Source organism: Sciurus carolinensis, unplaced genomic scaffold (genome assembly GCF_902686445.1).
Source record: "Sciurus carolinensis unplaced genomic scaffold, mSciCar1.2, whole genome shotgun sequence".
NCBI classification, from domain to species: Eukaryota; Metazoa; Chordata; class Mammalia; order Rodentia; family Sciuridae; genus Sciurus; species Sciurus carolinensis.
Genome location: NW_025920135.1, coordinates 406,019 through 478,107, shown reverse-complemented (window position 1 = coordinate 478,107; position 72,089 = coordinate 406,019).

Sequence of the window (72,089 nt, the reverse complement as noted above, 5' to 3'; positions counted from 1 at the left end):
TGAGAAAATTGTATTTATTTGGGTTTGTGTCCATGTCCTCTATTCTGTACCATTGATCTACCTGTCTATTTTGGTACCAATACCATGCCGTTTTTGTTACTATTGCTTTGTAGTAGAGTTGAAGATCTGGTATTGCAATACCCCCTGCTTCGCTCTTGCTACTGAGGATTGCTTTAGCTATTCTAGGTTTTTTATTCTTCCAGATGAATTTCATAATTGCTTGCTCTATTTCTGCAAGGTACATCATTGGGATTTTAATTGGAATTGCATTAAATCTGTATAGCACTTTAGGTAGTATAGCCATTTTGACAATATTAATTCTGCCTGTCCAGGAACATGGGAGATCTTTCCATCTTCTAAGGTTTTCTTTAATTTCTTTCTTTAGTGTTCTGTAGTTCTCATTGTAGAGGTCTTTCACCTCTTTTGTGAGATTGATTCCCAAGTATTTTATTTTTTTTGATGCTATTGTGAATGGGGTAGTTTTCCTAATTTTTCTTTCTGATGATTCATCACTCATGTATAAAAATGCATTGGATTTATGAGCATTGATCTTGTAACCTGCTACTTTACTGAATTCACTTATGAGTTCTCAAAGTTTTCTGGTGGAATTTCCAGGTTCCTCTGAATATATAATCATGTCATCAGCGAACAGGGATAGTTTGAGTTCTTCTTTTCCTATTCATATCCCTTTAATTTCTCTGGTTTGTCTGATTGCTCTGGCTAGAGTCTCAAGGATGATGTTGAATAGAAGCGGTGAAAGAGGGCATCCCTGCCATGTTCGAGTTTTTAGGGGGAACGCTTTCAGTTTTTCACCATTTAGAATGATATTAGCCATGGGCTTAGCGTAGATTGCCTTTATAATGTTAAGGAATGTTCCCACTACCCCAATTTTTTCTAGTGTTTTGAGCATGAAGGGATGCTGTATTTTATTGATGGCTTTTTCTGCATCTATTGAAATAATCATGTGATTCTTAACTTTAAGTCTGTTGATATGGTGAATGACATTTATTGATTTCCAAATGTTGAACGAACCTTGCATCCCTGAGTTAAAACCCACTTGATCGTGGTGCACTATTTTTTTAATATATATTTGTATGCGATTTGCTAAAATTTTGTTGAGAATTTTTGCATCAATGTTCATTAAGAATATTGGTCTGAAATTTTCTTTCCTCAATCAGTCTCTGGTTTAGGTATCAGGGTGATATTGGCTTCATAGAATGAGTTTGGGAGGGCTCCTTCCTATTCTATTTCATGGAATACTTTGAGAAGTATTGGAATGAGCTCTTCTTTAAAGGTTTTGTAGAACTCGGCTGAGAACCCATCTGGTCCTGGACTTTTCTTTGTTGGTAGGCTTTTGATGACCTCTTCTATTTCATTGCGTGAAATTGGTTTATTTAAGTTGTGTATGTCCTCCTCGTTCAGTTTAGGTAATTCCTATGTCTCTAGAAATTTGTTGATGTCTTCGAGGTTTTCTGTTTTGTTGGAGTATAGATTTTCGAAATAGCTTCTAATTATGTTTTGTATTTCACTCGTGTCTGTTGTGATGTTTCCTTGTTCATTCCGAATTTTAGTAATTTGAGTTTTCTCCCTCTTTCTGTTTGTTAGTGTGCCTAAGGGTTTATCAATTTTGTTTATTTTTTCAAAGAACCAACTATTTATTTTGTTAATTTTTCCAATTGTTTCTTTTGTTTTGATTTCGTTGATTTCGGCTCTGATTTTAACTATTTCCTTCTTCTACTACTTTTGGTATTGGTCTGCTCTTCCTCTTCTAGCGCTTTGAGCTGTAGTGTTAAGTCATTTATTTGTTGATTTCTACTTCTTTTTTTGAATGCGCCCCATGAAATAAATCTTCCTCTAAGTACTGCTTTCATAGTGTCCCAGAGATTTTGATATGATGTGTCTTTGTTCTCGTTTACTTCTAAGAATTTTTTTATTTCCCTCCTGATGTCTTCTGTTATCCACGATCATATAATAGTGTATTATTTAATCTCCAGTTATTGGAGAAGTTTCTGTTTATTATTCCGTCATTTATTTCTAATTTCAATCCATTTTGATCTGATAGAGTACAAGGTAGTATCTCTATCTTCTTGTATTTGCTAACAGTAGCTTTGTGCCATAAAATATGGTCTATTTTAGAGAAGGATCCATGTGCTGCTGAGAAGAAAGTGTATTCATTCTTTGCTGGATGGTATATTCTATACATGTCTGTTAAGTCTAAATTGTTGATTGTGTTGTTGAGATCTATAGTTTCTTTATTCAATTTTTGTTTGGACGATCTATCCAGTGGTGAGAGAGGTGTGTTAAAATCTCCTAGTATTATTGTGTTGTAGTCTATTTGATTTCTGGATTTGAGGAGGATTTGTTTGACGTACGTGGATGAGCCAATGTTCGGGGCATAGATATTTATGATTGTTATGTCTTGTTGATTTATGCTTCCCTTAAGCAGCATGTAATGTCCTTTTTTATCCCTTCTGACTAGTTTTGGTTTGAAGTCCACATTATCTGAAATGAGGATGGATACTCCAGCTTTTTTGCTGTGTCCGTGTTCATGGTATGTTTTTCCCCATCCTTTCACCTTTAGTCTATGGGTGTCTCTTTCTATGAGATGAGTCTCTTGCAGGCAGCATATTGTTGGATTTTTATTTCTAATCCAATCTGCCAGTCTGTGTCTTTTGATTGATGAGTTCAGGCCATTAACATTCAGGGTTATTATTGTGATATGATTTGTATTCCCAGTCAATTGACTCATATTTGTTTTTGACATGATTTGGTTTCTCCTTTATTTGGCTATTCCTTTAGGCTAGCGCCTCCTGTTGCTGATTTGCATCGTTGTTTTTCATCTCTTCCTCATGGAATATTTTGCTGAGAATGTTCTGTAATACTGGCTTTCTTTTTGTAAATTCCTTTACCTTTTGTTTATTATGGAAGGATTTTATTTCATCGTCAAATTTGAAGGTAAGTTTTGCTGGGTATAAGATTCTTGGTTGGCATCCATTTTCTTTCAGGGCTTGGTTAATGTTGTTTTAGACCCTTCTAGCTTTTAGGGTCTGGATTGAAAAATCTGCTGATATTCTTATTGGTTTCCCTCTGAATGTAATTTGATTCTTTTCTCTCGCGGCCTTTAAAATTCTGTCTTTATTTTGTATGTTAGGTATTTTCATAATAATGTGCCTTGGTGTGGGTCTGTTGTAATTTTGTATGTTTGGAGTTCTATAAGCCTCTTGTACTTGGTTTTCCATTTCATTCTTCAGATTTGGGAAATTTTCTGTTATTATTTCATTGAATAGATTGTTCATTCCTTTGGTTTGTTTCTCTAAGCCTTCCTCAATCCCAATAGTTCTTAAATTTGGCCTTTTCATGATATCCCATAATTCTTGTAGATTCTGTTCATGATTTCTTACCATCTTTTCTGTTTGGCCAACTTTGCTTGCAAGATTAAATAATTTGTCTTCAGTGTCTGAGGTTCTGTCTTCCAGGTGTTCTATCCTATTGGTTATGCTTTCTATGGAGTTTTTAACTTGGTTTATTCTTTCCTTCATTTCAAGTATTTCAGTTTATTTTTTTTTTTCAGTATCTCTAACTCTTTATTGAAATGATCTCTTGCTTCCCGTATTTGGTCTTTTAACTGTTGATTGGTGCAATCATTTAATGCCTGCATTTGCTCTTTCATCTCCTCCTTCAATGCCTGCATTTGCTCTTTCATCTCCTCATTTTAATTATGCACATTCTGAACTCCCTTTCTGATATTTCTTCTGCTGTGCTGTCATTGGGTTTTATTGATGTAGTATCTAGGTTTGTTTGGGACATTTTCTTCCCTTGTTTTCTCATATTGGTCAGCTGACAGTGGGACCCTGATATATTGCAATTTTCGGCTACTGGCTTATAGTGTCCCTGTAGATTTCCAGTGTATCACCTCCCAGCCTTCAGTAGCCTGATGTCTTGGAGGAATCTGATAAAGCAGCGCATCTGAAGAATCTGCCCCTAGCCCCCTACTGGTTCCATGGTTTGGAACTGGCTCTGTGCGGAAAGGCTCTCACTGTGGGCCTGCACCATGCAGCTGGCCGTGTGGGAGGAACCCACTGCCGGAGTGTGGAAGGCTACCTTGAGAAGACTCTAGCTGCCCTGCCTGGCTCCGATAAGCCACCTCTCTGGGCCTGCCACCAGGCCGAGCTTTACCCAGTGGGCAGACTCACCTGTGGCTCTATTTCAGTCCGAGTCTCTCAATGCCTCCCCTTCTTAACTCCTGGGTTCTGGAGCGACTGGGGATGCAGTCACCATCTAGGCCACCATCTTGGATCACTCTGTGAAGAGAGCCTGCAGCCAGAGTAGGCCGAGCCACCTGAAGAGGTCTCTTGCTGCCCTGCCCTGATCCCAGAGGCTGCTTGCAGATCAAAGCTCTCCCTTGGTTCGGGGGCTTGTGGCTGGTTCTATGTAGAAAGCCTCTCACTGGGCGGTCTTGTCTGAGAAGCTAGCCTTGAAGGGCACCTCCCACTGCAGGGGTCCAGGCTACTTGGGGAGGTCTCTACTGCCCTATCCTGGTCCCTGAAGCTGCTTGTGTGCCAGAGTATGCTGTGCTGCGCTGGCTCCAGGACCTGGAGCTTGTTCTGTTCAGAAAGGCTCTCTCTAGCGGGCCCGCTCTGAGAACCTGGAGAAGCTGGCTGTGTGGGCGGGGCCCACCGCCAGAGTGCACAGGACTGCCTGTGGAAGACTCTAGCTGCCCTGCCCGGCTCTGATAAGCCACCTCTATCTGGGCCTGCCACCCGGGCCAAGGTTTACCCAGTGGGCAGACTCACCCGTGGCTCTATTTTAGTCCGAGTCTCTCAATGCCTCCCCTTCTTAACTCCTGGGTTCTGGAGCGACTGGGGGTGCAGTCTCCCTCTAGGCCGCCATCTTGGATCACCCCGTGAAGAGAGCCTCTCAGTTTCCCATTTTTAATAAAAGAGGATCCATCAATGAACCAGCAGTTATGATGTTTGCTATCTGTACCCCATTTTGCAATTGGATTTCATTTTTCTGGTACTAGTTCTACAGGTACAGGAAATAATGGCATTGCTGCCAGTTCTTTCATTAGTCTGGCAGTATCTTAAAGGATTTCACAAATGTTCCTTCTAGGGAATTTTGTAGGTATCTTTTCCAATGTAGAACTTTAGTTTCCATCAGTAATCCTTGAGGGGATTCTTCCTCCTTCTTAATCCAGTCCAGTATAGGTACTGATGTTTGGACTATTAGATAGTGGTTATTAACTGAGAAACCAAGGTGTTTTATTGCATCATATAATGTCCAAGTCAATTTTTCAAATAACAAATATCTGTTGGGTGCATAAGAAAAGTGTTTGCAATAGAAGCCAAATGATTTAGTCATTCCTGACTGTTTCACATAAATTCCCCAATTACCATAATCATTTAAAGAGTCTGCCAATTACCAAAATTTCTGAGTCCTTTGGGATATATAATTTAGAAAACCTTTGCAAACAGTTGAGTAATGTTTGGAAAGCAACTTATTGGGCAGCATCCCATTCAAAATCTGCTCCTTTTTGTGTTATCAGATATATATATGATATATATATATACATATATATATATATATCATATATATATGTTGTAAAATTAATTGTGGAAAGGGAAGGTGTTGGCTCCAATATCTGGATAGGCCTATGATGTGTTGGACTGCAGTTTTGTCCTTAGGGGTTGGGACTTGTGCTATTTTACCAATCACCGAGTCTGGTACTTGAGGGCCACTGTTGGTCCATAGTACACATAAGAACTTTTCTGATTTTGCTGGGCCTTGAATTCTGTCCTTATTTATCATTCATCCATTGTTAGTAAGGGTGTGGAAAATCAAGTCCATGACTTCTTTCACTTTTCTTTCCTCATGTCCTATGATTAGGATATCATCCACATAAGTAAGAATCTTGAATAATTTATCTAGTTTATCAAATGGTATGGTTCATTGCATGGCAGCATGTGCAATAATCCCTGGGGAACTGTCTTAAATCTGTATTATGTAGCATTTCATATAAACATGGTAAGTTCTCTAGATGCAGGAGCTAATGAGATGGAAAAGAATATGTCAGAGAAATCAATGGCAGAAAAATAATTGGGATTGAAGTCTTTAATTTCCTTTAATGTATGGAAGGGATTCTGGCATTTGTGGGCTTAATTGTTTATATTTTGATAGTCTATTGCAAATCTCCTTTTGCCACTAGGCTTTTTTACTGGTCATACAGGGCTATTACAGTTAAAGGATTGAGTTTGCTCAATTATATCTTTCACTAGAAGATCCTCTAAAGTTTCAGTGATTTCTGCATGTCCACTCTTGAGAGGATATTATTTTGTATATGAAGGAGAAATTGAAGGTAGCACTACTGGTTCAATTTTCACTGTTGCTAAGGCAAAACATGCCTTCAGCATTTTAAGGGGAAGCTATGCCTCAAATATTCTTGGAATATTGTCCATTTCTAATATTGCTGATGGAGCTTCAGTCATTAAGGTATTAGTTTTGATAGGTTCTCTATTAAAGAGTCAAATTTTTATGGGAATGATTTGCCCAGTTAAAATGGAGCCTGATATGCCGGTTACTTTAGCAGTAGAAACTTTTCATAAGGTACAGTTAAATAGAGGCTGTATTATGGTAATTTCACTTCCTGTATCTACTAGAAAACTGAAATTTATCAAAAATGTTACAAGTGGACAGTGTACTCCGGCACGTAAGCAGCTTCAGGGACCAGGATAGGGCAGCCAGAGACTTCCCCAAGTAGCCTGGACCCCTGCGGTGGGAGGTGCCTTTCAAGGCTAGCTTCTCAGACCAGACCGCCCAGTGAGAGACTTTCTACATAGAACCAGCCATAAGTCCCCGAACCAAGGGAGAGCTTCAATCCGCAAACAGCCTCTGGGATCAGGGCAGGGCAGCCAGAGACCTCTTCAGGTGGCTCTGCCCACTCCGTCTGCAGGCTCTCTTCACGGAGCGATCCAAGATGGCGGCCTAGAGGGTGACTGCACCCCCAGTCGCTCCAGAACCCAGGAGTTAAGAAGGGGAGGCATTGAGAGACTCGGACTAAAATAGAGCCACAGGTGAGTCTGCCCACTGGGTAAAGCTCAGCCCGGGTGGCAGGCCCAGATAGAGGTGGCTTATCGGAGCCGGGCAGGGCAGCTAGAGTTTTCCACAGGCAGCCCTGCGCACTCTGGCGGTGGGCCCCGCCCACACAGTCAGCTTCTCCAGGTACTCGGAGTGGGCCCCCTAGCGAGAGCCTTTCTGACCAGAACAAGCTCCAAGTCCCGGAGCCAGCGCAGCATATTCCCAGCGTACTCTGGCATGTAAGCAGCTTCCAGGACCAGGATAGGGCAGCCAGAGACTTCCCCAAGCAGCCTGGAACCCTGCGGTGGGAGGTACCTTTCAAGGCTAGCTTCTCAGAGCAGACCGCCCAGTGAGAGGCTTTCTACGTAGAGCCAGCCACAAGTCCCCGAACCAACGGAGAGCTTCGATCCGCAAGCAGCCTCTGGGATCAGGGCAGGGCAGCCAGAGACCTCTTCAGGTGACTCTGCCCACTCTGGCCGCAGGCTCTTTCCATGGGGCGATCCAAGATGGTGGCCTACATGGTGACTGCATCCCCAGTCGCTCCAGAACCCAGGAGTTAAGAAGGGGAGCATTGAGAGACTCGGACTGAAATAGAGCCATGGGTGAGTCTGCCCACTGGGTAAAGCTCGGACCGGGTGGCAGGAACAGATAGGGGTGGCTTATCAGAGCAGGGCAGGGCAGCTAGAGACTTCCCCAGGTAGCCTTCCACACTCCGGCAGTTTGCTCCTCCCACACGGCCAGGTGCACAGTGCAGGTCCCCAGTGAGAACCTTTCCGCACAGAGCTGGCTTCAAACCCTGGAACCAGTAGGGGGCTAGGGGCAGCTTTCTTTGGATGCACTGCATTATCAAATTCCTCCAGGACTTCAAGCTACTGAAGTCTGGGAGGTGATACACTGGAAATCTACCAGAACATTATAAGCCAATAGTGGAAATCTGCAATATCTCAGAGTCCCACTGACAGCTGACCAATATGAGAAAACAAGGGAAGAAAATGTCCAAACAAACCTAGATACTACATCAAAAAAACCCAATGACAGCTCAACAGAAGAAATGTCAGAAAGGGAGTTCAGAATGTACGTAATTAAAACGATCAGGGAAGCAATGAGGAGATGAAAGAGCAAATGTAGGCATTGAAGGAGGAGATGAAAGAGCAAATGCAGACATTAAATGATCGCACCAATCAACAGTTAAAAGACCAAATACGGGACGCAAGAGATCATTTCAATAAAGAGTTAGAAATACTGAAAAAAAAAACAAACTGAAATACTTGAAATGAAGGAAAGAATAAACCAAGTTAAAAACTCCATAGAAAGCATAACCAATAGGATAGAACACCTGGAAGACAGAACCTCAGACACTGAAGAAAAATTATTTAATCTTGAAAGCAAAGTTGGCCAAACAGAAAAGATGGTAAGAAATCATGAACAGAATCTACAAGAATTATGGGATATCATGAAAAGGCCAAATTTAAGAATTATTGGGATTGAGGAAGGTTTAGAGAAACAAACCAAAGGAATGAACAATCTATTCAATGAAATAATAACAGAAAATTTCCCAAATCTGACGAATGAAATGGAAAACCAAGTACAAGAGGCTTATAGAACTCCAAACATACAAAATTACAACAGACCCACACCAAGGCACATTATTATGAAAATACCTAACATACAAAATAAAGACAGAATTTTAAAGGCCACGAGAGAAAAGAATCAAATTACATTCAGAGGGAAACCAATAAGAATATCAGCAGATTATTCAATCCAGAACCTAAAAGCCAGAAGGACCTGGAACAACATATACCAAGCCCTGAAAGAAAACGGATGCCAACCAAGAATCTTATACCCAGCAAAACTTTCCTTCAAATTTGACGATGAAATAAGATCCTTCCATGATAAACAAAAGCTAAAGGAATTTACAAAAAGAAAGCCAGCATTACAGAACATTCTCAGCACAATATTCCATGAGGAAGTGATGAAAAACAATGATGCAAATCAGCAACAGGAGGCGCTAGCCTAAAGGAATAGCCAAATAAAGGAGAAACCAAATCATGTCAAAAACAAATATGAGTCAATTGACTGGGAATACAAATCATATCACAATAATAACCCTGAATGTTAATGGCCTGAACTCATCAATCAAAAGACATAGACTGGCAGATTGGATTAAAAGGAAAAATCCAACAATATGCTGCCTGCAAGAGACTCATCTCATAGAAAGAGACACCCATAGACTAAAGGTGAAAGGATGGGGAAAAACATACCATGTACACGGACACAGCAAAAAAGCTGGAGTATCTATCCTCATCTCAGATAATGTGGACTTCAAACCAAAACTAGTCAGAAGGGATAAAGAAGGACATTACATGCTGCTAAAGGGAAGCATAAATCAGCAAGACATAATAATCATAAATATCTATGCCCCGAACATTGGCTCATCCACGTACGTCAAACAAATCCTCCTCAAATCCAGAAATCAAATAGACCACAACACAATCATACTAGGAGATTTTAACACACCTCTCTCACCACTGGATAGATCTTCCAAACAAAAATTGAATAAAGAAACTATAGATCTCAACAACACAATCAGCAATTTAGACTTAACAGACATATATAGAATATACCATCCAACAAAGAACGAATACACTTTCTTCTCAACAGCACATGGATCCTTCTCTAAAATAGACAATATTTTATGTCACAAAGCTACTGTTAGCAAATACAAGAAGATAGAGATACTACCTTGTACTCTATCAGATCATAAAGGATTGAAATTAGAAATAAATTACAGAATAAAAAACAGAAACTTCTCCAATACCTGGAGACTAAATAATACACTATTATATGATGAATGGATAACAGAAGACATCAGGAGGGAAATAAAAAAATTCTTAGAAGTAAACGAGAACAAAGACACATCATATCAAAATCTCTGGGACACTATGAAAGCAGTACTTAGAGGAAGATTTATTTCATGGGGTGCATTCAAAAAAAGAAGTAGAAATCAACAAATAAACGACTTAACACTGCAGCTCAAAGCGCTAGAAAAAGAAGAGCAGACCAATACCAAAAGTAGTAGAAGACAGGAAATAGTTAAAATCACAGCCGAAATCAACGAAATCAAAACAAAAGAAACAATTGGAAAAATTAACAAAATAAATAGGTGGTTTTTTGAAAAAATAAATAAAATTGATAAACCCTTAGGCACACTAACAAACAGAAAGAGGGAGAAAACTCAAATTACTAAAATTCGGAATGAACAAGGAAACATCACAACAGACACGAGTGAAATACAAAACATAATTAGAAGCTATTTCGAAAATCTATACTCCAACAAAACAGAAAACCTCGAAGACATCAACAAATTTCTAGAGACATAGGAATTACCTAAACTGAACGAGGAGGACATACACAACTTAAATAAACCAATTTCAAGCAATGAAATAGAAGAGGTCATCAAAAGCCTACCAACAAAGAAAAGTCCAGGACCAGATGGGTTCTCAGCCGAGTTCTACAAAACCTTTAAAGAAGAGCTCATTCCAATACTCCTCAAACTATTCCATGGAATAGAAGAGGAGGGAACCCTACCAAACTCGTTCTATGAAGCCAATATCACCCTGATACCTAAACCAGACAGAGACACATCAAGGAAAGAAAATTTCAGACCAATATCCTTAATGAACATTGACGCAAAAATTCTCAACAAAATCTTAGCAAATCGCATACAAATATATATTAAAAAGATAGTGCACCACGATCAAGTGGGTTTTATCCCAGGGATGCAAGGTTGGTTCAACATTCGGAAATCAATAAATGTCATTGACCATATCAACAGACTTAAAGTTAAGAATCACATGATTATTTCAATAGATGCAGAGAAAGCATTTGATAAAATACAGCATCCTTTCATGCTCAAAACACTAGAAAAAATTGGGGTAGTGGGAACATTCCTAAACATTATAAAGGCAATCTACGCTAAGCCCATGGGTAATATCATTCTAAATGGTGAAAAACTGAAAGTGTTCCCCCTAAAAACAGGAACAAGGCAGGGATGCCCTCTTTCACCACTTCTATTCAACATCGTCCTTGAGACTCCAGCCAGAGCAATCAGACAAACCAGAGAAATTAAAGGGATATGAATAGGAAAAGAAGAACTCAAACTATGCCTGTTCGCTGATGACATGATTATATATTTAGAGGAACCTGGAAATTCCACCAGAAAACTTTTAGAACTCATAAGTGAATTCAGTAAAGTAGCAGGTTACAAGATCAATGCTCATAAATCCAATGCATTTTTATACCTAAGTGATGAATCTTCAGAAAGCGAAATTAGGAAATCTACCCCATTCACAATAGCATCAAAAAAAAATAAAATACTTGGGAATCAATCTCACAAAAGAGGTGAAAGACCTCTACAATGAGAACTACAGAACACTAAAGAAAGAAATTAAAGAAAACCTTAGAAGATGGAAAGATCTCCCATGTTCCTGGATAGGCAGAATTAATATTGTCAAAATGGCTATACTACCTAAAGTGCTATACAGATTCAATGCAATTCCAATTAAAATCCCAATGATGTACCTTGCAGAAATAGAGCAAGCAATTATGAAATTCATCTGGAAGAATAAAAAACCTAGAATAGCTAAAGCAATCCTCAGTAGCAAGAGCGAAGCAGGGGGTATTGCAATACCAGATCTTCAACACTACTGCAAAGCAATAGTAACAAAAACGGCATGGTATTGGTACCAAAATAGACAGGTAGATCAATGGTACAGAATAGAGGACATGGACACAAACCCAAATAAATACAATTTTCTCATACTAGACAAAGGTGCCAAAAATATGCAATGGAGAAAAGATTACCTCTTCAACAAATGGTGCTGGGAAAACTGGAAAACCATATGCAACAGAATGAAATTAAACCCCTATCTCTCACCCTACACAAAACTCAACTCAAAATGGATCAAGGACCTCGGAATCAGACCAAAGACCCTGCATCTTATAGAAGAAAAAGTAGGTCCAAATCTTCAACTTGTTGGCTTAGGATCAGACTTCCTTAACAGGACTCCCATAGCACAAGAAATAAAAGCAAGAATCAACAACTGGGATAGATTCAAACTAAAAAGCTTTCTCTCAGCAAAGGAAACTATCAGAAATGTGAAGAGAGAGCCTACAGAGTGGGAGAATATTTTTGCCAACCATACCTCAGCTAGAGTGCTAATTTCCAGAATCTATAAAGAACTCAAAAAACTCTACATGAAGAATACAAATAATCCAATCAACAAATGGGCTAAGGAAATGAACAGACACTTCACAGAAGATGTACAAGTAATCAACAGATATATGAAAAAATGTTCAACATCCCTAGTAATAAGGGAAATGCAAATCAAAACTACCCTAAGATTTCAGCTCACCCCAATTAGAATGGCGATTATCAAGAATACAAGCAACAATAGGTGTTGGCGAGGATGTGGTGAAAAAGGAACACTCATACATTGCTGGTGGGGTTGCAAATTAGTGCAGCCACTCTGGAAAGCAGTGTGGAGATTCCTCAGAAAGCTTGGAATGGAAACACCATTTGACCCAGCTATCCCACTCCTTGGCCTATACCCAAAGGACTTAAAATCAGCATACTACAGAGATACAGCCACATCAATGTTCATTGCTGCTCAATTCACCATAACCAGATTGTGGAACCAACCTAGATGCCCTTCTGTTGATGAATGGATAAAGAAACTGTGGCATATTTATACAATGGAATATTACTCCGCAATGAAGAATGATAAAATTATGGCATTTGTAGGCAAATGTCGGGGTTTCCAGGACCCCCAGCCTTGGGCATGGTCAAGATGGTGCCTGATGCTGAGCCAAAAGCGGCCAGCTATACAGTAAACAACCAGCGAATTCCAATGATTGGCTAGTTAACGATGTGATTAGAGCATGCCCCCCTCGTGTACCTATCCTATGCTTGCAGCTGTCCGCGTTTACCTCGTGTACTCTCCCCTGATTGGTTCAAGGGTATATAAGCCTGGTGGGTGGGAGAGTAAGTAGGCAGAAACGGAAGAAGCAGCGGCGGCGGATGCTGAAGCTGAGCTGGAAGCTGGGAGCTCGCGAAAGAAGCTGAGAGAAGAGAAGCTGGGAGTGCGCGGAAGCTGGCAGAAGCTGAGAGAAGAGAAGCTGGGAGTGTATGGAAGCTAGGAGTAAGAGAAGTGTAGGAGAGGGACTGTGCACAATAAACTTCCAAAGCTTCAGATGTTTGTCGTGTCTCTCTCTGCGGGCAGAGGGAGCGCGATAGGCAAATGGACAAAATTGGGAATATCATGCTAAGTGAGATAAGCCAATCTCAAAAAACTAAAGGATGAATGATATCACTGATAAGCAGATGAGGACATATCATGGGGGTTGGGAGGGGTTAGCATTAGGTTTAGGGTTAGATTTAGAGTTAGGCTAAGGAGAGCGGTAAGAATGAAGGAAAGAAGGACTGTATAGAGGGAAAAGAGGGGTGGGAGGGGTGGGAGGGGTGGGGGGGAAGGGAAAAAAATAAACATCATTACCCTATGTAAATGTAAAAAATAAAAAAAAATATTACTCAATGGCTGGGTTTTGGAGTGCTTCCTTAGCATATATGAGTTAATGGGTTGAATCCCAAGCACAATATACATTAAAAAATAATAAAACTAAGTTATTACAAATTTATTCAAGACCTATACCTGGAAAACTAGGCACATAAAACAATGCTAAGAGAAATTCAAATGATGTAAATAAATTGAGTGATATGCCATGGTCATATATGAAAAGATTCAATATTTTTAAAATCTCAATTATTCCTTACACTGTTATTAATTTATTGTATCTGTAAACATAACCCCAGCAAGTCTTGTGGAAAATGGAGTAAAAGAGTGAAGAGTATAGAAGAGTCAAAACAGAAGAAAAAAGTTGGAGGAACAGCAAGCTTATTGCAGAGCTCAGCAAACATCAATGAGTGTAAGGAAAATGAGATCAAGTGAAAAGAGCAGAGTACACAAGCAGATTCACACCTAAGTGGTCAAGCAAGCTTTGACAAACATGCCAAGTCAGTGGAGAATCTTTTCCACAAATGGTATAGGAAAAACTTTGTGACCATATGTAAAATAAATAAATAAGTAAATGATAATTTCAAGCTCTGCCTCACACACTATGAGCAATTAAGTGTGAATGATCACAGATCTAAATGTAAGTGTTAAAAACATAAAACCTTCTAAAACAGTAGATAAGAATCATCATGACCTGAATTTTGGCTGACTTCTTATGTAAAATACAAAGTACTAAAGAAAAGGAGAACTGGATGTACCTCAGAGGTACAACATTTATCTAGCGTGCTTAAGATCCTGAGCTCAATTCCCAGTAGAAGAAAAAAGATATTAACAACAAATGAAAGGACTGACCATGAATATGGGCTGATGAAAAATGGAAAAGTTGTAACTTTGTACACACTGCTGGGAATGTAATGTGGTTATCTCTTTGGAAAAAGCTTGGCAGATTCTTAAAGTGTACACCTTCATCATGGTCAACGTATTCCACTACTAGGCATCAACCAAGAGTAATTCAAACACAGTTCTGCATGTATACTCTGCATGTACAGCAAAGGTGAATAAGTGAATGGATAAACAAATTAAATATACACAAAGAAATAATCAGTACTAAAAAGGAAGAAAACAATACAAAGAAGATGTGAAAGTCAAAATGCTACTAGAAGATAGACAAGAACATGAAAAATATATGATTATATAATATATTAAAATTTTATAGTGAGAAAAGGCACAGCAGCACTTTCTTGCAAACAAGGAGGTAATAAAGAGGAAGCAAGGAACTTCTGGGGGAAATGGATACATTTATTATCCTGGAAGAGCTGAAGTTTTCTTAGGGCACAACCTAAATGCATGCAACTTTTTATAAATCAATTACACCTCAGTAAAGTATATGGAAAAGCCAAATAAGTCATATAAGTTTAAATTTAGAAAAAATGGGGTCCAGAAATTAAGACTTGAGTAGGAAGATAACCACAAGAACAAAACAAATATTTCAAAATAACAAAAGATATTTATATACAAACAAGTCTCTGTGAACAATAGAGCAAATTAAAATGTAATAATATAGAGCAGGGTTGTCAAGGTAGATCCTGGAAGACCAGAGTTCAAAGACCACAAGTTCAAAGCTATTTTATTTTAATAGCAAAATGTTATTTGCCTTTTTTCATTCAGGTTCTCCCAAGAGTATATAGTTGAATTTCCCAAAGGTTACATGACAAAAGATAAACATAAAACATAGAAAGAAGGGAATTCAGCTGTATTCTAATTTCAAGAATTGCAGATCTTTGCAACAATGCCACTTTTATGTATGTTAACACGTAATATGTACACAATATTTTATGTGAATGTGGTGTTTTTTTAAATTCTCAGATTTAATTCACCACAGGGCAAATATTGGTAGATAACCTAAATATAAATAAAAACTCACTGGAATTTTAAGTGTTGGGGAAGAGCTATTAATTTACCATCAAAAACCACTCAGGGGCTAAGGAGATAGCTCAGTTGGTAAAGTGCTTGCCTTGCAATCACAGAGCCCTGGGTTCAATTCCCAGCACCATACACACACAAAAAAATAACAAAAACAAAAACAAAAAAACAAAAACAAAAACAAAAACAAAAACAAAACACTCAGGCAGTTCCCTCAAGGGGAACAACTGCCCTGCTAAGGTCTGGCCAGACATCCTATGGGAGGGTCTCCACATTCTGGGGGGATGTCCTTCCACATGTTGACAGTAGGTGTGGTTGCTATAGACTATGCCTGGGTCATAGAAAGCTCAGCACAGATATTCAGACTCAACCTTTAGAATCAGGCACATATTCTTATAATGAATCCCACACAAACCAACATAAAATTTGCACTGTGTGTATCTTGGATGTTTCCATCTCATTTTTGTATACGTTCATTTCTATTGTACTTTATATGAATACTATTCTACAATAGTTTGGAATTGTTTAAAGATTGTGCTTCACCATGGAACCATGGAGAAACACTGAACTACATATCTTATTTATTTATTTTTTTTGCAGTGCTGGGGATTGTACATATCTTTCAATAACAGCATTTGCTATGATCCTTAAAGCAAATTGTTATGACTAGAAATTATCTCTACTTCATTAACAACAATGAAGAGGGCAACCTCTCTATATATGCTATTTCTAATATAAATATAATGCAATCACACTTACAATGGGAATTGGCAATGCCAAAGAGAACCATACATACTCTCTTCAATAAGAAATTTTCCATGGATTTCAAATGGATTGATTTCATTCAGTTCATCTTTGCTATGTTCTGGAAATTAGAAAAAATGTTGAACACTTACTAAAAACACATTTTAAGCAAAAAGTTCCATCACAGTAAAATAAGACAAAGGGGAAAACAAGAAAGACAAGACCCACTGAAAGACCTGGAAAGCAAATCTCACAGGGTGCTTTAGCTACAGAAATTAGGTGAAAGACTTGACTTCCTACATCCATGTCCTTTCTCAAACAGGTTTATTCTTGATTTGGATCAGCTGCATATCCACTAAAAATGATGAGGATCATCCTATAAAGGGGCCCATGACTGGCATAAGCCCTGAGTTTCACCCTTGCTTTTCTGCTAATTAATTGCAAGGCTGCCAGTCATGGTGACACAAACCTGTAATCCCAGCAGCTTGAGGTAAAGGAAGGATGGAAAGTTCAAAGCCAGCCTCAGCAACTTAGTGAAGAATTAAGAAACTCAGAAAGACCCTGTCTCTATGTAAAATATAAAAAGGGCTGGGGATGTTGCTTAGTGGTTATGCACCTCTGAGTTCAATCACTGGTACAAAAAAACAAGCATAAATATACATACAAATTGCAAGGATCTCAAGAAACTCCTTAATTTCTCACTACTTTTACTTTTTCACCCATAATATGCAGGTAACATTTTCTTCACGTTTTTTGAGTGAAGGAGTGATGGCAAAACCAGACCTGGTTGTGAAATGAAATTACAAAAACCTTATGGTCAGAGTCTAGTACCTGGGGAAGGGGTCAATTCCCCTCCTCTCTCTTAGCCTTTCTCCAGGAAGTCAAATTGACCAATAAATAACTGCACTAAGAGTCTAACTAGTTCCTCCTGAAATGTAATAGATTTCTGTGAGAGGAGCTGTTTCTTCTTTTCTCTTCTGTGAGCACGCTTCAGGCTAGAGACAATGCGTGAGACCTTCAGTCACAAAGATTAGGAATTTTGTTTTTGTAAAAAGAAGAAAAATCTCCAATGATAGGATGGGTGTAAGATGACATCAAATAACAAATAATTATTGTGAGAAACTGTGAATCAGGGCTTAGTGTTTTGAAGTGCTAAACTTCTCTGGGACTGCCGACATTAAAATAAACTGGTTTCTACTACTTTCTGAGTGCCATCTTGTCGTTTCCTCAACCAAGGATGATGGAAAATAATATTCCTACAAGATAGCTCCCAAAGAAAATTAAAGAGACATGCACCTTGTAGAAGGGAGGGGAAACTAGTCAAGCATTAACCTCCCAGTAAATCTTTTCTTAATAACAATGCACCCTGAAGCAAAGGGGAGGATACTGAACGCAGGGCTCTGAACTTTGACCATTCCTCACAGCAAAATAGTCCTAAATGGAGGCACAGAAAATTATCAAAACTCTGTTAAACAATGGATCTCAGAGAAAGAAAAGCAATGGGCAAGATTTGAGTACTCTTTCCTCATGATTTGAACTCCTATTTCCCCAGATAACAATGAATTTTAAGCTTTTTACAACTACCCTCCTAAGTTAAAATTTAACCAGCAAAATTAAGTCCCTGACTGTGCAATCCACACGTCCAAATTATCCAAAACTATAAAACCCAGATTCCTTCTGTAACCCGCAGGCCATCTCCATACCCAGAAAATGGACCCTCCCATGCCTGATCCATTGACTTTGCAGAAGAATAAAGGAAAGCTTGCTGATCCGAGGTCTGAATCCCGTCTTAAGCTTCTATCATTTGTGGATCATGATACAATCATCATCCCTGCACTTTCCCAAGTTCTCCTAATAAGAAATGGCTGCAACACAATATAAACCACGTTCCCCAGAGTTCCTCCCCTGTAAAAGCTCTGGTGTAGCCTTCATTCATCAGGCTCAATGTGGATCCAGAAACAGAGTTTTAGCATGCCCTACCCCACTCAGTTCTTCTTGTCCATAAGGTCTGGGGATAGTGACAAAGTTCAACCCCACCATTACCTGAAGGCGAACGATCACAGAAAGCAAGGGTTGCATGGAGTGCACAGTACCTTCTCGATCCTGTCCAGGAAGAGCTCTTTGGCGCAAGTTCAGCTGCCCTACAGCAGACCTCTTGCCCTGAAGCCGAACAAAATCTCTCTGTCCACTTGAACACTGAAACCCTGCAACCGCTCAAGCAGTGCTGAAGTCAGAAGGAGCCATCACCACCCACCTGATTCCATGAGGACCCATGCCGGCAGCGCCCCCTGGCTACACCATTGCCTTGAGCCACTGCCCCAGCAGAGTGCACGTCTGTACCCTGCCTCCCACAAAATGGCTGGCATTCTGGGGATCATGAGGTGGGGCCTTATTGTGCCTACTGGACCGAGGACAGCCCAGGTGGGAGGGTGCTTTTGAGAAATCCAGCCAATCTCAGGGTGCCAGAGAATTGGATGGTGGCCCAGGGACCCCCACTGCCTTTTTTTTTTTTTTTTCTCTCTGTCCCTCAGGCCAAAGGTCTTGGCAAAATAGAATAAACGCTGGTGGGAGTGTTCATTGGGGTAAATTCGCCGCCGGTAGTTTGGAGGGATCTCACAGTGAGGAATGTTCCATTTTTAAATAGAAAATGTAATGATGGAAATCACTTTGTTTTGCTTTTTAACTTTTAGGTGTTAGAGTTCAGGTACTCCATGATGGCAAGGCAGGTTACCAGCACAATACCGCTGGAAGATAATCAGGGAGATGAGTCATCTCATTCTTATTTACCAGAAGTTCCATTGCAGTGAAAAACTCCTGCCACTAAGGACTTATTGCCATGGCAACTCCCGCCTCAGGTTTGGCATTATAAAATGACCAATGAGGACAAAGTGGGCACTATTCTAATTTTGCATTTTAACTTAACCAATTGGAGAATTTTGGACATTATTCTAACCATGTGTTACCAGAAAACCAATGGGAGCAAATGGGGTGAGCCCAATCAGATCTGTATAGGGAATGGAATGCCTCACAGTCAGCACGTGGGACAAATTTGCAGATTGGGGAGACTTGAGCTTCTCTTGCTCAGCCCATTCTATTCTACCCCACAGAATGATGTTTTCACTTTCACTGTCAGTAACCAAGTAAAGCCAGAATTAAAGACAGGCAGTTAGTGTAGAAATAGGTGATCCAGGTCAAATCTAGGAAATGAAGGTCTTGAAAGACATCTGCCTCTGGAAATTGGAGACTGCCCTGGGGGAATGGAATGTCAAAGACCTCCGGAGCCCATTGATAACCAAATTTACCTGCCTTTATCAAGGACTGCAAACAAGGAGCTGCTAATTAATGCCCCCTGGGCTCTTACCTGCCTGAATCACCTTGGCCCTTCCCCTGCCCATGGATTCTCACTTAATGCAAAACCAGGCCTAGTCACACAGGCAGGAAGGAGAGATAAGGGGGGAGAGAACTGGAGAACAAAAGAGACTTTAACCTATAAAAGATGTAGGGTGCACTCATTTCTTGGGACTTTAGAACATCAGTCATGGCCCCCTTCTTTCTCCTGGGAGGAGTCTGTATTATTATCTTTAACTAAAACCTGCTTAGTATGCTTGCCTTGGCGTGTTTCTCTAGTGTTCAAACTTCACTATGAGAAGGAGCAAAACTTGTCACCAGTAAACGGCGGTATCACAAGGACCTGGACTCCCAACTACGCACCCCAACTAGCACATGTAATTGACATCTTTTCTTTGGTCGGAATACAACAATATTAAAAACGTTGGAAGAGAAGCCATGCAGAGAACTGAGAAGAGATAGGCCTGGAAGGAACGTTCAGTAGGTGTAAGAAAACCACACTGGACAAGGGAAATCACATAAGGGAGTTTATTAAGCAAACAGAGTGTCTCCCTGCAGGGTAAGAGAGAAAATGGGAGAAAAAGAGAAAGGAAAGAAAAAGGGCATGCGCTAGAGAGAGTGGAAAAGCAAGGAGGAGAAAAAAGTGAGTCAGGGGGAGAGACTCACTTTCTTTCTATCCAGCTGATGGCAGTGGTTCTGCATTTTTTGGATTTTCTTCCACCTAACACCTGTCCCTGTGATTCCTAAATATGGTTAATCATTCCTGACTTTCTAAACCCTTGGGGGGCAGGTCACAGTTCTGGTTGTCACAGCTCTTTGGCAGCTAGTGCTGGAATCCACACTCACTCAATCTATGCACTCTTTGTTGAATGTTTTCCTCTACTCTTGGCTCCAGGCTCTGCCATCCCCATCAGTTTTCTGTGGAGTTTTATAGCCCTGTGTTGCATTATTGATTTCATGCTGTACTAAATGATTAATATAAAATCATGTATTATACAAATAGTTTCCCCAAACTAAAGTGTATAACTATACATTTTCAAAGAAAGATTGGGACACTTTCCCAGTGTATCTTCAACATAATGTGATAGAATGCAAGTTTTCACCAACATCATTACCATTTCATAGAATATATTAGAAAAATTGCTTAAATTCTTTGTGGTACTGGGAATTGAACATAGGATCTCATTAATATTAGGCAAATGCTGTATCTCTGAGCTTTACTCACCATCCAAACCTGAACCATCCAGCTGTGGTACCTGCTACACATTTGTAGCTATTTAAATTCCACTGTAACTAATTACAATGAAACATTCATTTCCCAGCTTCACTGGACATATTTCAGGGACTCTGTGGCAATGTATACCACTATTTTGGATGGGGCCCATTTGCAAGGTTGTCAGCACTGAAGGAAGCCACAGTGGTAGACCTGGAGCAGATCAGAAACTCTTTTTCTCAAATTCCATATCTGCAACTTTTGTAGTTCTTGCAGGTGTGGCATTCATTCAGCCCAGAATGAGAAATAGATGACAAAAACAAAAATGATATATTTTATGGGATGACACACAGTATTTTAATACATATACAAATTCTGTAGCATTCAAATCAGGATAAATATATTTGTCTTCCTCACACATTTCAATTTAAATTTACAAGCATGCCAGCCCTATTTTTTAAAAGTTCCTTGTTTCTTTCTTTAACTTATTATCACCAATCTTTTTTTGTATCTCCTGTGCTATGAATTCATTCTGCACCTATTAATAGCTACTCATTCACTTTATGGGTTTTATTCAAATCTGATATTTTCCTTGTTAGAACTTTTAAAGATTTTTTTAAATTTTTGCTTTGTTTTTGTCTTGTGCTATTTATGGGTGCTAGAAAATTTCTTTATGTTAAGCACAAATACTCCTCCTTCAACAGGGGACAGAAATTGTATATACCTATTCCTTCAAGTATGTGCACATCACCCCTGAGTCACCCCTCAGCAGGCTCTGTTAGCTCACTATTTCTGTAATTCTTCCTTTTGAGTTCAGAGTTCAGTGATGCAGCCAGTAATCTGGATCTTGTGAATGCTGTCTATTTCAAGGAACCTGGAATAATCAGTTCAACAAGGGGCACACCCAGGAGGCTCTTGTACAAATGAACAAGGGGAAGGTCTAACAGCAACACAGGAGAGTTCAGGACACAAACTATGTGTCCACACTGGTTTCTAATTTATCTATGAAGATATCCTGATAGAATTATGTTATGTGGTCTTAGACATCCTGGCATCTGAAATTCCCAACCAATTCTTAAGACCCTTCTCTCATGGTTCTCATTTTTATGTCTTCAAAGTGCCTTTATTCCCCTAAATTCTGACCTGGCTTCTTCTATCACCTGTAAAACTGTTACTAGTTTGCTAATTCACATGGTGAATCTGATGGTTAGCTCATAGGCTTACATTAAGTATTTCCTGGCTTCACAGAACTTTTAGATAAAGTTGAAATTTCATATATGGTGTATGATATTCTTTTTAGACTAGGATCCTGTCTATTTCTCCATTTTCTTTTTCAGTATTTACACACTCTTAGCTTTACTGGGGTGTACCCTCTGGGAGTGCCATATTTTGTTTCCTCTTCCAAGTTATCACCACACTCCTGCTGCTCTCCACCAGACATTGCTGTGATTTAAGGACCTATCTCACTCTTCTGGAAAACCATCCAATGGCCAATGGCTGTCTTACAAGTGCCTGGCCTAGAGCTTGTGCTCAGTAAATACTGAGCCAATGAATGATCATCACACTTTTTTCATAGTAAATAAGCGCAGATTAATAGTCAAATACAAATAAATATAGGGACATGGAGGGACTGAAAGATGGCAGGATAGAGAAAGGTGGACTTATCATGTCCTCAACTCAAGATTGAAAAGTGCAGAGTGTTCCTCAGCAAGGTGGCTGACCAAGAGCATTCACTGAATTTCAGCATTTGGCAGCAAAATAACCAGTCACGGAAAGTCAAACTTTTAAATGTAGTATAAGAAATATGGAAAGCCTGAAAAATATAATTCACATAGGGGAACCTCAAAAATAGAGAAGGAGGTTGACCTTAACTAACCAAGAGATGGAGAAAGTTTTTGAGTGAATAGTGATTAAAATCAATTGGCAAAGGGCAGAGAGTCAACCTAAATCAGTGCTGCAGTGCTGGGAACCATTTCTAAGTGACTGTGTGGTAGTGAGTAGAGGCTGCAGATTGGGAAATCACAGAGGAAGTTGACAGCCTGAGCCAGCAGTCACCTACTTGGAACCCAGACTATATCTGAATCAGCGCCTTTGAAACAGGTGCAGAGAGGACTGTGCCCAGGGTGATGCAGCCTGTAGAAACCTAAGAGAAAGGGATACCTTTGTGGCTGGAATCCCATATGAGCATCAGGGAAAATCAGGCAGTTTCATCTATACTCCAGATCAGTTTATGGGTAATCCACAGTCATAGAGATGACTGAAGCCTATCAAGGATTGGACTTCTCACCCTGAGTGGAAATTTCAGTAGGTATTCAAATCCCAGACATTCAGCAAAGATTGTCATCTCCCCAGCAACAGGGGACTGGGAACCAAATCACAAATACCCACCAGCATAGTTTAAGGACTCAGTCAAGAGCAAATTTCAGCTATGGAAAATTTTACCAGCCCCACTGCAGGAATGTCCCAATCATTCACACTCCCTATTTTCTCCCATCCTACACTAGGAAACAGGAAGCTGAGAACTACTACAATCAGTTTTGGTTCCTGGCCACAATGTCAGGCATCTTGTGAAAAAAGACAAAGACATACACTTAATAAATCCCAGCTCTGGGTTTGTGTTATAGAGCCCCCAGAATAAATCACAAAGAATGGCCCCTCAGCATAAACAGCAGATACCCATTCTTAACAGTTTTGACCACCTTGGTCAATTTTTTTCAAGCAATTTTTTTAAATTTCCAATTAAGAATAGTTTTTCTATTATTCCATTTTCTTTTTTTAATTTTTACTTTTACATTTATATTCTATTTTATTTTGTTTTTTTAAAAAAATTTTTCCATTTTGCAGGATTCTATATATATACCTGGGCCTGTGCGTTTGAGATCTTCCTGTGTGGAAGGTTTGTGTGTGTGTGTGTGTGTGTGTGTGTGTGTGTGTGTGTGTGTGATTCTATTCATGTAATTTATGTATCCATGTATATTTATATATTTTTTTCTTTTATTTAATTGCTTTCTTTTGTACCCATTTATTATTTAATCTTGGTTTGACTTTGGTGGGACAAAATTTTACATGGGTTTGTTTTGTTTCCATCTTTTACTTTGTGCTGTGGTTTTATTTCTCTTGCTCTTCCTTCTTCAATCTCTTCACCTACTAATAAGCATATTTTCCTGTTCCCTCTACCTCTCTTTCTTTCTTCTATTATTTTTAGTAATTCTTTTACTCCTACATCTTTACTACCTTCATAAGCTACCTATCTCCAGTATCTCCTTTATTCACTTTTTAATTATTTCAAACTCTCTCTCACCCTACAATAATGTTTTCTCTTCAATTAAGTAACTATAATTCTACTCCCTGATAGGATTATATAGTTTATGTAATTGCTATTCATTCATATCTTTATTTTTAACGTAGTGGATAACAGAGTAGACCCTGCTTGTTAATGACTGATCTAGTTCATGATTGCTTATTGTTGTTGCTGATGTTAAGTCTTGACCCCACCATCACTCCACAGGTGATAATTAGTGTTATAGATGTCAAAGTACACACCAGACACTTATTTAAAGGTTGCACATATGCTATTAATATTGTTGCAAGTCCCTGCTCCCCCTTTCTCTAAGAGGAGCTGAAATATGGACACTTCATGCTCACAGAGCAGAGATTGTGCTGATGAGTCTCACTTACAGTTCGACCAAGTAAAAGTGAACCTTACGACACATACACACACACTCTAGACCCATAGAGACTTCATGATACTTCACATAGAATAGGGGAGAGAAACCCCCAAACCAATAACCTAGTCCCAGGTGGAAACAACTAGAGGGACCTCAGGTCACACTCTGGTCATCTATTCACATAGCTAAAACAGAAAAAAATCCCCAGAAAAAGAGAGAGCAACACACACAAGAACATACAAATATAAGAGGGAGAGGGAGAGGCATCCAACACAACTGATGAGCAGGCTTTTGAAAAACAAAGAAACAGGCAAAATATTCTCCTTGCAAAATTCACAGTGTGTGTGGGTGTGCATGAGCAGTGAGTGAGCATGTGTGTATCCATGGTGGGAGGAAGGGGCCTGGTGCCTGCAGACTGGTGTTGCAGTGTGCATCCCTGACCACCCTCCACTCTGCTTTGTCCCAGAACTGCTCTTTTGGGCTTTGGACTTTGTGAGCCTCACCCACCCCCAGTCCCTTACTGCCTCTCTTCCCAACTGGGCCTGGAGGCCAGGCCTGGCAGGGGACAAAGAGGCAGGTTTCCAGTCAGTGTCTGGCCAAATGCCCAGGGTTGGTGGGGACAGGAGGGGAGGTTGGCATTCTCTGGACCTTTTCTGAGGTGCCAAGCTAGTCAGAGTGGGTGTAGACTGCTATTCCTAGCCCCAGCAGATCAGAGGTCCTGGCAGTACCCTCCTTCCCTTTCCATGGTAGCCCCTGGAACTTGATGCAGGGAAAGACTTCCTAGGAACAGGGGAGGCAATCTCTGTTGGAAGAGGAAGAGGTTTCTTGAAAAAAATATCTAGCTCAGCTCAGGTTGATGGGGAGCCTGGTCATTCCCATGGCCCTCTAGTCTGCCCTTCCTTCTTTTTCTTTCCCTTCCACAGTGAGTCCCAGACCCAGAACCTCAGGGTCTCCAGGTGGACGCAGGTAGTGCCTGAGGATGAGCCCCATGACATGGGTGAGTTCCCATGGCAGGGATCCAGGTTCAGCTGAAGTGGGGCAGGGAAAGAGAAAGAAGGTCTGGGCCCTGGGGATGGGGTGTATGAGGTCCAGGCAGTGGTGGAAGGCTCTGAAGGAGTGTGGGAGTTGGTACTTGGGGCACAGTGTCCAGGAAGGAGGAGGGTCTAAAGGAGTCTGGAAGGTGGGAACCTGGGGCATAGGGTCCAGGCAGGAATAGGGGTCTGAATGAGTTAGGGTGGTGGGGAGGCTTCTAGCCTTCTTCCCAGCTCTAAGAAGACTGGCAGCAAGCAGCTCTGCTGTGTAATAAAGTTAAGGCAAAATTTCCTGCCAGCCCAGAAATTCCTTCCACAAAAGAAGGTAAAGAAGACAGTTTTAGCTTTGAATAATCATTAAACCAGGACCAGATGGCCTCACAGCCACCTGCTAAAAGACCTCATGGGAGTCTTGCTCACTGTCCTGTGCCCATCACCCTAGACAACACACATAGTCTTTTGAGACTCCTGCATCAAAACCTACAGCAGGAAGCCTCCAAGTTTTCTCTGCTCTGTCACTGGATTCTCCTGGTACTGGTGGCCTTTAACGGAGTAGTTTGGCTCAGCCTAAGTGCAGGTTAAAGGTTTGAAAGTCAGCTTTCCATTGCTGTGACAAAATACCTGAGGTGAACAACTCACTATGAGAAGAGTTTTCAAAGGTTTCATTCCATCCTTCTGTTTGTTCACCTTCTCTGCCTCTCCATGCAACCTCCACAGTCTGTCTCCCCCCAGAGCCTCCAGAACACCCCAAAGGAGGATCAGTCCCACTGTTTTGGCTGGCCTTATGGAGGAAGCCAGTCCTGCAGCTCAGAGAGTGCCCAAACTTACCTCGAGAGCCTTGGTAACAGCTCTCTGATTGTAGCCTGCAGACTTGACCTGGGCAGGACTGAGGGATGGGGCCTTTCAGAGGAAGCTACAGGCCTGCTGGGAGAGGGCTGCAGGGTGTGGCAGGCAGCAGTACAGGGCTATCCAGTAAGAGGCAAGTGGCCAGAGCAGAGCCCCATGTGGGAGGACCACTGTCTACCATCCAGCACACAAACAGATGTTCCATAGAGACCTAGTTGAGAAATGCCAGAGTCTTCCATGATCACCTACCTCTGCACAAATGCACACAACTCCATGTTCAAACTGCAGAACCACACATGTGCAGAGTCAGGACCACCATGACTGTGTCCATCTCCCAGTGCCTGCTCCAGTTTCTGAGGTGTTCTCTGCAGCTGCACTGTGAACTTTTGTAGGGTGTCCATCTCCTCCATTGCTTCACCTTCACTCTTCACAACTGGAGCACTTTTTCCCTGGTCTAAAAAGTTATTTTCATGATTCTCTGCATGTTTCATGGGCCCCTCGTGCCTTACTGCATGAACACCTCTTCCTCCCCTTTGAAGTGCTTCACAATTTCTAGACATGGTTCAGTGGAAGAACTTCCTCTGATTGCTTTATCTCCATCAGTGAACACATGGAGGCAAACTTGGGGCTTGGGCATGTGCTTGTCCCATTTCCAATGATCTTTCCCAGTTCATCCTACTGGCTCGTTGGACTTGTGTGTTTGGAAATATCCTTTTCAACTCTTCCCCAAGGGCAATTGTTAATTTTCTTTTAAGAAAACACTTTTCACACAAAGAGGGTTGCATCTGACCTCCCAATCCTGCTTGTATTTCTGTTGTTGAGGGCTGGATCCTCAGGTCTCACTGAGTGGATACTTTTGCCCACCCACTCAGGATTCAGTGATTTTTCTCTCCCAAAAAGTCCCTGTGGATTGTTCTGCATGGAGATAAGTGTGATTTCCAAAAGCTCAGATGTCAGCTCCAGAGGAAGCAAGAAGAACCCAAGCCCACTGCTGAGCAGGTGTTTGAGTTCCTCACACAGTATGCACTAGGGAGACCACAGGAGAAGAGCAAAGTGAGAAGTCTGGGGAGGACAGCAGCCCTGGACTCTGGAGTGGAGAAGGAGAGGCAGTGACTGGAGGAGATGCCACAGCTGGACTATGGACAAAGCCATCCCTTCCCCAGACTCTCCCATTTCTGCTGCACCTCTCTAGTGACCATATGTGCCTGGGAACCTGTGTGCAGAAACCAGACCTAGCCATGGGTATGGCTGGGCTCTTCAACCTCTCAGCCCACCCTGAGCTCCAGAACCAGGAACAGAATGAGGTGCCACTGAGCTGTTGTTCTCCCACCTGCAACCTGATGATCACTGCACCCTGTTGGCTTTCTCACCTGCTCAGGACTCATGTGAGTCATATTCACAGGCACACCAGTCTTTCTATCACCCCTGCACAGGACTCAACTGAGTCATGTTCACAGGTAAACAAGGCACTGCTCTACTCCATGTCCCTTCCTGTGCTGTGGTATTGTTTTGTGCATTGGCTCCATTTAATGCATTGATCAAGCAAAAGCTAATAATGCAAGAATGTGTATCTGTGTAGTCATCCCAACGTGAAGAGCTGCAGAAATGTGTGGAACTCACTTCCAGTACTCAAGTATCCATTCAACCAGAACAACAACTTGTCCTGCACAAAGGAGCCTTTGAACTGATTTTCTGTTATTTGTAAATGACATTATCCACCAACATTCTTGGCAGAACCTTACTCAACTCTCAGCTAGTGATCACTGGGGGAAGTCTCTCTGATTAGACAGCAGTGAACACTTACTAGGAGTCTGATCTTTTCCCTGGTGGGTCCATGGCCACATTAGCTGACTACTGACTCAGGAGTCCAATCAACAGGGAAGGAGGTAGTGAGTAGTACTTGATCTGCAGATATACTATGGAAAGAATGTGTCTTAATATTATTAGTGAAGCATGGGTCACACACCCTCAGCATCAGGGAAATTAATAATGAGTTCAAGACTGCTCTTCAGAGAGCCTGTTGATTGACACCCACTGGTATCCCAGGTAGGGTGCAAATGAGGGTTCTTGGGGACCTCTGAAGTCCCAGGAGGGCTATGGAGCACAGAGCAAAACAGGGAGAGGCTTAGGAACCAAGCAGGTCCTCTGCTGAGCCCACATATATCCTTTCCTGAAATACCTGCTCAGCCTGGGCTTCTGTAGCTCTCCTCACAGCTGCTCTTCCCAGTGGGTACAGAGCAGAACAAGAGGGGTAATGAACCAAAACACTAGAGGTGAACATGGGAAAGGAGAACCCACAGTCAATCCTCAGAACTTTCTGCAGAGAGCAACTGACCAACCTGAGAAAGAGTCCGGGTGAATGAGGAGGCAGGCCATGTGGTGGACAGTGACTCTCATCAGCATGAATCATAGACCTGGAAGAATAAAAAGAGGACCTGGCAGGAGGATAGTGACCCTTCTCATGCCTTTTCCAGGGAGGGCTATACAAGACATTATGGACAAAACACAGAGAACACTGAGTGGTGTCAGATGAGGGGCACTCACACACAGGACCCAGAGGAGTCTGAGCAAGAATTGACTTGGGGAAGATAGAACAAGACAGAGAGAAGACTGAGCATTATTACATTAGGGGCTCTCACCCAAAGGACCTGGAGAAGAAAGATCAAGAAAAGGTTAGAGAAGTCAGAAGAAAGAAACAGAGAACACTGAGCAATGTAAGCTAAGGAGCATTCACAGGCAAGACAAAATGCAGACTAAGTAAAGACAGGTTAGGCAAACTTAGCAGTTTAAACCAAGAAGCTGAGCCATTTTTGGAGAAGGGCTATCACAAAGAGGACTCAGTGGAATCAAAGCATTAGTGGGTGAGAGGGGCTCACCCTCAGAACACAGAGCACCCTCAACAATGATGGGTGAGGGTAGATTTAGGGCAGGACTCAGAGAAGACTGAGCATTGGTGGGAGAGGGGCACTCACACATATGACACAGAAGACCCTGGGCAATGTTGGGATAGGGGAGACTTAGGGCAGAATCCAGAGAAGGCAGAGCAAAATAAGGTGAGGGGTACTTGACCACAGGAGCCAGAAGAGACAGATTTCTCTTAGAAGAGGTGTGCTCATTAAGATGATTCACAGCCTTTGACCCTTATCAAGAGAGTCCCTTGGTCCCAGGTCTCAGCTACTTCAGAGGTGGTGGGACAGTGGTGTTTTTCAAACATCTGGGGAAGTCCTCCATGATGATGGGAAATTGTCCTTGACCACATTTTACACCTTAAAGCTGTGAATTGTGCCTGACTCAGAGGTCCTAGAATGTTTTTTTCTCTTGTCAAAAGAGAGTAGCCAGTGACATGTCAGAGAAGATCCTGAAAATACTTAAATATGTACTTTACATCCAGTGTTCAGAAAGATGTTAGAAATCCTGGGCATGCTGCATCACCCATAAGATCTCAGTCATGTGAGCAATGATGTGAAAATGGTGGATGATATGTAGAGGAATGAGCTTCTCAGTGCTGGAGGAAATAACATCCATTAAAACTGTCTTGGGTTTTCAGGCATTAGTGAGGAGCCTGTCTGCATGGCAGCACCAAAGACCTATTGAGGTTGTTGGAAAGAGGAGGTATTCTCATCTCTCCAAGTTAAAATAGTCATGTTGGCCTTGACTTGCAGATAAGGCCTGAGATGGTACACTGATAGGAGCTGAAATGGGACTCAGAGATTTCACTAAGAGAATTTTGTTGCCTAGGGCTCAGTGGCGACTGAGCACTGGAGGCACAAGTGTGTCCTCCCACAGTACCCACAGGAGACTGAGCACTGTTTGGAGAGGGTTGCTCACCCACACTACTCAGAGGACACTGAACAATGGTGCAGGAGGGGAGATTGAGGATAATACCCAGACAAGACTGAGCACTGTTGGGAGAGAAGCGCTCATTCACAGGACTCAGAGATCATGTGTAATGGTAGGGTACATGAGGTAAAGAGAGAACCAAGAAAAGGTTGAACAATGCTAGGTTGCCTATGGTGACAGACATGAATTAGAGGACTGTGAGATAAGATTGGCAATGGGAAATTAGCACATGGCACAGAGGAGACTGAGAAAAACTGGGTGAGGGGTGCTCACCCAGAGGTCCCAGAACATACTGAGCACTGCTGGATGAGGGTCACTTACAAAGAGGACAGCAGGGACAGAGTACTGGAGAATAAGTGGAACACCAAAACAATATTCAGGGAAAACTTAGAACTTGTGTGCAAGTTCCACTGTTGATAGGACTTAGATGACCCTGAGCAATCAATGGTGGATGAGTGGAGATTTAGGGTTGGACCCATAAAAGACTGTGCACTGGTGGGAGAAGGGTGCTCATGCAGAGGACTCAGAAGATCCTGAGCAATGGGAGTTGAGAGGAGTTTTATGGAAGAACCCCAAGAGTACAGAGCAAAAATTGATGAGGGGTGCTTGAATACAGGATCCAGAGGAGATGGAGGCCTTTTGGAACAGGGGTTCTCCCCTATAGTGCTCTGAGTTTTTGAAGCCTTTTGGAGAGTATTCATTGGGTAAAAGTTTTAGTGATCTCAGATATGGTAGGAATGATCCTATTTTAAAGGTCTACAGAAGTTCTCAATGAGGATGGGAAATTTATCATGGTCACATTACACACTGTTTTTTGAAACTGTGCATTGTGCTGGAAGAGGTCCCAGGTGGTTTTCTCTATTGTCAAGAGTGCAGCCAGTGACAGCAAAGAGGATACTGAAATGCTTTCCATCCTGAAGTGCTTTCCATCCACTGTTCAGAAAGATGTCAGAAATCCTGGGCATGCTACATCACCCATAAAAACTCAGTCACTTGAGCAATGATGTGGAAATGGTGGATGATGCATGGTGGAATGAGGTCCTTGATTGTGTGGGAATTCACATCCATTAATATTGTCTTGGGTTTTAAGGCTTTGTTGAAGAGCTTCTCTGCAAGGCAGCACAAAAAGTCCTATTACCAATGTTACAAAGTGGAAGTATTCACATCTCTCCAATTTTCAATTGTAGTGTTGATATGGACATGCAGAAGAAAACAGAGATGGTGTATTCACATTAGCCAGAATTGGACTCACACAGAGACTTCACTAAGAAAACCAAGTTTCCTAGGGATAAGTGAAGAATGAATGCTGGTTGAAGTAGTGGCCCAACCACAATACCCCCAGGGGACTGAGCACAAGTGGGGGAGGTATCCTCAACCACAGGACTCAGAGGACTCTGAACAATGGTGCAGAAGGAAGATTAAGGACAGGACCCAGAGAACACTGAGCACTGATGGGAGAGGGGTCTCACCCATAGGACTCAGAAAATCATGAGCAATTGTGGAGTAGGTGAGGTTAGGAAATGAACACAGAAAAAGCTGAGTAATATCAGGCTACTGATGATAACACAGAGGAGTCCAAGGGGGCTGAGATAAGACTGGCTATGGGAACTTAGCACATGGCACAGAGGAGAATGAACACTTCTGGGTGAGTTGTACTCACTCAGAAGACCAAGAGTATACTGAGGACTGCTGTATTAGGCACACTCACCCAGAGGACACAGAAGAGACAGGGTAATGGAGGGTAAGTGGCATTCCAAGTAAATATCCTGTGAAAATTAGCATCTGTGTGCAAGGGGCACTTACCAGAGGACTCAGATGACACTAAGCAATCGTGTGTGAAGGGAGATTAAGGACAGAACCCAGAGAAGACTGAGCACTGTCAGGTGAGGGGTGCTCACCAAAAGGACCAAGAGAAGAGTGGGCAAGGAATGGTTAGGAAACTCAGAAAAAAGAAAGAGAGAGCACTGTTAGGTGAGGTACGCTCAACCACAGGACCCACAGGAGACACAGTAAAGACAAGTTAGAGGAACTTAACATCTTAAACAAAGAAGGCTAGCCATGTTTTGAAAGAGGCTATCACAAAGAGGACCCAGAGGAATCAGAGAACTAGTGCACGTGTGGCAGACACCCACAAGAATCAGAGAACATTGAGCAATGGTGGATGAGAGGAGTAGGGAAAAACACAGAGAAGACTGAGAATTGGTCAGAAAAGGGCTCATACAGAGGACTAAGAAGACCCTGAGCAATGGTGGTTGACAAGAGGTTTAGGGCAGACCCCAGAGAAGACAGAACAAATGCAGATAAAGAGTGCTTTACTACAGGATCCAGAAGAGACAGATGTCTTTGGGAGAGGGGTTCTCCCCTCTAGGGCTCTGAGTTTTGTAATCATTTTTAGAATATCCCTTGGGTCAAAGTTTTAGTGACATCAAGTATGGTCCCATTTCCAAGGTCTGAAGAATTCCTCCATAAAGATGGGAAATTTTTCTTGATTACATTTCACATAGTCTTTTGAGGTTGTGCATTGTGCCTGACTCAGAAGGTCTAGGAGTTCTACTGTCTTGTCAAAATAGAGCAACAAGTGACATATCAGAGAAGATTCTGAAAATACTTAAATATATGCTTTCCATTCACCATTCAAAAAGATGTCAGAAATCCTGGGCATGATGCATCAACCATATGATCTCAGTCACTTGAGTGTGCAGAAATGGTGGATGATGAATGGTGTATTAAGGTTCTCAGTGCTATGGGCATTGACATCTTCCAAAATTTTCTTGTGTTTTCAGGCATTGGTAAGGAGCCTGTCTGCTTGGAAGCATCAAAGACCTATTGAGGTTGTTTGAAAGAGGAAGTATGCACATCTCTCTAAGTTTTCATAGTAGTGTTGACACGTTGATGTACAGATAAGGCCCAAGATGGTGTACTGACATTAACTGGAATGGGACTCACCCAGAGTTTCACTAAAGGTACCAAGTTGCCTAGTGCTCAGTGGAGAGGAATCACTGGTGATGGAAGTGTGTCCACTCAAGATACCCACAGGTTACTGAGCACTGGTGGGACAGGGGCACTCATGTACAGACCTTAAAGGACCCTGAGCAATGTTGGGGGATGGGAGAATAATGATAGGTTCCAAGGAAGAATGAGAACTTCTAGGTGAAGTTTGCTCACCCACAGGGCACAGGAGACTGTGCATTGCTGGCCAGGGGACATGCTTTCACAGAAAAGTTTATGTAGTTAGTACTCATGTGAATGTAACACTCACTGTTCTTTTGTTCCCTCTTCTTGTGTGATCTTGGGGCTGATCTGTGGCCTCATGGAAACTTCCTGCATCCTCTGCTACCAAGTGTCTTCTCCCTATGTTGGTTTGGGAACAATGTCCAGCAGTGTGTGGTGCCCTGCCAAACCCCTCTCCTTAACTCCCAAACAGTTTTTGATGTCATAATGGCCTAGGGTGAGGGGCAGGCACAGCTGTTTTGGCTACCAAGGCCTTGGAGAAGGTGTGGGGCCCTCATATCTGACTGTGACACTTGGTGTAACCTTTCCTTGAACCTAATGACCTCTATCTCCACTGACTGCAGTAAGAGGTCTGAAGGTCCTGGGCCCAGTTCTGTTTCTGGCCCTTTTGTTCCTGAGTTTAGAAATGTCTGGTTTAGTAGTGCCATCTCAGCCATCAGGGGTGAGGTCACAATATGACTGTGGAGACTAGGTAACAGAGTATCAGTTTCTCATCCAGTCCCTGCTGGAGTCAAAGGCCTCTTTGCCCCACCTTCTCCATAGGGACCCCAGGCCTGAATCCTTGACTTTTTCTGTGTGCTCAACCTGGGACCCATAATCTTCTCCCCTCCCATTCTCCAGTACTTACCTGGAAGGTACACACTACTTGGTGCCTGCCTTGCTGGAACCCTACCCATATATACTCTACCAGGTCTTTTGACCCTCACAGTAGTAGTTCAACAGGGTCCTGTGAAGTCCTCATTGACAGGTTGGTAGAAAGTCCACCTCAGGACCTCAATCTGTCCTTGTCCCTAGGGCTCCTCACCCAGGGTCACCTGACCAGGCAGAATATTCCCCTCCACCACAGGCCCACCCTGTTTCCCCATTGCCATAGAGCAGGGCATGTCCTTGTTACTACAATGCCTCCCCCACAGACTGCCCCAGGGTCTATGGTTTTAAACAAGGCTGAAATGCCTCAGCCCCTGGGGAGGGAAAGATACCTTGTGTGACTACAGGACAGCAGCACAGGTGGGGATGCCTGGTACAGAGTGGCCCAGTTGCTCTCTCCTCCTCACTTCCTGTTTCTCCTCCTTCACAATGTATGGAATCTATCAGGGAGCCTGGTGATGAAAAGGGGAGCAGAGTTCCCAAAACCCAAGGCTTAACCACCAGGTTCATGGTGTGCTCAGGTCTCAATGGTAGCCTCAGCCTTGACCCTGTCCTGATTCCTTCTCCCATTCAGTTCCTCCTCCTTCTCAGGGCAGGGAGAATCCTGGGGCTAGGTCCCATGGTGCTCTTCTCCTGAGCTACCACCTAGCACTCTTTGTTTTATTTTGAGATGCATTCTCTTTACAAAATTCAAAATTACTTCAAATTTGATCCTACTACTCATCATTCTGAGTTTCTGGTTTTGTAGGTGGGAAAACCTGCCAACCTCAGTCCTCTTCTTGTTAAACAATAGATCTTTCTTCACAAGGGCCTGTTGTCAGAGAAGCTGTAAGTCAGACCCTCACTGAAGCCAGGCAGGAAGCATAGTAGTGTAAGATTAAACACACTCACCCTCACTTGTGTGCTGAGGCTGAAGTTGGATCGGTTACTCTTTGAGGGTTGCTCACAGAGCCCTGAGGAGCTACCCACCCCTATATGGACTTCAGGGACTCATGTGGCCGCACCCAAACTTTAGCTTAAACCTCAGGGAGTTACAAGCTTGGGCAGCCTGGTCAGCCTGGTCTTGGGCCCCAGAAAGGAGGAAGGCCCAGAATGTGCAGTTAGGGTTCCCTGATGTGGGCTCCCTCAGAGTCTTCCACTGGTGGGCACCCTCTGCAACTTGGAAACAATGCTGTTGATCACAAAAGCTTTGCTCTCTGGGTTCTGCACCATCACGTGTCTCTCTGTCCTAACATGCACCACCAAATAGGCTCCTGGCAGCAGGTGCCCCAGCTGGAGGCTCCCAGCAGGGCCATAGGTCCACTCCCAAAAAACTTTCCCAGCTCTGCCAGCTTAAAATATTTTCTGTTGTCCTTGAGAACACTGGAAGTGCTGTTTCCTCCCAATGTCTCCTCCTGGCACCCGCCCAGGACCCTCCACGAGACCCTTCATGTTAGATCCCCTGAGGGACTGTGGGGGAGAGGCCATTCAGCACAGGCAGGTACTCATAGAAGGGGAGCCACAACTGTGGCCTGGTTCCTTTCCTCCCAGAGCCAGTCCCCAGAGTGGACTCTGGAAGCTCCTGGAAGGGAATGAATGCATTTGACATGTCCAAGAAGGATGTGTGTTTTGAGAGGAACTGTGTGACCTTAATGCTTGGTGACCCCTTCCCGATGTTTAATATTCAACTCTGAGGAGCATTGAGGGGGATTAGGTCAGGTTGTGCCCCTCTGGGAGGCATTGGTGCTTTCATGAGACAGGCCCAAGGAGCACAGACTCTGCCATGTAAAACACAGTCACAGGGGATGTCCAGAAATAGAAAGAAGCTCTGTCCAGACATCAAGACTGTCAGTGCCATGATCTTGGATTATGGACCTGCAGAACTAAGAAAGAAGTTCGGGTGCCTGTTAATCAGTCTTGAATCTCTGCAAGGAAATGCCCAATGCAGCTGACTTTATAGACAAAAGCTGATTTCCCTCAGGTTTGACATGTCTAAGCCATGGGACCTACCTCAGAAAAGTTGGTGAGGGTCTCATGATCTGCCCATAGGCACCACAACAGCAGGTTGTGTGGAGAAAGCATCCCATCTCCAGGTGAAGCAGGCAGGTTCTGATCTTTATACCAACCCTCCCTGAGCAGTACCCATTGTCCCAGAGCACCCTCTTCCTGGGGTCTCTACACTGACCTCTGGACTGTCCACTAAGCCAAGCTCCAAATATGCTGCACCTCCAACATGTTTTACCCTAGAGAACAAGCCTTCACTCACACTGGACACTGCTGGGCATGCAAACCCCACCCAAACTACAGCATGCTTCCTGTGAGATGCCAGCAGCCACAAAGAGCCACACACCCTCTTTCTGTTCCATTCCTGACTGGGTTCAGCACTGGGAGCAGTGGGGGGTTGCCTTTCTGATGAACATAGAACTTGCCGAAAGGTCAGTTGGAATGCACACCTTCTGCTCTCTGCTGGCCATGGAGAATAGAAATGCCCACAGTTCTGTTTGCTTCATACAAATATATCTGTGGTTCCACCTGGAACAGATTTTAGGGTAGCCTGCTTTCAACCTTTTTTTCTATGTCTCCAGAGTCCTGAGACTACCCACACCTCATCACTCTCCAATGCTCTGCCTCTAGGCCTGACAGACAGATCTGCTCTTCTGTGCCTGTCCATCTGTCTACCAGCATCCAGTCTTGAGCCAGGGAAGACTCCTTGGTCACCCAGGTATTCCACCTGCCCTAATCAAATTCTCCCCTCTCCCCTGGTGTCCAGGGGCATCACTAGCAAGAGACCACAATATGGAATCACTTGGGTGTCTGGCCCTTTGGCAACAGCCAGGGTGTGGACAATACCACTGAGTGTGCACCTCAGGGGTCACTGCCTTCAGCACAGATCCTGAAACAGGGCTCCAGGCAGCAGCCTTTGGCTTCCAGCTGGGGAACCCCTTTGTATTGCCAGTCTCTGATGCATCTTTTCAAGCAGACTTGCATCGACCAGGTCTGTCCAAATCCTGGGGTCCCTGCCTTTTCTGTCACATGCACCTGAGGTCCACCTAGGCCCACTGGAGTCCTGCACCCACCTTTGGGCTTAGCATTCTCTTTGGCAGCACTGACTGCAATTCAGCTCCAGAAGGTACTTCCTGGAATTTCTTTTCATTTTATTTATTTAATTAATTGACTCACTGAGGATTGAAGTCAGGGATCTTTAGCACTGAGTGACAGTTCTATTTTCATTTTATTTTGAGACAAGATCTTGAAATTACAGATGTCACCCTCAAACTTGCATCCTCCTTCCTCAGACTCCCTGGGTTCAGGATTTACAGGCTTGTGCCACCTGCCCAGTATTGACTTTTTAAAAAATTCTCAGCCACATGTCCTGACTTAGAAGTCACAGTTTGGTCAAACATGAAGGTCTCTTCAAAGTCTCTTAAGTGCCATTAAATAAATATTAAAGATAAAGCCACTACTTGCCTTGGCAATGCTGCCCTGGCCCATGATGTTTCCTTCCTGAACCTCTGGGGGTATGCTTAGGCAACTGGCCTCAAAAGTGATCCACTTCCCTCAGAAGGCAGTGGAGATTGTCTGAAAGCCAGCCAGATTTCACCACTATGTTGGGCAGCAAGGGATGCACACAGAGTAGCCTGTGACCCATCACCAGGCACCTGACCTAGCAGGACTTGAACTTGAACCAAAACTTGCTGATGATGCTCCTCCTCCTGGCCAAGGTTCTCACCCCAGCCACCAGGGAGGGTGAGGCAGAAGGGTCCTGTGTTCAGGGAGCCTTATATTCTAGATGAAATACTGGTAGTGTTTGTGCATTTTAAACAGTCCTTATCTTTTAGTATACAAGTGAATACTGGATAAAATTTTAAATGAAACCAGATTGGTCATGGAGTGTACCTGTATAATCTGAGTAATGAATACATGGAAGTTCATATTACCTGCTATACCTTTGCATATATTTCATGTTCTTTTCTTGATAATTAAAATTTTGATTTCAAATTTTTATTTTTTTGAGAATATTTTTAAAGATCAGACTTTTCTAATCCTGATATTTTGCAGCATATTCCTTCTCAGTTTTATTTTTAAAGTAGGTAATACCAGAAGGAAATTCAAGTCCAGTGCTTACACAAGTTTTTTTAAGTGGGAGTGGGAGGAATTGAACCCAGGTTTCACACATGCTAGGCAAGTACTCTGCCACTGAGTTTCTCCTCAGAATATATTTTATTATGAACCAGGGTGATGATAAGTTACCTGGATTGGTCTCAAATTTGTGATGCTCCTGCTTACACTCTGAGTGGCTTGGATTACAGGTGTGCTACCATGCCTGGCCCATGATGTTCCCCACCCCTATGCATGTACTGTCTCAATACTTTTATGCATAAGCAAGAACATTGTACCACCCATAAATGTTATGATGAACTTATAGACACACACCTGGGGAAACTACCTTGGCAAAGACAGAGGTCATGGGAGGTGGGATATAAATGAGCAAAAGACATTTTTATATGCCCCCAGCAGAGTGGGAGGAGGTACAGAATCATTTTCAGGCAAATAGGGTTTGCTCACATCAATGGAAGTGTGATCTGTAAACACTCACCACCCCATTAGCTGCTAGTGAAAATGCAGCAGAGTACAGGTGAGCATAAACCCACCATAGATCAAATCTCAGTTCAGCCATGATTGGATATGGTCTTGCTCTGTGTCAGAGTTTATACACTCAATGCCCCACCTAATGGACACTGTTGAATATTAAATAGCACATTTGGAGTGTGACAGAAGTGTTCCCTGAGTAGGTCTTGCTTTTTGCTCTCTGGATTCAAGGGAAACTGGACCCAGAACTGGCCTTTGGCCCACCCTGGGAATTTGCCCTCAGAGTGGTCTGATGGTCATGGTTGGCGGTCTTGTCTTGTACACCTGACCAATGGCAACCTGTGAGGACTGCCATGCACATATATCAGACTTGTTTGATGTGCATCTGCCATCATCATTGGGAGCCTAAATTTCAGCAGCTGTGAGTGTTGTGTAGCATAAATTCTCGATCTGACTGACTCTTAATAAAAGCTTCAGACCCCAGACACTTGGCCCATTTTCTCTGGGCACAGATGTTCTGCACATGTGCACAGTTTCCTGCTGGAAGAAAACATGCCCTAGGTGTCCCAGATGGGGAAATGGTTGACAGCTTGTGCTTGACCTCTCTGGACTTCTTCTGAGATATATGTTTTCCTGATGCTCTTGGTCTATATTCTTCTCTTCTTGTAAAATTCATCCATAAGTATAAAGAAAAACTGTATCCTTGAGAAGATGATGCAGAAAGCACCTGCCAAGAACTGGGAGGGAATGGTCTGGTCCCTACCACAGCGTTGTGACTAGAGCTCAGCTCTTCAACCCACAAGGTTCCAGAAGGTGCAAGACTGATACCAATCAGAGAGGTAAAGGCATGTATAGCTGGTGTCTGGCATGTGAAGCAGAGAGCCCAGTTACACGAAGCCATTGGCATTAGGGATGGGAGCACCAATGGTCTACTGTAGGTTCTAGCCTGTGTCCAGGGCAGAAGAGGACACCCTGTGACCACCTCCTGGGGAGGGCAGGAATGGTGTGCCCCACTAAGGCCAGATTCCAAGGCCTATGAGGTTATAGCCAGGAATGTACTGGGAGATGCTGCCCTCACAATCCTGGCCCTTATCCTGACTGCTCTATTCTGGGTTAAGGGCATTACCAGACCCCTCCTCTAAGTGCACATGATCTGGCCCCTGTGAGCTCTGGCCTGGAACTCAGAATTCAGGTACTGCAAGGAGAAAGAAAGCATTACTACTGATCTCCCTTGGTTTTCAAAACATTCCCTACCTTTCTTCTCTTGTTTCCCCTCCACCTTTGGCATGTGGAGAAAACATGGACCTTAACCTTCTGAGTTTGGCTTACCTCACTTAACATGAGGTTCTTATGTTCCAGCTATTTTCCTGCAAATGACGTTACTTTTTTTGTCTTCATGGCTGATTAATCTGCATTGTGTCTATATACCACATTTTCTTTGTCTTTATACATTGATGGACAGACACGTAAGGTGATTCCAAAGTGTGGTTGTTGTGAATTGTGCTGCTATAACATGGGTATGCATGTATTGCTACAGTATTTGACATTAATTTTGAGAATGAATCATGAAGTATTTATAGCTGTATTATATGGTGGTTCCATATTTTGATAAAAATTCACAGTGATTGTGCTAATTTATATTTCTAGCAACACTACAGAAGTGTCCTTTTTATCCATAGTCTCTTGAGTATTTGTAATTGTTGTATTGTTTCCTTTTTTGTGAGGGGGCATTACCAGCAATTTAACTCAGGGACATTTGACCAATGAGCTCACCCTCACCCCTATATTGTATTTTATTTAGAGACAGAGTCTCACTGAGGTGCTTAGAGCCTCAACTTTACTTTTGTTGGTCTTGAACTCACCACCCTCCTGCCTCAGGCTCCCAACTATTGGGATTACAGGTGCGTACAACCGAGACTGGCTAATTGGATTTTTGATCACTCCATTTCTAAATGTAGCAAGAAGAAATTTCAAGGTAGTTTTGATTTGCATTTTCCTAATTAATAATTATGTTGAACTATTTTTCATATATTTATAAATTATCTTTATTTCTTCTTTTGAGTAGTGTTAAGTTCATTTTCCCAGTTATTAAGGGATCATTTGGGGGCAGAGGTTAGTATTAAGCCTCTAAGTACTTTATACAGTCTAGATATTATTCTTTTGGCAGAAGAGAAGCTAGCAAAGATTTTCTCCCATTCTCCACATGCTCTCTTCACAGTCTCAAATATTTCTTTGGTACTCAGAAGCTTTTTACTTTGAAGCCATCCCATTTATTGATTCTTGGCACTATTTTCTCCACTTTAGGGGTCCCCCTGAGAAAGTTGTGTCTGTGCCTTAAAGCTGGAGCATTGACCCTAAGTTTTCCTGTAGGAGTCACATGGTTTCTTGTCTAATTCTGAAGTCTTGGACCCATTTCAATCTGATTCTGGTGCAGGGTGAGAGATATAGGTCTAAACTGATTTTTCTTTTTCTTTTCTTTTCTTTCTTTCTTTCTTTCTTTCTTTCTTTCTTTCTTTCTTTCTTTCTTTCTTTCTTTCTTTCTTACTTTTGTGCTGGGGATTGAACCCAGGGCCTTATGCATGTGAGGCAAGCACTTTATCAGCTGAGCTACACATACCCAGTCCTAGACTAATATTTTATACTGTGGATAATCAGTTTTCTGGCACCACTGTTTACAAAGCTTACCTTTTCATAAGGCATATTTTTGGCTCCTGTGATCAGAATCAGATAACTGTTGATGTGGGGGTATGTCTGTGTTTCTTCTATTCTGGTCACTGGTGTGGGTGCCAGGTTTTAGGCCAGTACCATGCACATTTATTACACGAGGCTGTAGTGTAATTTGAATCAGGTATGATGATACCTCCAGCATCACTTACTAGAAACTTGTAATTGCTTTGACTATTCAGGGTTTTTATTTATACAAATGAAGCTTTGGACTTTTTTTTTTCTTAGTTCTGTGGAGAATGTCATTGGTAGTTAGGTTGTTTGATGGGAATTGCCTTGAATCTGTACATTTTTTTAGCCATATGACCATTTCAACAATATCAACTACGCCTCTCTCTAAACATGGGAGGATTTTCCATCTTCTTCTGTCTTCTTCAATTTCTTTCTTCAATGTTCTATAGCTTTGAATTTAGAGATCTTTCACCTCCTTTGTGAGATTAATTCCCAATTCTTCCTTCCTTCCTCCTATTGACCTACCTTTCTTCCTTCCTTTCTTTCTTTTTGCTTTCTTTCTTTTTTCTCTCTTTTTTCTTTCTTTTTTTCTACCTTCCTTTTTTTCTTCCTTCCTTCATTCATTCCTTCCTTCCGTCCTTCCTTCCTTCATTCCTTCGTTCCTTCCTTCCTTCCTTCCTTCTTTCTTTTCTTTCTTTTCATTTTCTTTCTTTCTTTCTTTCTTTCTTTCTTTCTTTCTTTCTTTCTTTCTTTCTTTCTTTCTTCCTTTCTTTCTTTCTTTCTTTCTTTCTTTCTTTCTTTCTTTCTTTCTTTCTTTCTCTCTCTCTCTATTTTTTGAGTGTATTGTGAATGCAAACATTTTCCTAATTTCTTTCTCAGCAGATTCATTGTTGTTAGGCAGCAAAACTGTTGATTGTTTTAAGTTGATTTTGAAAATGGATACTTTGCTGAACTTTTTCAACTTTAGCTCCAGCAGTCTTTTGCCAGTGGTGATAATTTGATGTCTTCCTTGCCTATTTATCCCTTTTCTTTCCTTCTCTTGACTACCTAATCTGGATAGATTTTCTAGCAGTATATTTAAATGGAGTGGTTAGAATGGAAATCTTTGTCTTGTTCTGGATTTGAAAGAAAATCCTTTAGTTTATCCCCATTTACTATGAGTTTGACTTTGGGTTAGTTGAATATAGCCTTTATGAGGTTGAGGGAGGTTTCTTGTGTGCCTAGGTCTTCAGGAATTTTATCACGAATGGATGCTGGGCTTTGTTGAAGGGGTTCTCTGAATATTTTGAAGCTACTATCTGATTTTTGTTCTTAATTCTATTTATGTGATGAATTACATTTATTGGTGTTTTTATGTTAAACCATCCTGGCAACCCTGGCATCAAACCAGCCTGGTAATGCTATACAGTACTCTTAGTATGTTGTCAAATATGCTTTGCTAATACTTTATTAAGGATTTTTGCATCCTTAGGGATATTTATTAGGGATATTGGTCAGTGGTTTTCCTTCCATGATTTTTTTTTACTGTAAACAAATGGGATACATGTTGTTTCTCTGTTTGTACATGGCGTAAAGGCATACCATTTGTGTAATCATAAATTTACATAGGGTAATGTTGTTTGATTCATTCTATTATTTTTTCCCTTCTCTCCCACCCCTCCCACTCCTCTTTTCCCTCTATATAGTCCTTCCTTCCTCCATTCTTGCCCCCCTACCTAACACTAAATCTAAACCTAACACTAACCCCTCCAACCCCCCATTATGTGTCATCATCCACTTATTAGCGATATCATTCATCTTTTGGTTTTTTGAGATTGGTTTATCTCACTTAGCATGATATTCTCCAACTTTATCCATTTGCCTGCAAATGCCATAATTTTATCATTCTTTATGACTGAGTAATATTCCATTGTATATATATACCACAGTTTATTTATCCATTCATCAATTGAAGGACATCTAGGTTGGTTTCACAATCTGGCTATTGTGAACTGAGCAGCTATGAACATTGATGTGGCTGTATCTCTGTAATATGCTGATTTTAGGTCCTTTGAGTATAGGCCAAGGAGTGGGATAGCTGGGTCAAATGGTGGTTCCATTCCCAGTTTTCTAAGGAGTCTCCGCACTGCTTTCCAGAGTGGCTGCACTAATTTGCAGCCCCACAGTAATGTATGAGTGTACCTTTCTCCCCACATCCTCGCCAACACCTGTTGTTGCTCGTATTCTTGATAATCGCCATTCTAATTGGAGTGAGATGGAATCTTAGGGTGGTTTTGATTTGCATTTCTCTTATTACTAGAGATGTTGAACATTTTTCCATGTTTGTTGATTGCTTGTAGATATTCTTCTGTGAAGTATCTATTCATTTCCTTAGCCCATTTGTTGATTGGATTATTTGCATTCTTGGTGTAGAGTTTTTTGAGTTCTTTATAGATTCTGGAGATTAGTGCTCTATCTGAAGTATGATTGGCAAAGATTTTCTCCCACTCTGTAGGCTCTTTCTTCGCATTGCTGATAGTTTCCTTTGCTGAGAGAAAGTTTTTTAGTTTGAATCTATCCCAGTTGTTGATTCTTGCTTTTAATTCTTGTGCTATGGGAGTCCTGTTGAGGAACTCTGGTCCTAAGCCGACATGTTGAAGATCTGGACCTACTTTTTCTTCTATAAGATGTAAGGTCTCTGGTCTGATTCCGAGCTCCTGAATCCATTTTGAGTTTAGTTTCGTGCATGGTGAGAGATATGGGTTTAGTTTCATTCTGTTGTATATGGATTTCCAATTCTCCCAGCACCATTTGTTGAAGAGGCTATCTTTTATCCATTGCATATTTTTGGCCCCTTTGTCTAGTATGAGAAAACTGTATTTATTTGGGTTTGTGTCTGTGCCCTCTATTCTGTACCATTGATCCACCTTTCTATTTTGGTACCAATACCATGCCGTTTTTGTTACTATTGCTTTGTAGTAGAGTTGAAGATCTGGTATGGCGATACACCCTGCTTCACTCTTTCTGCCAAGGATTGCTTTAGCTATTCTGGGTTTTTTATTCTTCCAGTTGAATTTCATAATTGCTTGCTTTATTTCTGTAAGGTACATCATTGGGATTTTAATTGGAATTGCATTGAATCTGTATAGCACTTTTGGTAGTATGGCCATTTTGACAATATTAATACTTCCTATCCAAGAACATGGGAGATTTTTCCATCTTCTGAGGTTTTCTTTAATTTCTTTCTTTAGTGTTCTGTAGTTCTCATTGTAGAGGTCTTTCACCTCTTTTGTGAGATTCATTCCCAAGTATTTAATTTTTTTCGATGGTATTGTGAATGGGGTAGTTTTCCTAATTTCTCTTTCTGAAGATTCATCACTTATGTATAAAAATGCCTAGATTTATGTGCATTGATCTTATATCCTGCTACTTTACTGAATTCACTTATGAGATCTAAAAGTTTTCTGGTGGAATTTCCTGGTTCCTCTAAGTATGTAATCATATCATCAGCAAATAGGGTTATTTTGAGTTCTTCTTTTCTTATTCGTATCCATTTAATTTCTTTGGTCTGTCTAATTGCTCTGGCTAGAGTTTCAAGGACGATATTGAAAAGAAGTGGTGAAAGAGGGCATCCCTGCCTTGTTCCAGTTTTAAGGGGAAATGCTTTCAGTTTTTTACCATTTAGAATGATATTAGTCATGGTCTTAGCATAGATGGCCTTTAGAATGTTAAGGAATGGTCCCACTATCCCTATTTGTTCTAGTGTTTTGAGCATGAAGGGGTGCTGTATTTTATCAAATGCTTTTTCTGCATCTATTGAAATAATCATGTAATTCTTGACTTTAAGTCTATTGATATAGTGAATTACATTTATTGATTTCCTGATGTTGAACCAACCTTGCATCCCTGGGATGAAACCCACTTGATCATGGTGCACTAGCTTTTTAACATATTTTTGTATGTGATTTGCTAAAATTTTGTTGAGAATTTTTGCGTCGATGTTCATTAAGGATATTGGTCTGACATTTTCTGTCCTCGATGTGTCTCTGTCTGGTTTAGGTATCAGGGTGATATTGGCTTCATAGAACGAGTTTGGGAGGGTTCCCTCCTCTTCTATTTCATAGGAATAGTTTGAGGAAGTATTGGAATGAGCTCTTCTTTAAAGGTTTTGTAGAACTCGGCTAAGAACCCATCTGGTCCTGGACTTTCCTTTGTTGGTAGGCTTTTGATGACTTCTTCTATTTCATTACTTCAAATTGGTCTATTTACATTGTGTATGTCCTCCTTTTTCAGTTTAGGCAACTCATATGTCTCGAGAAACCTGTTGATGTCTTCAAAATTTTCTATTTTTTTTGGAGTATAGATTTTCAAAATAGCTTCTAATTATATTTTGTATTTCAGTCGTGTCTGTTGTGATATTTCCTTGTTCATTCTGAATTTCAGTGATTTGGGTTTTCTCTCCTCTTCTCTTTTTTAGTGTGGCTAAAGGTTTATCATTTTTTTTTTCAAAGAACCAACTACTTATTTTGTCAATTTTTTGTGTTGTATCTTTTGTTTCAATTTCATTGATTTCAGCTCTGAGTTTAACTATTTCCTGTCTTCTACTACTTTTTGTGTTGGTCTGTTCTTCTTTTTCTAGGGCTTTGAGCTGTAGTTTTAGGTCATTTATTTGTTGAATTTTACTTCTTTTATTAAATGCGCTCCATGAAATAAATTTTCCTCTAAGTACTGCTTTCATAGTGTCCCAGAGATTTTGATATGATGTTTCTTTGTTCTCATTTACCTCTAAGAATTTTTTAATTTCCTTCCTAATATCTTCTGTTATCCATTCATCATATAATAGCATATTGTTTAATCTCCAGGTGTTGGAGTAGTTTCTGTTTTTTACTCTTTTATTTATTTCTAACTTCAATCCCTTATGATCTGATAGAATACAAGGTAGTGTCTCTATCTTCTTGTATTTGCTAACATTAGCTTTGTGGCATAATATATGGTCTGTTTTAGAGAAGGGTCCATGTGCTGCTGAGAAGAAAGTGTATTCACTCTTGGTTGGATGGTATATTCTATAAATGTCTGTTAAGTCTAAATTATTGATTTTGTTATTGAGATCAATGGTTTCTTTGTTCAATTTTTGTTTGGAAGATCTCTCCAGTGGTGAGAGAGCTGTGTTAAAATCACCTAGGATTACTGTGTTGCAGTCTATTTGGTTTCTAAAATTGAGAAAGATTTGTTTGATATACATGGATGAGCCACTGTTTGGGGCATATATTTTTATGGTTGTTATATCTTGCTGATTTATGCCTCCCTTAAGCAGTATGAAATGTCCTTCTTTATCCCTTCTGACTAACTTTGACTTCAAATCCACATTATCTGAAATGAGGATGGATACTCCAGCTTTTTTGCTGAGTCCATATGCATGGTATGATTTTCCCCATCCTTTCACCTTTAGTCTATGGGTATCTCTTTCTATGAGGTGAGTATCTTGCAGGCAACATATTGTTGGATCTTTCTTTTTAATCCAATCTGCCAGTCTATGTCTTTGGATTGATGAATTCAGGCCATTAACATTCAGGGTTATTATTCAGATATGATTTGTATTCCCAGTCTTTTGGTTCATTTTTTAAAATTTATTTATTTATTTCTTTATTTTTTTGACACACCTTGGTTCCTCCTTTATTTGACAGTTCCTTTAGGATAATTCCTCCTTTGCTGATTTGCCTTTTTGTTTTTTATCTCTTCCTCATGGAATATTTTGCTGAGAATGTTCTCTAATGTGGCTTTCTTTTTGTAAATTCTTTTAGCTTTTGTTTATCATGGAATGATTCTATTTCATCGTCAAATTTGAAGGTAAGTTTTGCTAGGTATAAGATTCTTGGTTGGCATCCATTTTCTTTCAGAGCTTGAAAAATGTTGTTCCAGGCCCTTCTAGCTTTTAGGATCTGGATTGAAAAATCTGCTGATATCCATATTGGTTTCCCCCTGAATGTAATTTGGTTCTTTTCTCTCACAGCCTTTAAAATTCTGTCTTTATTTTGTATGTTAGGTATTTTCATTATAATTTGCCTTGGTGTGGGTCTGTTGTAATTTTGTGTATTTGGAGTCCTATAAGCCTCTTGAACTTGATTTTCCATTTCATTCTTCAGATTTGGGAAATTTTCTGATATTATGTCATTGAATAGCTTGTTCATTCCTTTGGTTTGTTTCTCTAAGCCTTCCTCAATCCAAATAATTCTCAAATTTGACCTTTTCATGATATCCCACAGTTCTTGGAGATTCTGTTCATGATTTCTTACCATCTTCTCTGTTTGTTCAACTTTGTTTTCAAGGTTAAATATTTTGTCTTCAATATCTGAGGTTCTGTCTTCCAGGTGATCTATCCTATTGGTTATGCTTTCTATGGAGTTCTTAATTTGGTTTATTGTTTTCTTCATTTCAATGATTTCTGTTTGGTTTTTTTTTTTCAATATCTCTAACTCTTTATTGAAATGATCTTTTTTCCTGTATTTGCTCTTTTAACTGTCAATTGGTGCTATCATTCAATGCCTGCATTTGCTCTTTCATCTCATCATTCAATGCCTGCATTTGCTCTTTCATCTCATCGCTTGCTTCCCTGATCATTTTTATTATGTACATTCTGAACTCCCTTTCTGTCATTTCTTCTGACATGCTGTCATTGGATTTTATTGATGTAACATCTAGATTTGTTTGGGGCATTTTCTTCCCTTGTTTTCTCATATGGTTCAGGAATGAGTGAGTCATTAAGATATTGCAGATTTCCTCTATTGACTCATAATGTCCCTGAAGATTGCTAGTATATCCCCTCTTATCCTTCAGTAGCCTGCAGTCTTGGAGGAAGTTGATAATGCGGTGCTCCACAAGGAAGCTCCCTCTCTAGGGTTGGTGACCCTCAGGTGGGGTATATTCCCTGATAGTGGGCAGAGGAGCCTCCACTTTTTGATCAATGGTCATCCAAAGAGGAACTAGGCTTCAGGCTGCGGCAAGGCCTGTTTGAGCCTGTGTCTCTGGTTTTACTGTCCTTGTGGGAAAACCTCACCTGGCAAGGAAGACTCACCCGGTGGGGAGGTCTCGCTGGTCAGTTCCCCTCCTAGAGGTTCCCCTCATTCTACAACTACCACCTGGGCTGGGCTGTCTTCCTCTGCAATGTTCCCCAGGGCCCGGACCTACCTCCTGGGCCTGGGAGCCTCACCCTTCGCAGATGAGTCTCCTTAGGCTGCCTCTCCTCAGAGAATCTGCCTGCAGTCCTGGAACCTTCACTCCACCCCTAGGTGTGTCTCTGTGTGGCTCTTCCACCAAGAAGCCAGTCCTGGGACCCTGATCTGCACCTAATCACCTGGCTATGCAGTCCCTCCTCTGAGCTGCCACCTGGAGCACTGTACAATAGCTCCGAGACCCAGAGACCCATCACACACCTCTTCCTCCCGACAGCTGCCCAGTTTTGGGACACAGTCACTAGGAGTCCAAGCAACTCACTTCGCATTTCGTCCTCCCGCCAACCGCTGAGTCCAAACACTCACCACTCGCCTCCTCCTCTGGCACCCGCCTGTGGCTCTGATGCGGTCACTCCTAGACCAAGCGACCCACCGCGGTTCTCCTCTTCCTCTGGGCAGCCCCCCGGTGTTCAAAAGCAGTCGTTCTGAGTCCAAACAGCTCACCACGCAGCTCCTCCTCTGGCAACCACCTGTGGCTCTGATGCAGTCACTCCTAGACCAAGCGACCCGCCGTGCTTCTCCTCTTACTCTGGGCAACCCCCCGGTGTTCAGAAGTGGTCGTTCTGAGTCCAAACAGCTCATCAGGCAGCCACCCAGAGCCCCAGTGGTTGCTCTGAGTCCAAATGCTGTGCTGAGCCGCCTCCTCTACGATGATCCCAGTGGTCCACGTGTTTACCTCTCCAGTGGGGGGGGAGGAGCATCTCACCAGGCAACTCTACTTCACAAAGTTCCCTGTGTTCTGAGGCTACCGCCCCATCCAGGACACCTCCCCAATGGGAGAGACTCACCCAGTGTCTTTAAGTTGGTCCCAAGTCTCTCACTATCTCCTCTTTTGAATCCTGTGTCCTGGAGCAACATGAAATGCAGCCACCCTCTAGTCCGCCATCTTAAAACCTCCCTTCCAAGACGTTTTCTTATTTGATTTCACTTCATAGAATGAATTTGGATGTGTCCCATCCATTTCTGGTTGATAAAATGATTTGAGAAGCATAAAATTATTTGAGATTAGTTCTTCAAAGCTCTGGTAGAATTCAACTGAGATTCCATGTGGTCTTGGTTTCACCTTTGGTTAATGACCTCTTCTTACTGCTTCTAACCCATTGTGAATTGGTGGTCTCTTTAGGATTCCTTTATCCTATTGATTCAATTCTGGCAGGTTGTATGTATCTAGAAATGCATCCATTTTTCCTAGGTTGTGCAATTTTTTGGAGTATAAGTTTTCAAAATAACCCCCATTGATCCACTGGGTTTCTATGTTATGCATGATGATTTCTCATTTTCTGTCTCTAATTGACTTTAGGTTTTTCTTTCTTTTTCTTTTGGTTGGATTGGCTAAGGGATTATCAATCTTGTTTGTCTTTTCAAAAAATTCGCTCTTTGTTTCATCATTCTTTAATTTTTCAATTTTGATTTGATTGATTTTTGTTCTGACTGATCTTAATTACTTACTTCCTTCTGTTAGCTTTGGATTGATTTGCTTTTATTTCTCAAGGACCTTGAGATACATGACTAGCTTGTTCCTTTGATATTTTTCTGATTTCTTAGGCACTCAGGGCTATAAACTTTCCTCTTAGAACTGTCCCCAAAGTGTTCCACAGTTTGTGATATGTTGTTTCATTCTTTGCATTTCTGTGTGAGCATTTTTAAATTTCTACTTTGATGTCTTCTTTCACATATTTATCATTCAAAAGTACATTTTTCAATCTCCATGTGTGTTCATGGTTCTGGTAGGATTTGTTATTGTTGATTTCTGATTTCATTATTATTTGATGAGATGCAAAAATTACATCAATATTTTTGCATATCCTAAAATTGTCTTATGATCTAAAATATGGGGTATTTAGGAGAATGTTCCAAAAGCTTCTGAGAAGGAAGTGTATTCAGCAGTTGTTTGATGAAATATTATTTAGATGCCTATTAAATCCTGTTGATTTATAATATTTTTCAGATCCAAAGAATTTTTGCTGTTTTATTTCTGGATGACCTAGCTATTGTTGAAAGAGTTGTGCTGAAATCACCCAGTGGCATTGTACTGGGGTCTGTCTGAGACTGTGATTCAAGTTGTGTCTCTTTTAAGTAATTAGTTGCACCCACATCAGGGTCATAAATATTTCTCATTGTAACATGTTTGTTGTATTGTTTCCTGTACTGTATGAAATGACCTTCCTTGACACTTCTGTTTAATTTTGGTCTGATCTCTGCTTGTCAGACTGGAGAGTAGATACTCCTGCTTCTTTGGGGTTTCCTTCACATGGTATATCAATTTCCATCCTTTCATTTTGAGCCTGTGACTCTTGTTACCTGTAAAGTGCATCCCTTGCAAACAATACGTAGTTGGATTGTATATTCTAGTGTATTCTGCCAGTCTGTGTCTTTTAACTGGCAGATTGCATGTTAATATAAAGAGATATTTATGAATTCCTTCCATTTTGATTTATTTCTAATGTCTAATTTGTTCCTGTTTCTCATTTGCTTATCTACTCTTTGAATATGATTTGTTCATTTGTAGAAACTGGAGAGGATGCCAGAGCCACCAGGTCTTCTAAGCATAGACTCATTTTAAAATCAGCTGCTCATGTCCAGTACACATGGCCCTGGGGCTTCCAGGTCAGGCAGACCATAGTAGGACCTTCACAGCAGATAAGATGCAATTGAGAATGGCATGTCCCTTTGCTTCTGGAGCCAGACCTTGTGCTCTAAGTCAGGATCAGTACCAAATACTCCTTACCAGGCTCCTCTTTTCACCCTGAGACTAAACTCCTTGAAGCATGGTGTCCACAAACCCTGCCTCAGTATTGGCCTCAGCTCCCTAGAGAGTCCTAGCTAATCCCAGGCTATGTTAAGAAACCACTGGCTTATCCCCCAAGTCCTGTATCCTCCCTTTTTGCCCACAGGCTTAAAATAAATGAGCCCACAATATTCTTTATGGCTTCCTGACACCCACACTGAGTTCACAGCTGGGACACAGGCTAGAGGGATATTGTACCTGGTAAAAGACAGACCAAGGGTCTATTCAGACCCAGGGTAAAGGGTGTTGCTCATTACATGCTGTGTTTGAGACTGTGCATGACTTCTGTCTCCCTTATGGGGCTAATTAGGTGGGGCTGTGTCCCTAACTGGGTACAATGGGAAGCCATCCTGAAGGAATCTGATCTCAACTTCTCAGGGAGCTCTGTCTCTTAAGTGGTGAGTTCAGAGGGCACCTGAAAACAGGGGATCAGATCCCTCCCCACCACCCAGCTGGGCCCTGTGTCTGAAGCCAGAAACCTGAACATCAGAACTTGGTATTCACAGGCAATGTCCTAGAGGAGGCTTTCTGATTCCACCACCCATGGGCACACAATTGACTCACATGACATTCACTGCTCATATGTGAAGTGCCTGGGTGACTGGTCCCCATGACCAGTGAATCCCCCAGCTCTTGAGGAGAAAAGAAATGCATATTGGTAAAAGGCTGAGCAAAGCACTGATTTCTCCCAGAGTACTGAAGGTTGGAAGGCCCCTTTAACCCAAGAAGTTTTCAATACTGTGAACATAATAAGAACTCTACCTAACAGTATCAACATTGTGAAAGACTGACTTTCCCAAATAATTATCATTAATCTTTGGAGAATTTTTTTCTTTCTTCTTTAGATCAACTGTTGCATGTTCCATCCAGTTCTATCCCTTCTCAGCTTGCTGAGTGGCTTCTCTTCCTCTTTTTTTTTTTTGTTTTTTTTAACGTTGTTGTATTCCGACCAAAAAAAAGATGTCAATTGCATGTACTAGTTGGGGTTTGCAGTTGGTGTCCAGGTCCTTGGTCACTGAAAATGAAGATGAAAATATCATTCTGTGGAGTAGAATAGAATGGGCTGAGCAAGAGAAGCTGAAGTCTCCCAAATCTGCAAATTTGTCTTATGTGTTGACTGTGAGGCATTCCCTTCCCTATACAGATATGATTGAAGGCCTCATCCCACTTGCGCCCCTTAGTTATCTAGTAACACATTATTAGAATAATGTCCAAAATTCCCCCATTAGTTAAATTAAAATGCAAAATTAGAATACTGCTCACTTTGTCATCATTGATCATTTTATAATGCCAAACCTGAGTCGGGAGATGCCATGGCGATAAGTCCTTAGTGGCAGGAGTTGTTCATGGCAATGGAACTTATGGCAAATGAGGATGAGATATTCATCTTCCTGGCTTGTCTTTCAGCGGCATAGTGCTGGTAACCTGCCTCGCCATAATGGAGTACCTGAACTCTAACACCTACAAACTAGGAAGCAAAACAAAGTGATTTCCATTGTTACATTTTCCATTTAAAAATGCAACATTCATCTTACTGTGAGCTCCCTCCAAACCACTGGCAGCGAATCTACCCTAACCAACCCTCCCACCAGAGTTTATTCTTTTTTACCAAGACCTTTGACCCCAATGAACAAAAAAAAAATAATTACACTGGGGGCCCCTGGGCCACCATCCAATCCTTTGGGACCCTGAGATTGGCTAAGTTTTACTCAGACACTGCTGGAATTTCACAAAAGCACCCTCCCACCTGGGCTGTCCTGGGTTCAGCAGGCACAAAAAGGCCCCCACTCTTGATCCCCAGAGTGCCAGTGATTTCCCGGGAGGTGGGGTATGCATGCACACTATGCTGGGGCAGTGGCTCTACCCAATGGTGTCACTAGGGAGCACTGCTGGCATGGGTCTGATTGGCGCTGGTTGGGTGGTGATGACTCCTGTGACTTCAGCACTGCTTGAGCCAATGCGGACTTTAACGTGGACAGAGAGATTTTGTTCAGCTTCAGGGCAAGAGGTCTGCTGTAGGGCAGTTGAACTTGTGCTGAAGAGCTCTTCCTGGACAGGATCGAGAAGGTACTGTGCACTTCAGGTCACCCTTGCCCTCTGGTGACCTTTTGCTCTCAGGCCATGCTGTGGTTGAGCTTTCTCACTGTCCCCAGACTTTCTGGACAAGACCTGAGTGAGGTAGGGCATGCTAAACTCTATATTTCTGGATTCCCTTTGAGCCTGATGAATGAAAGCTACACCATCCCAGGGGAGGAACTCTGGGAAACGTGGGTTATACTATGTTGCAGCCATTTCTTATCAAGTGAATTTGTGAAAGCACAGGAATAATGATTGTAAGCTCATGGCCCACAAATGACAGATGCAGGAGATGGGACACAAACCTCAGATCAGCAAGCTTTTCTTTATTTTTAAGCAAAGTCCATCAGTCAGGCACAGGAGGGCCCATTTTCTGTGTATGAAGATGGCCTGCAGGTTACAGAAGAAATCTGGGTTTTATAGTTTTGGATATTATGGATGTGCAGATTGCACAGTTGAGGAATTAATTTTGCTGGTTAAACTTTTAACTTAGGAAGGTAGTTGTAAAAAGGTTAAAATTCATTGTTATCTGGGGAGTTAGGAGTTCAGTTCCTGAGGGAAGAGTACTCAAATCTTGCCCATTGATTTTCTTTCTCTGAGATTCATTTTTTCCCAGAGTTTTGATAATTTTCTTTGCATCCATTTAGGACTATTTTGCTCTGGGGGAAGGTCAAATCCCAGAGCACTGCATTCAGTATCTGCCACTGTCCTTCAGGGTGCAATGTTATTAAGAAAAGATTTACTGGGAGGTTAGTGCTTGACTAGTTTCCTTCCCTTCTACAAGGTGCAGTTCTCTCTGTTTTTCTTTGGGAGCTATCTTGTAGAAGTAGATTTTCCATCACACTTTGTTGAGAAAATGACAAGATGGCACTCAGAAATTAGGAGAAACCACAGTTTATTTTACACTGGAGGTCCCAGAGAAGATTAGCACTCCAAAACTCTAAGCCCTGATCCAGTTTCTCACAATAATTATGTTATTTGATGTCATCTTAGACCCATCCTATCATTGGAGCATTTTTTTCTTTTTTTTTTTCAAATTCCTAATCTATGTGACGGAAGGCCTCTTGAAGTGTCTCTAACATAAAGTGTGCTCACAGAAGAGAAAGGAAGATGCAGCTCCTCTCATAGACATCTATTACATTTTAGGAGGAATTAGTTAGACTCTTAAGGCAGTTACTTATTGGTCAATTCGACTTCCTGGAGAAAGGCTAAGAGAGGGGAGGGGAATTGACCCCTTCCCCAGGCACTGGACTCTGACCATAACGTTTTTGTAATTTTATTTCACAACCAGGTCTGGTTTTGCCATAACTCCGTCACTGAAAAAAGTGAATAAAATGTTACCTGCATATTATGGGTGAAAAAATAAAAGTGCTAAGAAATTGAGCAATTTTCTGATGGTCTTACAAATAGTTTGTATGCATGTTTGTGCTTGTTTTTTTTGGTACCAGTGATTGAACTCAGAGGTGCTCAACAACTAAGTCACATCTCCAGCCCTTTTTTTATATTTTACATAAAGACAAGGTGTTGTTGAGTTTCTTAAGTGTTCAATAAGTTATATATAGTCACAATGTTTTCCTACACCATTTGTGGAAAAGACTCTCCTTTTCCCACTGACATGGCATGTTTGTCAAAGCTTGCTTGACCACTTAGGTGTGAGTTTGCTTGTGTCCTCTATCTTCACTTGGTCTCATTTTCCTCATACACTGTGATGTTTGCTGAGTTCTGCAATAAACTTGGAACTAGGTAGTGCTGGTCCTCCAACTCCTTTTTGCTGGTTTGACTCTTCTATACTCTTCACTCTTTTACTCCATTTTAGATTCAGTTTTTCCACAAGACTTGCTGGAGTTATGTTTAGAGATACAATAAATTAATAACTCAATGTAAGGAATAATTGAGATTTTTAAAAATATTGAATATTTTTATATATGACCATGACATATCACTCAATTTATTTAGGTCATTTAAATTTCTCTTAGTATTGTTTTATGTGCACAGTTTTCCAGGTATAGGTCTTGAATTAATTTTTAATACCTTTGTTTTATTTATTTATTTATTTATTTATTTATTTATTTATTTATTTATTCTTCAATGTATATTGTGCTTGGGATCTAACCCAGTAACTCATACATGCTAACAAAGCTCTCCAAAACCCAGCCATTGAGTAATTTTGGTCAAAAATATTTTGATTTTTTTTTTTTTGCATTGAATAGGACAGAAAGATAGCAAGCAAACAGCATGTTTTTTACAATAGCAAAGGTAGTAAAGTAACAGATTCCTCTGAAGAGAAGGGGTCCCAGAGTCAGAGCCTGGAATCCTATAGGAAAGTACTGACTTGGTCTTTTCAAAGATTTTGGGCCCTCCTCCTTTTCTATCTCTTCTGACTCCAGGCTCTCTTTTATTTATTGTTGCTTCCAATTCCCATGCCTACACATCTGTTTTAGTCTTTCTGTTGGGTCTCTGCTCATGTCCATGGGCACATTTGTTAGCTAGATATTTGACCTTATTTACAGACACTCTTTGTTCTCTCACTGTCTGCCCTGCCTTTGGCTTCCTCCTTTGCCATCCTGTTTTTATTGCCCACACCATTCTAAATCTCCCTCAGGTTTTTGTATTAATGTTTCTTTGATGGGTTGTGAAACTCATTCATAAGTACTCACACTTTTTGATATCTGTTGTACATGGTGCTATATTAAAGTTCTATTTCTGCTGAGTGCAAAGAGCCAAGGCTGCATTCCCAGCTACTCAGGAGGATGATGACATAAGTAAAGCCAGTCTGGAAAATTTAAAACAAAATTAAAGGTGACTGAATTTGTGAGTGTCCCTGGATTTGATCCTCAGAACAACAACCAATAATAATACTATTTTTGGTTGTTGTTCTTACAATATAAACGTGCAACTGATTTAAAATAATTTTTGCAGTGACATTAATTTTCATTTTTTTGTATAACTTTTATCTGCACAATTTGTCCATTTAATTGTTTTAATCTTTAATCAGTAAAAATATTCTAATTATTAAGGAATATTTTGGAAACAGATAAAATGAAAGAACAAAGTTTTAATGTTATAATTTTTATTTTTAAAAGATATTTTTCTTGGACTTAAAACTCCAATATTTTCAACCATTTTATAACCATATTGTTTTTTAAAAATATTTTATTTTGGAGTAGGTAAAAATTTATGTGCAGTTATAAGAAATTGCAGGGGCATCCAGAATTCCATCCAGTTCTTGACAAAGATCCTCTGGAGGATGATTGCAAAAGCACATCCTAAAGGAATTGCCAGATGTCTTGCTCCAGAGCATGGTGTTTTTTTCTGCTGTGTTTTTCTGATAATATATTACTCATTTCAGTCTGAATGGATTGCTTAAGTTGATGAGGGGAATACAACAAAAATTCCAGAAAATATTACCTACAATCTGAAAAACAGTGGGTCTTTACCACTAACAAAATTAAAAATAATTTTGCAACCATGCAATGAGTCCCTGAAAGCCTCTGGAGAAAATAGTTATAGATCTGCCTTTGTCTCCAAGAGGCTGGTTAAATTTTAACGATTTTTTTTTTATGTGTAGTGGTGAGGTAAGAGAATAAGGCTCCAAAACATTCCTTCCTTCCTACAAATAATATGTCACCCCTATGATAAGCGTTGGTATACAATAACCATTGGGACTGCTGCCCTCCTGTAACCCTTAACTCAGCAATTTAGATATTAACCAGAGGGGCCTAATAGAAATGGTCACATGAGATTACTTGTCTATCACTTTAACTGTGAGAATAATAAGAATAGTCTTAGGTCACATAGAATTTATACATTAAGGAAATAAACATTGTATTAGCTCATTGATGTAGTTAGATATTCTTAAAACAATTGTGATTAGGTAAGGATGATCTGTAAGGTTGTTGTTTTCTCCCTATGCTTTGGAAACTCTTTAATATTAACCACAAGACTGCCATTATAGCCTGAAGAAAAATGTATATAAACCCAGCCTTCCCCAGAATAAAGTGGGATTGATTGCACCAGAACTAGAGTCTGTGTCTTTCATTGTCCATCCATCACCGACACTGTCTCCCCATGCCCCGTTTATCTGTGTGTAACCCATGGACTCCTGCTAGGGCTGGACCCCGGCAAGAAATAAATCAGAAATGTATACTTCACTCCATTTCTCCTAATGATAAACCACCTTGTCTAACTAGTGTACTGGCACAATTAGTAAGTTGAACTCAGTGTGCTCCAGTTTAAGCCTAGATTCACCAGGGTTACATGTACTGGCATGTGTGCATGCTTCTGCAGCTTTTCCATATATGACTCTTCACATGCAGATTATCATTCAAGATTCAGATTTATATCATAAGCATCCCTTGCAAAGACTTTTGTGTAAATTGGTATTATTTCCTCTTAAATTATTTGTAAAGTCTGTACACAGTGATGCATGCCTGTAATGCCAGGTATTCAACAATGTGTGTTAATGAATTACACATTGTGTAAATTTTGTGGATTTGCTCTCTTTTTACCCAGCAACATTCTCCAAATAGGTTGCTGTGTCTGTCAGTAGGTTCTTCCATGTTATTGCTAGGTTGTATTCTGTGGCAAGGACAAGCAGCCCTTGATTGATCACCATCAAGTTTATGAGGATATTTTCTGTTTGGTGGGTGATTATAAATCTAGTTGTGGCATATTTATATCAGGATATTTGTGAAACTGTTTCCATTTCCTTGGGATGGATGCCAAGGTAAGCCTCTGCTGGAACCCATGTGTAGTTAAGAAAGTGTCAAAGTATTTTTAAATGTGCTGTCTAATTTTTCATTCCCACCAACAGTATGTAAAGAGATCCAGTTTCTGTGCCTTTTCACCAGAATTTGTTTTATTTCACTCTGATGGATATGGGTTAGTTTCTCACTGAGGTTTTAATTTTATGTTTGAAGTGGTTAATGAAAATTATTTATGTCTTTACTTTCCCTACTTTCTTGAATGAATATCATTGATATTCCTATAGATCTTGTATGCCATATTACATTAAAGTGATTTCTTCCTTGTACAAGCTTTTTAGCAGAATATTCTATATAGACAGTTGTGTTGATGCTGGACACACCTTTCTTTTCCTTCAGAGTCTTGTTTCATTTACTTTTCTTTATTGAACTTGATAAAATTTCCAGAACTTTCCTTTTATTTTTAGTGTGATGAGTTTTCATTATGAGTTGTATCAAATTGTGTTCAATTCTTTGTTTTGCATCTATTAGAAAATTATTGATTTAAAAAGATGGATCCATCTTTACATTCCTAGGAAAATTCTCACTTGGTCAAGATATACTGTCCATATTTTATATTACCAAGATCAATTTGTTAAAATTTTTAGAGGTTTTGCACATGTCTTCTTGAGGTATGTTGGTCTGTAATTAAGAAAACATGGACACATTGGTACACATCTGAAATCTCAGGTGCCCTGGAGACTAAGAACAGGAGCATTGCAATTTCAAGGCCAAACTCAGCAATTTAGTGAGGACTTAAATTAAATTAAAATTTAATTTAAATTAAAATTAATTAAATTAATTAAATTAATTAAAATTTAATTTAATTTAACTAAATCTTAAATTAAAAACTGCTAGAGGTGAAGCTAAATGGTATGGCACTTGCCTACCATGTGTCATACACTGGGTTTAATTTGCACTCTAATAAAAAAATAAACTTTAAAAAAGTAAACCCACTTGAGCCTAGACTTAATGGAAATATTTCAGTCAATTCAAATTCTTTAATAGATACAGAGCTGTTCAGTTAATCTCTTTCTCATGTAAGATTTTGTATTTCTAGTCTTTTAGGAAATGTGTCTATTTTATCAATGTCATTGAATTTGTAGGCCTAAAATTGTTTGTAATCTTTTTTTATTTCTGTATTCTAAACATTCATAGGATCTCTAGTGATATTACAGTTGCACATTCTAAATGTATTCTCTTGTGAGCAGAGCATATAGTTTGTATATTTAGAATCATTTTAATTTTATTGATAGTTTTGTGGAATAGACTAAGGTTTTGTCATGAAAGTGTTCTTCCTTATACCCTGGAAACTAGTAAATTTTGTCCTGTTGTTTTGGTGGAATGTTTCACAAATTAAATTAGGTCAAGTTTGTAAATGTTAAAATCTGTATCCTTACAAATTTTCTGTTTACTTTTTAATTGAGTCGATTGTTGAGATCTCAAAAATAATTGTGTTATTTTCCACTTTTTTCTTTTTCTGGCACTGGGGATTGAACTGAACCATATTCCCAGTCCAATTTTGCATTTTATTTAGAGATGAGATCTCACTGAGTTGCTTAACACCTTGCCATTGCTGAGGCTGGCTTTGAATCATGATCCTACTGCCTCAGCCTCCCAAGTTACTGAGATTATAGGTTTCCTCTTTATTTTTATCATTTTTTTCTTCATGTATTTGGCAATCTTTAGGAGTGCAATGTTTAAGACCATTTTGTGCTCTTATGGATTGACCCCTTTCTTAAATAACCTTCTTTATTCCCGATATGATGGTATCTACTTATAAGTCTATTTTGCTATATAAAAAGCTTTCAAGAGCAGTATCCCTAATAATAGGACTGAGTGACATTATCATATACCTCCTGACTTAATTCAAGGGTGGGTACCTGTTACATAGTCACTTAGTGCATGTGACAGCTCTGACCTTGAGCACATTCTCTATATTTAGGGATGCTTCCAGCACCCTCATGTGTTCACATCCTATCCTCCAGATCACTCTTCCAGTGGTGTTGTTCCCAGCTTATAAATGATGAGATATTCAGGTGGGACATTTCTTGCCCAGTGGAGGACCCCTGATGGAGATCACAGAGTCTGACTTCAAAGCTCTGTCAGTAACTTTGGCCTACTCACAGTGCCCTTCCTGAGGTGGTGAGCTGTGGGTTCTTGATGTCTGCCCTTATTTGAAGTAAATAATTTTTTCAGAAGAGAAGGTCTCAGAGGCATACCTTAATGCTTGCTTCTCTTCTCTGCTGAAGGTCTCATATGGGCTCATCTTGGTAAGCAATGAGGAGCAGAAGCCAATTAATTGACTGAAGTGCTATTTGGCTGACCTTTGCATTTGACCTTTGCCAGTCAACTGTGCCCTTTCCATAGACATCATCTGCATTGTCCTTGGAGTTTTTGCATGTTTACTGGATAAGGGACTTTTTCTATGGAGTGACTGAGCTGTCTTTCTTCCAATCAAACCATCAAAGCTCCTTTTGTGACTTCTCTGTCACCATAGGCTTACACAGGGGTTTATATTATTGCCAGCACTTAGAATATCAGTGTCCATGATTCACAGCACCTTTCACTTGTGTGTGCTGGGTGAGATGTCCCCATGTATACACAAAGGACTAAGCTCCAGTGGGATCTGTCTCCATCCAAGGTCACTCATCTAGGAAGAACAGGACCAGAGTAGGACCCAGGCCTTCTGAGTCCACATTCATTACTTGGACCATGCTCACTCCTGCTTTATTTGGGATAATAGAAGAGTCAACCCTCCCAGGATGCCCTGCATCAATACTTCTGTAGGACTGCTGTGTCCTGTGCTGCTTCTAAGTTTTTTATTTTTTATCAAGAAAATTTTTAAACATTCATGAAAGCATGATGAGATACATTTCCATGTACAGTAGTGTTCAGTACCTCTGGATTGTATGTTTAGCCATTTAAACATGTAATACTAAAGCATAAGAATGCTTCATTTTTGCATTTTACTTACTATTGTACCTTTGAGGTTAATAGTTTGCTTGAATCAAAATTCAGAAAAATGCCACACACTGTCATTTGTTGAGCAGTATGTTTGTTTATCCCTCTCTTTTCCCTTCTTGTTTGTTTATTTTGGTGCAAAGAATTGACCCTAGGGGTGCTTAACCACTGAGCCACATCTGCAGCACAATTATTGTTTGAGACAGGGACTTACTAATTTTCTCAGGGCTTTAAGTTTCTAAGGCTCACTTTGTTTTGTTTTATCTTGGCTTTGATTTTGGTTTTGGTTTTCAAAAGTGATGTATTCATATTAATATTTTAAAGGGCAAAAACTGGGTGTTGTCAGCCTCACTATTCTAAAACTACTAATCCTGTGCTGAACTCCTCCTGGAGGTAAGTCTTAAGTGGTTGGAACAGAAATTTTCTTGTAGTAATAACATTAATAGGTCACTTTTGTTGGCAGCAGTTGGTATTAGGAGTGTGCATAAACAACCATTTGCCTTGGACACAAAATTCTTGGGGCTAAGGCTAATGTTGAAATTGCAATTAATAAAAAAAAAATGGCCACCTTTCAGCTTCAGCATCCAAAATTGGGTTGCTGAGATTACATGTGAGTTTTTAAATTTATTTTGTGCATGATTTACAACATACATGTGGTTTTGAGATGTATATTCATATATATATATACACACACACACACATACAGGTAATCTTCTGAAATACTTCCTTCTGGAAAAATCTCTTTTTTGGTAGCAGATCCTTAGTCATTAGTTCCACTGGAAAATGTTTCTACCCCCTACTCTATTCCAGACCACATGTCTTTTAAGAAATCTTTATGAAATGTGGACTTTTTTATTCATGCAGGCTTGGTCACTGAAAAGTCTAGGACTTTTTTGTCTGGTGTGTTGTTTGATGGGGTGTTCAAACTTGATGATCACCAATGGAACTGAGTGTCTTCAAGGATTTGTGCTTTCTTTTCTCAGGTCTGTATTGGGAACAGAGGCCTGTAAAGTATATTTACTCTCTTTACAAAGAATGAGGTTGCTGATTGACGATTTGGTGAAAGAAAAAATATCACAGCACTGAAGTAGAACAGGACTTTGAAGGAGTTATTTCAAGGAAACCTGAAGATACATTTAGCATTTTACAGTAAGTTGTTTGTGTGTGTGTGTGTGTATGTATGTGTGTGTATGTATGTGTGTGTGTGTGTGTGTGTGTGTGTGTGTGTGCATCTGAGTCTGAGAGAGAGAAGCAAACCAACATTTCAATATACCCAAATATTAAGAGATGAGACTTAAGTAATGTGACTTTGAGTTTGCATTTTACAAAATCAGATTAAGACAGCCACAGAAGTCTTCCAGGCTGAAGATGAAACTACTTGAAACTAATTTGTGCATTTGGCTTTGTTGAATTCAGGGGAAATACGCAGAGTGGAGTTCAGCCTTCATATGAAGGCACAGTCATAGACACCATAAAAAGCAGAATATTTGGTATTCTGGGTAAATATTTGGTGGCAGACCAGCCCACCTTTCTTCCCAGAACCTTTCTCCTTTGATTCCCTTTCTGCCCATCTAGTCAACCTGTCATCCCTGATGAGCATGCAGCTCTCTTGAGCCTACATTCTTCTAAGTTGTCTTTGCCTGTCCAGATTTGTAATGGGGTCCTCAGTGTTTTCTCATGAGTCTGTCAGTTCTGGTCCCAGACCCTCCCTCTTCATTCTATCCTCATCTGCATTCCACTGTTACCTCTAGTCACTTTCATCTTTGAGAACCTTTGTTTTGGATGATACTGGCCATAGTATTTGGGCTGTGAGTTCAGGGGTCCCCAAGTTTGACCCTGAGCCCCACCACTTAGAAGTTGTATAAGCTCATTTCCTTTCCTTGCTGTGTTTTTATCAGTAAGAGAAAATAGGTGATGATGGGACCTGCCCTTGTAGAGGTGAAAATTTGGCAGCCTGCAGTGTGGGAATGTACAGTGTGTGTGGAAGCATGACAACACTGCTTTCTGCTGTACCATGACAGCTAACACCACTATTGTTAATTGGGAACCCAGCATTCCAGCATTGGTAGGAACAGGTCACAGGCCTCGGGTTTATGAAGAGTTTGGCATGTGAAAAAAATGAAGCAATATGACCAGTGACCACCCCTACAAAGTTTACTGTGCACTGAAGCCTGGTGAGTAGTGTCCACTAGCATTTACAGGGACACCACAGGAGGGTAGAAGGGACAACCTGAAGGTCAGAGAGAAAGGCAAAACTTAGCCAAATGCAATAGCCTCTGGCAGAAAGGCCTTGTTCTACCTCCTATGTATTATAAGCTTTTCCTTTCCAGTTGGTCACAAAAGTCCATTTTTTAATTATTGTTTTTATAATTCAATGGTGGAAATGCCACTATTCACAAAGATCAATAGCTTTAATAGGTGTACTTTTTGGGGACAGATGTGGAATCATAATGAGTATCAATAGTAAATACTGTTAGTGCCTATCATGATATAAGGACTTTTGAAAGAAAAAAACATTCACTTCTTTTCAAAAGATTTTCAATTTTTTCATGTATTATTTTAGATGTAGATGGACACAATACCTTTATTTATGTGGTGCTGAGAATTAAACACAGTGTTTCACACATGCTAGGAAAGCTCTATACCACTGAGTCACAACCCAGTCTTGAAATGTTTGCTTTCATTTGAAGCAGGTGCATTTTCTTCTTCACAAATCCCCATCTTCCTTGAAACTCTGATCAAGAAATCAAACCTGAAATTCAATTTGTCCAAGCACTGAGCATGGTAGGAATGGTAGTCACATAGCACTACTCAACTCAGTCCAAAGTCAAAGAACTAGTTAGACTGTTTTAGATTGTTGGAATATTCCGATTAAAAAACTTTTTTACACTAATTAATCTAGAATTTACCTCCCTACAACTTCTATAGACCTGTCTCATCTCTACTCTCTGAAGGAAGGATCAATGAATTTCTTCTTGATAATAGTTGGATCTACTTATATCTGTGGGTGGAGAAAAAGTTGAAGTACATGTCAAGAGCCAACATAATCTAACATTAAATGTCAAGTGGAAATAGTGCCTTGTCACCACTCCTATGAAATGCAACCTGTCTTTAAGTTTACAGTGCACCAATCAGAACACTGCATCTCCATTACACAGGGGAAAGGCAATTTTACCAGATTTATATGATCACTGTCAGATGCATCAGAAACTAAGCATCACCATACATGCTCCTGAAAACATTAAACACACATTGTCACTTCAATACTCATTCTTTACGATACTATTAATTACAAATGCAAAATCCCCAAAATGCATTATTGCCTGATGTAAGAAAATTGGTGCCAGCACAAAACCTTAGGCATAACAGGAAACAAATATTCTAGAAGTAATGCTATAATATTCAAGAGTACACTAGATAGATTTTCCACATAATCATGTAACTATAAAAAGAATAGGAAGTAAAAAATATAAGAACATAAAAAATTTAAAAGGAACAGATACATTTCATATTTGATAATGTAGGTAAAATTAAAAGTCACTATCAACTTAAGATCTCTTCATTTTATGTGGTAGGAGGACATGGGGTATGGAAGGATAGAATGAAACAGACAGTTTTACCCTAGGTATATGTATGATTACATAAATTGTGTGAATCTACATTGTATACAACCATAGAAATGAAAGTTGTATCCATTTGTAGATGATGAATCAAATTGCAGTCTAAATTTTTTTAAAAAATTTAATAATAAAAAATATTTCTTCCATTTCTTACCAGAAAAAATTTTTTCTTTTACCTGCAGCTTCTCACAAAAATAAGCATATATTTCTACCAAAGCTCTCCTAAGGGACTTATAAATTTCTGTTATACATAAAATAATTAATGAATGTGTTTTCTACTATGAATTACAGTAATAATGAGTTATTTTTTTCAGTCTGTACCTAAAGTAATTATATAATTTGTATTGATAGCATAGATTGATATATGCCACCATAGTAGCATAGAAGCAGCAGTGTTCTGACTTGACCTGTATTAATCATTTCCAGTGGCAATATCTTCAGTGGTAAAGAATTTGTATTTAAAAAAAATGCCAAATGACTGCTAGGGAAAGTGTCCTGCAGTAGAGGAGAGCAGGAGGAAATTCATCATCTGGGCTACTATCAGTGAGAATTACATGATTAAGTTTAATGTTTTTTTGGACTTCCAAACTTGTTTCATTTTATAGCAGAGACTTCTAACTCAACCAATACTTACATGTTTATACTGCAATCAGTGAATTAAAGCCAGAGGTTTCCAGGAAAAGCTCCCTTTTTCAACATAGAAATAAGACAAAACCCAGACTCCTGGATTTATGAACTCATTTATTCACTATAGATTAAATGTGGTCCTTTGCCATAATAGAGACATATTATCAAGGAATGGTTATGACTAAAATATGAAATACACTCTAAGTGAGAATGGTTTAGATGAAACATTTAACATCTGCCAACAATATTCACCTAACAGTTTTAAAGTTGGACGACACCTTGAAAGTCATCTATTCTTTTTCCATATCATTTATGAAGAAGCAAAGGTGATGTACAGGGAGCAGGAACTCCCTAAAGTTCACCTGTAAACTGCTCATCAGTGACACAGCCAGGACTATAGAGCTGGGTTCTCCCTTCTTCAAGTCCTGGTCCTTTTTCCTGATTAAAGAATTAACTACAGTATAAATATTTATAAGAAACCATGACAGTGCTAGAGAAATTAAGAATGATATTTATTATTATAAGATTTATAATAATTTATTAAGTGCAAAATCATTGATATTTTATATACCAGTTAGAGCAGCAAGAACTTTGATTCCTATAAAAAATCATTAATGTGCATATTTTAGGCTTTATCACTAAGGTTAAGGACAATTTCTAAAATATGACTTTTTCTTCCCTTCACATACACAAACTTTAAATTTTTTTCTTACTAAGACAGACTTAAGTACATTCAAAGTCAGGATAGTCTTTCAAAAATGTGACAACTTTTAACCAATTTGGGGAGTAAAACCCCCAAAACTTGGAGATTCATAATTTTATAGGTATGAATATCTTTAAAACATGAAGATTATCCCAACCCAGTTTATGCCCTCTGCCTGTCTTTTCAGGCTTCAGAAATGTATTAAATTATTTGAACACAATAATTATTTCCCCTCTGAGATTTAAATACTAGGCAACAAAAAAGTCTTTGAAATTTAACTGCCCAACAACTTGTAAAATGACTCAATTTGTAAGCCATTTGCTGGAATCTCAATTCCCACATTAAAAAATAAGTAGGGGCTTTGGTTGTGGCTCAGTGGTAGAGTATTTGCTTAGCATGTCTGAGACCCTGGGTTCAATCCTCAGCACCAGTTGAGTATTTCTAGCACCAGTTGACCAGTTGGTCAGTTGAGTATTTTAACAGTTTTGCAGAGCTTTAAAAGCAGAGAATCCAAATGTGTGGTACTTTCTGTGTCAGAGTGACAGCTTGAGTGTCAACTTGGAGTGCTGTGTGTGGTCATCATGGGCAGGGTGAAAATTGAGGATCAAGATTCAGAATTCAAACAATGTGGTAATTCTGGACAAGTCTCATGGTGAGTGACTGGGTAATTAGTTCAGGGTGCTGCCATGTCCATTCTCAGGGGTTCTTTTATGGGTGTTAGGTAATGAGGTTACATGTGGTAAGGTTGATAGGAGTCTGGGTCTGGTGTTCCTGATATGATTTGGAATGTCACATATGTCCAGGTACTAGTTGGCTTATTTTTGTAAGTGAATGCACATAAATTATTTATCAGTTGTACCTGATGGTGGTTTCAGGCAGATGGTGGTGATTTAATGGTACAAGCAAAGTGTGGAGCCATCTATCTTGACACTTTTACTCAAAATGGAGTAGCTATGGTAAATTATTTTTCTACAAGATGGAGTAATTCAAGTTGAGGCACAGCCTGAAAAATACTGTTCCATACACCATGAGATGTGTAGCAAAGTCTCAAAGAAGGTTGTGTGCTGATGCTCAAAATCTAAGAATGCACAATCCAGGGACTTGAGTTCATGTCCTGAATTTTTATGGAATCATATTTTATGTTTTTATTAATGATTCACATAACATAAAATTTAACATTTTAAAATAAATGTATGAATGTTTTTAATGTATTCACTATCAATTCTTTTGAGGATGGAATATTTGTGACAATTCAAGAGATGCAGATATCTCAGTGTGGGCAGAGGGTACAGACAGAGGACCTCAAACAGGACAAGGCACAGACAAAGCCATGAGTGCTCCCAACCCTGAGCACCTAGTTGTGAGAATTTGGCCTCCTCCCAGATCTATGTACATTTCAGGAAAAGCAGGTAAGCAAGGATCTGCTTGGGCCTGCCCCTGAGAGGTGATCTATTGACCTCTCAGATCAAGGTGGGATTCTTGTGCTTCTAGATGCCTCTGACAATGTCCTGACTGACCTCAGCTTGGGTTGGAGAGGGGAACTGGGATACTGTTTGCCTTTGGCAGAATCTGGGGTCTGTGTTTGTCTGAGGATAACCTAATCCCTGCCCGTCCACTCTGGGTCTCCAGTAAAGCTACACCCACCACCATTCTTACTAGTAAAGGTCCTGGAACAGTGTAGAGGCACCTCATGTTGCAAAAGGCACATATGGACTGTCCAGGGCTGGGATCCCCTGTGCCTGAATCTTCTTCTCCACAAGATAAATGAGGCAAAGGTCACACATACAGGAAAAAAACAGCAGAACTATGTATAATTTGCACAGCATGAGGAGGTGAGGGAGATACCTTCCATGATGCCCACTTGCTCCTCAGATCCATGGGACAAACTGTACTTGTGAAAATAAGTGTTTTCAAAATTCTCTGAACATTCAGCAATGGGGGCTGGGTAGGGGCAGGACAACAATCAAGATGAGTAGAGAAAAATGGTGGACCTTATACACAGCCAAGTAGAGCTATGTCTAAAGCTTTGGGGCCTGGTGGATCGTACAACACCACATCTTCCTTGAAAGCACATAGAGGGATGGGGTGGGGCTTTACCCAGTCTCCAAGTGGCCCCTTGAGTTCACTTCCAGGTAACCCCCAAAGTGCAGAGCAAGTTACACAAGACACTCTAAAAATGAACAACAGATTTCCCCCATCCCCATGTCATTTAAATTAATGTTTGACCCATAGGAAACAACAATGTATATTTAGTTTTTCCTATGTACACATATGTAGATTTATTTATGAAACCCACTTCTCACCTTTATGGTGGGAGGAGCTGGGGATGCTAGAAGAGGTGAAAGTAAAGGGCTCAGAAAAAGGGAAAGGAGTGGAGAGGTAGCTGCAAAGAAGGGAATGGATCCCTTTCTTTTAGATGGGGAGCACAGGAGCTCCAATGACACTCATCTCCACCCCAGCTGGTAGGAGGATGGTGTCTGCAGGCAGTTTGAGACACCCCAATTGACAGCTCTGGTAGCCCCACTGGCTGTTGAAGGAGGAGGAGGGGGGTAAGGTAGGCAGCAGGAGTGGGGGTTGGGAACTGAGAGAGTCATGAGAAGGAGTGGCAGGGCTGGGTAGGGAGGAGAAAGTGGCCAGCAGTGTGGTAGAGCTAGAAGTCATGTTGCTCTATTGATTAACCCAATGAAATCCTTTATGACATATTAGACATTTCTGATTGGACTGCTTTGTTACCCTTTTAAAAATTTTACAGTCCTTTTGAAGATGGCCAGGATTTTACAATTGTAACAAAGTTTATGGGGGAGTTTAAAGCATCAGCCAGTAAAGCTGCTTCATGAGTTTCAGTTCAATATTTTGACATGCCTTTATTAAATCAGAAAGCTCAGTATACACTTTATGGCAAGTAGATTTTATTACTTACAATCTTGGTTGGCATTTATATAAGTCAGTTGTTTAGTCAGATATAGGCAGCTTCCAAATTGTCTACTTCTCTTTCAATAACTTATGGTTAAGAAAATTAATAAAAGGCTCTTCTGTAACTTGTCCAATTACAGCAATGGACTTGGAAGGATTCCACATGACTGGGATCCTCTCTATGCCTTACAAACTAAGGTTCTAATCTAGCAATGGCAGCTGTTGGCAACTGAGCTTATTGTTGTAATGTCCTTCTTAGTCCCTTGCCAATCAAGTCATCATAATCATATTAACATTTCTTTGAACATTATCCTCAGCTTGAACACAGGCTAAATCAGAGTATTCTTATAAAACACTGTATTTTCAGCAAGAGAAGTAACCATTTTCACCAAAGGTTTCCAATCATTGGGAACTAAGGCATAACCCTTACCCAGTACCTCTATCATATTAAGAGTAAAAATTACTATTTTTTTCACTCTCCAACAATCCTTCTTAATTTTTTTAAACACAGCAGAAGGCAATTGTTCACATTCTATGATTAGGATTATTAATCTAATCATGCAGACAGCTGAAGTATGAGTTCTCCCTCTGCAGTGCCTGCCTGAGACATTCAGATAAATGAGAATGGACTGGGGGAAGAAAACGAAGAGGGAGAAGAGTAGAAATTCAAGGAGATGGCTGAGAAAAAGGTTCAGTCTTAGAGACTACTGGAGAAGCTTGTAGCTCTGAAAGGCTATTTTTGAGATAGGATCTCAACAAAAATACCAAGCATGTAACACAGATACAGGAGCCCTTGACTCCTCACGCAATATTTTACCTATATTTCCAATTTGGGGGTCTTAAGGACCCACTCCTCTGATTCCATGGACAGTAAAAATCTATTTCAGATAGCAAAGCAGCAAGATCAGAATTACTTACAGTATGTTTAGCATTACGAAGCAAATAAAGTTCAGCTCTATGATGACATTGAGTGTCTGACAGTGAATTCCCCATAACTTACTAGTGGGATCAGTACCAACCAATGAGTGATGCACATCAAAGCCTGTTTCAGGCAGTAAGCTATCCCCTTTTCCCATCAGCACATCCAGAAGTGTCCCTGTTCAGCACCCCAGCTGTAAAGGTTAATTGAGGTCCAGCTAAAAGGATTAAGGGAAGAGCTAATAAAGAGGCAAGCACACAGGATGGTGAAGAGCAAGAAGTGGTTTCTGTGGAAAAGCCAGTATATTATCTATTCCAGGGTCATATCAAGTTACTAAGGTACATAGTACAGTTAGCTTTGCACATGTGCATATCACATAAATTGCTTGCTTCTCTGAGTCCAATAGTATCAAAGGTTATTATAATAAGAAAATGTCTCCAGGCCTCAAGGACAGAGGAATTGCAGAGCATTCCCAAGTCATTCAAATAGCACCTTTTGTCCTGAGGAGTTTGCTGAAATCAAAGAACTCTCACTCCTCTGTACATTGACTGACCTGAAATCCCTTCTTTTTTCTGCTGTATGATATCTGCAATGTGAAAAAACTGTGGCCAGTATGAAGTGAGACAAAATAATCTACTTTTGGACACTTTTGGTTGGAGCTTTCTGCTTTCACTCAGCATATATTTCTTCTAATTTTGGGCCTGAGGAGAAATATTATTAGGGAATTTTATCCCTCAACATTAGCATGTAAAGAGATAGACCAGACCCTTTAAGTCACTGATATCAGGAAACCCATACCCTCAAACCTGTAATGTGGCTACTGTGAGCTGAGGTATGATGGACAGAGTCAAACTTGGGTGTTGTGTTCCAAAAGCACATGTACGTCATTCATAGTATTTTATAAGTCACATAAAGGTAATATTCTCAAAGGTTGTTATGTTATTAATATCAGTTTCAACTCTATTATGCTATCAGTGTGAATACTAGAAATATTTAAAATACTCTTGTGCCTTAGGTGTTGTTTTCATTGGATATTAATTCTTTAAAGGGTTGTTTCCCATTCATAGTTTAGTCTGTCTCCTAACAAGAACAGAGAGCAGAAAAGTTAAATAACATTTTATAGTAATTGCCATATTTTTTATTCATGAATAATACTAGCATATTAATCCATAAACAGAAATGGTATTGTACAGCAGGTTAAATGCAAATGTTCTACTGGTAGGACTAGATCCCACTTCTAAAGGAAATATAGCCTTAAAATAGCAGCAGCATGAGTCTCAGGTGTGCAATTCCCAGACAACAAAGAAAAAAAAAATTAAGCTGCACACAATCACCTGTAATTCTGGCCTTATTCTTGGCTGGATTGGATATTATCCACTGTCAATCACACAGAAGGCTCCTTGGACTCAGACTTAAGAGCATGATCTGAATCCCCATCCAATCAGGAGCACTTAGATCTGTCCAATACTGTGAACAGCCAGGGAGTTGGAAATGGGTTCCCACTGGCTCTGTTTCTGCTGAGTCCAGCATATCTGCCTTTCAGCTCTAGACTTTACTCTCCTGCTTTGGAGACCCAGGTTGATCCACTGTGCAGGGATTGAAGATCTCTAGGGACAAGTACTGGCTCCTGAGACCCGAGAAATGGTGAGTGGGCAGTGACATGATGAGTCTGGGGAGGCAGGCTGATGGAACAGCAGGACTGGCTGATGCAGGAACAGGAGCTAGCAAACTGAGACTCTGCGCAGTCTCTGGACTCTGCAGGCCTGAGCCCTCCTGTGGGGCAGTGTACCCTCAGTCCTGCTGGCCATCCAGATGGGGAGCACATCAGTGGCAGAGACCCTCACTGCTTTCCTTATCCTTGCAGGGCATCCTCCGCCCAAACCACAAATACTCTCTGGCAGGTGTGAGCCTGTGGCCCAGCATCTTCCTGGTGCTGGTGATTAACAGGTTGGCCCATTATCATGATCAAATCTCCACATGCCATTTTCTTGCAGGAGAGCAGCTGTGGTCTATAGGAACCTCACTTCCTCCTGAGCTAGTTAATTTTCAATTTTACTTTCTTCTTTACTTTATTTTTATTGTGTTGCTAGAAGTTGAACCTCAGGATATTTTACTACTGATATATCCCTAGTGCTCCTTATTTTTT